The sequence below is a fragment of the Equus caballus genome, chromosome 17, assembly GCF_041296265.1.
Source record: "Equus caballus isolate H_3958 breed thoroughbred chromosome 17, TB-T2T, whole genome shotgun sequence".
NCBI lineage: Eukaryota > Metazoa > Chordata > Mammalia > Perissodactyla > Equidae > Equus > Equus caballus.
The window spans coordinates 69,591,239-69,663,327 of NC_091700.1; the positions used below are offsets into that span (position 1 = coordinate 69,591,239).

The 72,089-nt window shown below is 38.1% G+C and overlaps 1 long non-coding RNA gene across 3 annotated transcripts; it reads left to right on the forward strand.

Annotated features, from left to right (window-relative positions):
* Positions 1-4,281: 4,281 nt before the first annotated feature.
* On the forward strand, positions 4,282-57,566 carry LOC111768606 (uncharacterized). 3 transcript variants are annotated; one of them, XR_011428012.1, is made up of 3 exons: positions 4,282-4,450; positions 4,847-4,926; positions 54,951-57,566. It is a non-coding gene; the product is annotated as an uncharacterized lncRNA (long non-coding RNA). The 3 variants fall into 3 exon arrangements; XR_002801063.2 differs by having other exon boundaries at positions 4,283-4,446; XR_011428013.1 differs by lacking the exon at positions 4,282-4,450 and adding an exon at positions 4,500-4,630.
* Positions 57,567-72,089: the final 14,523 nt, after the last annotated feature.

Below are 72,089 nucleotides of genomic sequence, written 5' to 3' on the forward strand. Positions count from 1 at the left end.
ACCAGAGCAGAAATAAAGGAAGTAGAGACTAAAAAGACAAAAGATAGGATCAATGAAACTAGGAGCTGATTCTTTGAAAAGATAAGCAAAGTTGACAAACCCTTAGCTAGACTCACTGAGGAAACAAAGAGAGAATACTCAAATAAATAAAATCAGAAATGAAAGAGGAGAAATTCCAACAGATGCTACAGAAATACAAAGGATTATGAGAACACTGTGAAAAGCTATACACCAACAAGTTGGATAACCTGGAAGAAATGTATAAGTTCTTAGAATCATACAACCTCCAAAACTGAATCAAGAAGAAATAGAGAACCCGAGTAGACCAAACACAAGTAAAGAGTTTGTAATAGTAATCAGAAACCTCCAGAAAAACAAAAGTCCAGGATGAGCTGGCTTCTCTGGTGAATTCCACCAAACGTTCAAAGAAGTTTTAATACAGATCCTTCTCAAGTTCTTCCAAAAAACTGAAGAGGATGGGACAATTCCTAACTCATTTTACAAACCCAACATTAAACTGATACCCAAACCAGACAAGGACACGCATCATAGGAAAATTACAAACCAATATTGTTGACAAACATAGATGCAAAAATCCTCAACAAAATAAGAGCAAATCAAATACAACAATACATTAAAAGGATCATAGACCATGATCAAGTGGGATTTATTCCAGGGGAGCAAAGATGGTTCTACATCCTCAAATCAAGCAATGTGATACACCACATTAACAAAATGAAGAATAAAAATCACATGTCATCTGAATAGATGCAAAGAAAGTGTTTGACAAGATTTAGCATCCATTTATGATAAAATATCTCAATAAAATGGGTATAGAAGGAAAATACCTCAACATAATAAAGGCCAGACGTGACAAACACACTCAACATCATACTAAAAGTGAAAAACTGAAAAGTGTTCCTCTAAGAATTGGAACAAGACAAGGATGCCCACTCTTATTCGACATAGTATTGAAAATCTTAGCCAGAGCAATTAGGTAAGAAAAAGAAATAAAAAGAATCCAAATTGTAAAGGAATAAGTAAAATTGTCACTATTTGTGTATTACATGATTCTATTTATAAAAACCTTGAAGAATCCACCAAAAAACTATTAGAGATAATTAACAAGTACAGTAAAGTTGCAGGGTACAAAATCAACATACAAGAATCAGTTGCATTTCTATACACCAACAATGAACTGGCAGAAAGAGAAATCAAGAATACAATCCCCACATGAAAAGATGTTCATCATCGCTAATCATCAGGGAAATGCAAATCAAAACTACACTAAGATATCACCTTACACCCGTTAGATTGGCAAAAACATCCAAAACCAAGAGCGACAAATGTTGGAGAGGTTGTGGAGAAAAAGGAACCCTCATACACTGTTGGTGGGAATGCAACCTGGTACAGCCACTATGGAAAACAGTATGGAGAGTTCTCAAAAAGTTAAAAATAGAAATGCCCTATGACCCAGCCATCCCATTACTGGGTATCTATCCTAAGAACCTGAAATCAGAAATCCCAAGAGTCCCTTGCACCCCTATGTTCATTGCAGCATTATTTACAATAGCCAAGATGTGGAACCAACCTACATGCCCAGAAACTGATGACTGGATAAAGAAGATGTGGTATATATACACAATGGAATACTACTCAGCCATAAAAAAAGACAAAATTGGCCCATTCACAACAACGTGGATGGACCTTGAGGGTATTATGTTAAGCGAAATAAGCCAGTCAGAGAAAGACGAACTCTATATGACTCCACTCATAGGTGGAAGTTAGTATATTGATAAGGAGATCTGATTGGTGGTTACCAGGGAAAAGGGGGGGTGGGGGGAGGGCACAAAGGGGGAAGTGGTGTACCCACAACATGACTAACAAAAATGTACAACTGAAATCTCACAAGGTTGTAATCTATCATAACATTAATGAAAAAAAAAAGAATACAATCCCATTTACAATTGCAACAAAGAGAATAAAATACTTGACAATAATTTTTTTTTAATTTATTTTTTGAGGAAGATTAGCCCTGAGCTGACATTTGCTGCCAATCCTCTTTTTGCTGAGGAAGACTGGCCCTGAGCTAACATCTGTGCCAATCTTCCTCCACTCTATATGTGGGATGCCTACCGCAGCATGACCTTCTGAGCAGTGCTATGTCCGCACTTGGGATCTGAACCAGCGAACCCCAGGCCACTGAAGAAGAACGTGCGCGCTTAACCACAGCAACACTGGGCCAGCCTCTACTTAGCAAGAAATTTAACAAAGGAGGTGAAAGACCTATACACTGAAAACTGTAAGACATTATTGAAAGAAATTGAAGAAGGCATAAAGAAATGTAAGGATATTTTGTGCTCATGGATTGGAAGAACAAACATAGTTAAAATGTCCATATTACTTAAAGCAATCTAGAAACTCAATGCAATCCCACTCAGAATCCTAATGAGATTTTTCGCAGAAATAGAACAAAGAATCCTAAAATTTATATGGAACAATAAAAGACGAATAGCAACAAATAGCCAATGCAATCCTGAGAAAAATGAATAAAGCTAGAGGTATCATACTCCCTGATTTCAAAGTATACTACAAGGCTATATTAATCAAACCAGCATGGTCCTGGTACAAGAACAGACATAAAGATCAATGCAACAGAATGGAGAACTCATGAATAAACCCACATATCTATGGCCAGGTAATTTTCAACAAAGGAGCAAAGAACATACAATGGAGAAAGGAAAGTCTCTTCAATAAACAGTGTTGGGAAAACTAGACAGCCACACGCAAAAGAATGAAAGTAGGCCATTGTCTTACACCATACACAAGAATTAACTCAAAATGGATTAAAGACTTGAATGTAAGACCTGAAACCATAAAACTCCTAGAAGACAACACAGGCAATACGCTCTTTGACACTTATCTTACTAATATCTTTTTTGAATACCACGTCTCCTCAGGCAAAGGAAACAAAAGAAAAAATCAACAAATGGTACTACATCACACTAAAAAGCTTCTGCACAGCAAAGGAAACCCTCAACAAAACAAAAAGACACCCCACCAACAGGGAGAAAATATCGGCAAATCATATATCCAATAAGGGGTTAATATCCAAAATACGTAAAGAGTTCATATAGAAGCAAAAAGACAAACAACATGATCTAAAAACGGGTAAAGTATCTGAACAGACATTTTTCCAAAGAGGATATACAGATGGCCATCAGGCACATGAAAAGATCTTCAACATCACTAATTATTAGGGAAATTCAAATCAAAACTACAATGAGATATCACCTTATACCCATCAGAATGGCTATTATTTAAAAGATATTAAATAACAACTGTCAGAGAGGGTGTGAAGAAAAGGGAACACTCATACCCTGCTGGTGGGAATGTAAACTGGTGCAGCCACTATGGAAAACAGTATGGAGATTTCTCAAAAAATTAAAAATAGAACCACTATATGATCCATCTATTCCACTTCTGGATATTTATCCAAAGAACATGAAAACAGTGATTCAAGAAGATATATGCACTCCTATGTTCATTGCAGCAATATTCACAATAGCCAAGACTTGGAAGCAACCTAAGGGCCCATCAATTGATGAATGGATAAAGAAGATGTGGTGTATATATACAGTGGAATACTACTCAGCCATAAAAAAAGACAAAATTGTATCATTTGTGACAACATGGATGGACCTTGAGGGTATTATGCTAGGAAAATAAGTCAGACAGGGAAACATGATTGCTATATGACTTCACTCATATGTGGAAGATAAACACATAGATATAGAAAACAGATTGGTGGTTACCAGAGGGGAAGAGGGTGGGGGGCAGGGCAAAATGGGTAAAAAGGCACATATGTATGGTGATGGATGGAAACTAGACTTTTGGTAGTGAACACGATGTAGTCTATACAGAAGCCAAAATATGATGTACAGCTCAAAGTTACATAATGTTGTAAACCAATGTGAATGCAATAAAAAAAAGCCCATCAAAATCACCCACAAATCCACCCATTGTTCACTATATCCATTTTCTACCTCTTATCATTTCTTCCCATAGAAGCCAGAGTGACATTCTTAAAAGATGAACTATCCCTGCAGGGCCTGGGCCTTGCTTTCTCAGCAAAAGTCCCCAGGCTCATTGCAACCATTTGTCCTTCTGGCTTCCACCTGGGCAGGCCGCCCAGCTGCTGGGATTTGTAACAATCTATGGCCTGGCCAGCCTGGATCCTCCCTTATCTCACGTAAAGAACATCTCGTCTTACAGGGACACAGAGCCACTCCGTGTGAGCTACTGTTCCTGGGAACACTGGTCGTACCGAGGACAGCCCTTTGGCAAGGATGCAGCCTTTGTTCCTCTGCCCACTTAAGCAAGCTTGCCTCAGGGGGTGGTAGTGGTGCGCAAATCTGCGTCCAGCCGGCTGCCACTGGACTCTCTGTAAGTAAGTCCCAATAAACTTTTATGTCTCATTCGCAGTCTCCGGGTCGTTTCTCCAGTCTCTTGGAACCTGTCCCACACTGCTCACCCAGGTGGGTGTGTGGTGGAACAATCCCAGAAAAGATTTTTGAGCTTGGTTGCCCCTATGACCAAAACTCTTCAGAATCTTTCTGTTGCTGTTGAGGTAAAATCCACTTCCCTTCCTCTCTCTTCCTCCCTCAACATGGGTTTCAAGGCTCAGCATAATCTACCAGCTTTACCAGCCTCCTCGCAAGGCCTTCTTTCCTCTCTGGTCCTCTTTCTCTGAGCTCTTTCCCATCTGGGCCTTACATAGCTGCTCAGTCCCTAGGAATGCTCTTCTGTTGATTCTGAGGTTCCCTAACACCTGTTCTTTCTTCAGGGCCCAGTGTTGAGGTCACCTCCTCAGAGAGGCTTTCTCTGACCCCCACCTCTGCCAGGACTCTCCGCTCTAATCCGAGGGTGAGTAACTATCTTAGTTTGCCCAGAACTGAGGGGTTTCTTGGAAAGTAAGACTTTCAGTGATAAAACCAAGACAGCCCTAGGCAAACTGGGAAGATTGATCACACTATCTCCTCCTCAGTTGCAAAATGTACTTTTTTTATAGCGCCCACATAATTTATAATTGTATATTTAGTTGTGTGATGTTTTTTAAGTGGCTACCATCCTTATTATAGTATAATTTCATAAGGAGGGTGGTATCTATTTTTTCAATCTTCTTGTCTCCGGTGCCTAGCACTACACTTAGCACAAAGCACCTTCCTGATAATTATTGCTTTTGAAAGAGACACATGTCTTATTGGCTACTTCTGCTACAAAGGGAAGTGAGAATGCTGACATATGAGTTGTGAAACAATATGCCTTCTTTTGTTTCACCTTCTAAAACACATGTCATCTCATCAGAATGCTTTGGAAATATCCTTTCTTCTCATTGGTCCCTAGACATTCATATTGTGTTTTAGTTGGCTATAGTCCATCAATTCCATTTATGTATGTGATCCCAGTCTTTTGATCTCAGCTAAGAGAGGCTGCAGCTAAAGAAATACCTATGTCACAAACCTAGTAAGTTAATACTCAAAGACCCTTTCATAATAATAACAATTAATAGTAACTAATATTGAGTACTTAGATATATGCTGAGCTCTGGGTTAAGCACTGTATATATGTAATCTCTTTTGAAAATGTGCATCTTATGAGACAAACACTTTTATTATATTCATTTCACTGATGAAGGACACAGAGAGAATAAGCATTACAACCAAAGTTGGTTATATATTAAGCGGTTGAGTCAAGATTCTGAGATCTGTCTGACTTAAATAAGTCCAGATTTAATCTATTCCTTTGAAAGAAAAGGAGAGAATTGATTCTTATCAATAGTGATTTACTTACCTGAATTAAGGTAACTGATCATCTGATTCAGGCAAACTCCCTTTTGGAAGTTAACTGGACTGTACCTGTTCAATTATAGAACTGAATTTTATAAATACATATCATTATATGTAGTACATATGATAGTTGTGTTTAGCTAGTAGATAATAGCTAACATTTATCTAATGCTTAACATGAGCCAGATTCTAAGTTAAGTACTGGAGACATGTTAACTCATTTAATCAGCACAATCTATGAGGTGGTGTGATATTTTCCACTTTTTATAGGCAGTGGGACTGAAGTGCAAAAAAGAAAAGAAAAATTTTCCTGAAGTCATACAGTTTTAAGTGATGGAGCCAGGATTGGAATCCAAGACCATTTGATTTCTAAGATATATTTTTCATCTATCTCTTTTTTCTCCAAGCCCCAAACTGACCAGGGATTAAAAGTTTTTGCAATACTTTTCACGTATCTTTTGCTTATTTCTACATTACTCAGCACAGTTGAATACCAGTATATATGAAATGTTCTCTCTCATGAGAACTTAAATAATTGGAACTGTACTTAGTCAGTAGAGGGCACCTCAGGGTATTCATTTTTACACTACAACTCCCCTTGGCAGGATCTTAGTGAAACCATGAAATGTTTCTCTTCCTCTGGAGAAAAACAATAGAAGCTTTCCTCTTCCAAATGTCTGACAGTCATAAAAGCTTGACCAGCTTGGGAGAGAGAGGTCAGCACTTTAAGTTGATATGAGACCCTTCAGGATAGTGACTGTATCTTTTATATGTCTTACACACAAATGTGTGTAACATGTATTGGTTAATTAATTTCAGTGGATTGACTGAAATATGCAATCCCCTCAATCCTGTGTTGCTACCTGAGACCAGACTTTGGCCGTGTCCTCCTCTTACTATTTAACTAATCTGTACAGCCTCCTCAGGCTCTCAGGTAGACTGACTTACATTGCTTGTGGCTGTGCATTGTGGATTAGAAAACTTTAGAAAGACTTGGAGAAATCATTTTTTTTCCTGAAAAAGTAGAAAAGTAATTTGTTATGTTTTCAGTTATTTCATATATCTTTATGAGATCAAGAACAGAATCTTTGGGATTTTAAAAATTACGCAGATATAGCAATTCATCTTGCAAATAAACTACTGTTCATTTTGCATAAATTATAGATTTCATCTAATAACATGTTTAAATTTAGATTCCTCCCTTTTCAATATTTTATCATTAATTTTTTTTCTCTCCGGAGAGCTTCACTTTTGCTAAAGCCAAGTTAACATGTCTAGAAAATGATGATAAGAAAAAGATTCTACTAGTGTTTATAGATGCACTCAAAATCCCAGAAAGAAATAGGACAATAGGACTTTTTTTTTTAACAGATGGAAAGAGTGATCAAATATGCATGAAAGGCAGAGATGTAGAAAGAGGCAACATCCATAGAAAATGAAACAAAAATGTGGGCTCAAATGCACCTTTGCTGAAGCCAAGGTTTCTTGCAAAAAGAGTGCTCTGCAATCTCAAATTTGAGGAAGAAGACTATCCCTGGCAAGCAGTTACTCTTGGTGGTTGACAAGAGATTGACTAAAGTTCTTCACAACTGTGTCAAATGTCTTCAGTTTCATTCAACTGTCACACACACAACAATAATTGGCTCTGGTTGGCTCAACGAAGATTTTCTTGTGATTGAATTAAGATCAAAATAAATTTCTTCCTCTTCCTAGTCCTGGGGAAAGGAAATGATAGTGAGACATATTTGGAGATAGTAAAATTTGAGCCATTCAGAAAGAAGAATTAGCTTTCTCATCTTCTGATTTGAAACATTCAGGTAGTATTCTAGGTAATATGTTGATTACTCTCATGGCAAAAATATTGGCTAAACTCTTATATAGTGGATAATTGCACATTTTGCCCAGAAGAGAGTATACATTTAAGCAATAAATGAAAGCATTTTTTTAGTAGATATTCTATTTGGCTACCAGTTGGCAAAACTGCTTCCAGTTTTGACAGAAGTTACAATCAGTGACTTTCCATCTGGGTCTAACTGGGAATAGGTAACACTGAAAAGGAATTGTCACAGATTAAAATGAAGTGGGCTTTCCTTGGGTTTGTCCTTCATTTCTACAGAAAATTTGGAAATAAGGATATCAAATTCATTGTATTTTGAGTTGGATATTGATACCATTGCTGTAATGGGATCTGTTGCAAGAAGGATTACTCACACATATAGGCTAAGGACCTACTTAAGGAGTTAACGTAGGATGGTTTGCAGCTGAGATAGAAGTTGGACTAAGGTTTTGATTTCTAGAGAGATTTTGGCGAGAAGTCTTATTATGGTTATCACCTGTGGAAACATAAAAGTATTTGCTCAAACGTGGAGATACTTTCTCTGAAAGATTAAAAGCAGTTGCTTCTGTTTGGAGTAAAAACATTGATATTTGAAAAATGTACTCTACATCTATTTCCTTGTTTCTTTTATACTAGAAACTAGTAATTTAAATTATATATTATGTGTGCATTGGTTTCCTAGGGTTGCATAATAAAATAAAATCTGGATGGCTTAAAATAACAGGAATTTATTGCCTTACAGTTCTGGAGGCTAAAAGTTCAAAATCAGCAGGTTGGTTCCTTCTGAGAGCTATAAAGGAGAATCTTTTCCATGACTCTCCCTAGCTTCTGTAGATTGCTTGTCATCTTTGGCTGGGAGATGCATCACTCCTTTGTCTTCACATGGTATTCTCTGTTTTTTCATATTGTCTTCCCTCCGAGCATGTTTGTTTTTGTGTCCAATTTTCCCCTCTTGTTAAGGACACCAGTCATATTGAATTAGGGCCCATCCTAATGACCTCATTTTAACTTGATTATTTCTGTAATGAGGCTCTTTCCAAATACTAGGTCACATTCTGAGTTACTGGCACTTAGGATTTCAACATATCTTTTTTTAGGGGACATAATTCAACCCGTAACAATGCATTATCAGTAAAGCTCATTTTTTAAGGCACTGTGATTCCTAATGTTTTATACAGCTGGGAAAGTTGGTTTACAAATCTTATGCACTGAAACAACGTAAGTTGTCTACCTGGTGGAAACTTTTTCAAACTATAGGCCCATGACACCTGAAATCTGCTCGCGTTGCTACAGGTATCTGAGATGCTGATCATTTCGTAGACAGTGAAATGATAACATTTCATCAAAGGTGGCTTTTCATAAAGAGGGGGAAGCTGTAGAAGCTCCTTCCATAGAGAAGGGAAAGTAGACTGGTGCTTCTCTTATTTGTCCAAATTCAAAGGCATCAGGAACGGGCTCCTTGCTCCCCAGTTCGGTCCCTGTATAACATTATTTTAGCTCCACTATCAAACAACTACCTAACACAAGACTTCTGTTTTGGCAGTTCATACTCGAGGTATCTTTCCAATAGTTTTCTAGCCTCTGTGGTTCATGCCCATTTACTGTAATAATAGCTAACACTACCTCACAGTAGTTCTTTCCACTCCCTTCCTGTTTCTGCTACTATAACTAGTTTTACTGGAACTATCCAACATACGCGCAGTTCACTGATTCTTTCTATTCACGCTGCCCTACCTACACTCACATACACTTATATACACCTATAGAGATATAACTGCTCATTCATGTATTTCAACAGTACTCAGCAAGAATTATTCCTTCTTCATCCCAGATGATGCTGTGATGGTAGACTGGAGATATCCTTGGAAAGTTCTTGTACACTAATGCATGTTCTTTCTTCATTCAGTCAGCGCTGTGATGCTGTAAGAGGTTTATGATCAAGTTATTAATTGAAATTTGTAAATATTAAACAGGAAACAAGACATTGAAATGATGAGAAGAAGGAAAAACTCAAAGCAACAGATGAATTAGGGGGTTATTGAAATATCTGAAAGAGAAGTAAAAAGTACTTGGGCAAAAGCAATGTTAAGGAAAATGCAAAAAAAAACCCAGCATGGACTATAATGTCTTTCAAGGTAAAAAAACACAAAACAGAATACTCTAAGTTAATTGGATGCATAAGGCGGAGGGCGAGGAGGAGTCAACATTGGCTCCGAGTTATATGTTGGGGCAATAAGATGTACACATATATCAAGAGAAGGATCTGGTTTGGGAAGCAGAATAAGAGACAGTACATTCTGTTCTGACTCTTGGAGTTTTAGGAACCAACAGGTCCATGTTCCAAGTCTAGATATATATTTGGGAGTCAGTTATGCAGAGATAAAGCTACGGAAATGAAAAGGCACATGATTAAAATAAAAGCAGAGAAAGAATTTCAAAGGCAGAACCCTAAAGAATACGTACATCTTCAAGATAGGAAAAAAAACCCCTGAAGAATTCAAAAAAGGTTCTTAGGAGGAGGAATCAAATATGAGAAAATCTAATGTGGAGAGTTTCATGGAAAGCTAGTCAAACATTTTTAAATGTTTCAAGGGACTAAGATCAGGGACTGTTTCATATATTTATAGTATCCAGCAGAGCTTGCAAAAAATAGGTATTCAATGCTTGCTACTGAATTAAATCCTTGGAAGAAAGAACTTAGTGAAACTCTTAGAATCCAAAAATTATAACTGGTATATATATCTGTACTATCCTGCCATCCAGTATTAGATTTTCGAAAAATCCCCATCTTCTAGTTCTCCCTCAAATGCCGCAATAACAGACCATTACATAGTTGTTAACCTCCCGTCCTTATGAGTACAGTGCCAAGTAGGGACTATAATGCCTGTTCACACCAAAGGAGTTGGAACTTTGAAATAGTCAAGGAGTTGTGGAATTAGGATTCCACTGGGTGAACTTGACACCAGCACCTGTCTTCTTTCTTTATGTCATGCTGAGTGACTCTGGAGCCCAACTAAACCAATCTGCTCCAGTGACCATCCTTGAATATTTGAAGACACATTAGTCTTCTATTTTTCAAGCCAATTATTTCTGGTTATTTAAAATGTCTTCTGAAAATCATTGTAAAATCAGTGTAAAGTATTGTCACTGTTATTGTCATCTTCCTCTATAAGTAATTTTTGGAAAAATTAAGTAAAGATTGTGAAAATAATTTTATTAAATAATAATAAAAGGTAACATATATGGCTTACTGTATTCACGGCGCTCTTTTAAATTCTTTATGTATGTTAATTCATGTCATTCCAACAACAACCTAATGAGATAAATATTATTATCTCCATTTTGATGAAATTGGCACAGCGAGGTTAAATCATTTGCCCAAGGCAAAATAGGTCAACTAGTAGGATATCTATCTATCCATCCATCTATCTATCTATCTATCTATCTACCTACCTACCTACCTATGTATCTATCTGTGTATCTATATGTCCATCTATCTATCTGAATTTATTATAAGGAATTGACTTATGCAATTGTAGGGGCTGGTTTAGCAAAGCAAATCCAAAGTCTGTAGGGCAGGTGGTCAGGAAGGGAAGATCATGAGCAGGCTGGAAACCCATAGGCACAATTTGAGGTTTGCTGTCCACAGGCAGTAGTCTCAACTCAGGAGTAGCTTAAGCCCACGTTTAAAGATCTTCCAAGTAAGTCTGGCCGGCCCAGGTTATCCGGGATAATTTCTCTCTTAATTAAATTAAAGTCAACTGATCAGGGACTTTAATCATATCTGCAAAATCTCATCACAGAAACATCCAAATTAGTGTTTGGTTGAATAACCGGTCATGCTACAAAATGGCTGCTACTCTTTTCTTTCTTCCAGTTCTTTTGAGAGAATGTCCCTTGCAGCCCAACCTAACCAGAAACATATTAGAAAGGGAATCTGGGGACTGTTGTTCAGCTCAGGGAAGTGGACACATCAAATGCCATCACAGGCAGGCAAGGTTATAGACATAATGGTCTACATTTTGCCACGTTTTGTTGCCTGGTCACATTATTTGCAGGATGCTTCAAAATATGGCTGATAAAATTAAAACATAAATTAAGAATGGCAAGATGAAAGCATAAAGGAGATTATGATTGTTATATCAATGTTTGACATATTGTTAGATATGAGTAAAATACGTAGTTATATTAGATATAAGTAATGACAAATACTTAGATATTTTGTATTATAATAAAAGCTATTCCTACCTTGCTTAAACCTCAAGCTATTTAAATAAAGATATATGCTTTTTCTGCAGTAGATATCAGATTCATATTAACTGAAAATAAAATTGCAATTGATTAGTATGCTCTCTAAAACAGTAAAATTTGGGGTGACAAGAGATGATAAATGTATTTTGGGAAGGGGAAAATAACATACGGTAGATTGTGATAGTTTCAATAGATACCATTTATTGTGAACTTACAGGAACTTACATCATTATCATTAACCTTCATACAACCCTGAAAGGTCACTCAGTTGGAAAGTGGCTGATCTAGGATTCAACTCAGTTATGTGCTATTCTTTACTCTGCATGCTTTTAACTATACTCTGTTGCCTCTGAAAGTTATTTTTGGATATCCATTTCATCTACCTATTGGTAATGTGCTTTCCCCCTCCTCCCTTCTCTTAACACTCACTTTCAGGATGAACTTAATGCTGTCTTACAAGATGGTCGACATTTTATGCCTTTTTACTAACTGTGGAAATTAAAGATTTCTTTTTCTTGGCCTAGGCCTCTTGGTCATTGGTGAATGAACAGGTACAGAGGGCAGTTTGAGGGCAAAGTCTCCCTTCCAAGCACCTCTGAATGCACTCTAAGTAAGCAGCTGCCTGTTGTGTCCACCCCTACATCACCCCCACTCTTCTCTTGGGGACTTGATGTTGATATTAAAGGAATTTGCTCAGCCGTTCTCTTAAACTGTTGTAGAGATACATTGACACTCTTAACTGGCTGATGATTTATAAAAATTCTAACTCCTGCTTTCCTAACAGCCAAGTTATAACAATATTCTCACTATAAATATGAGTCCAAGTGCATTAAAAAAAACCAGCTACCCTCATTTGTTGAAAAATAGATTTAGAAGGCTATATACTATATTTAATTCAGTTTTACCGATGCCCATATTGAGACAATGTGGTCTTCTAGACCATTTTACTTTCTTTTTTAAAAGGAAAATGTCAGGAATTTAATCAGTTCCTTATATAGATAGACTTTTGAAAGGAAAGAAAATAGGTGTATTCTTTGACTGTGGAGTATAAGAGAAGACAAAAATGAAAAAAATGAAACCCTAAAGTTAGAGTTGGAAATCTGTAGCCAATTACTAGGTGCCCCCAAATTCATCACAGTACAAGGGTGACATACAATTTTAGGGGCCAAAAGGAGAAGAAACCCAATATGTCATCTGCTAGCATCATCCCAGGCATCTAGAGGAGCATGAGGTCTATTGTGCATATTTGGGAGCTATGAAAATAAATAAAGGAAACCTCAACTAAAATTGGAGTCAGGAAGGCCTATAGAGGGAGCTCTCACACCCTACCACACATTGTCAATTACCCCAAGCGCAAAGAGACATACCTTGCATCTCCAACAGGAAGGTGTCTCTTTACTACCCCAACAGGAGGAAGGAAGATTTTTTTTTTGCCTAGCAACAAGCCCACCCAATGGAAAATGCCGCAGCTCAGCCAATGAGAAGCTGCCATCACCCTGAACTCATACTTCCATCCAATAAACTTTCATTTTTCCTTTGCTAATAATTTTCTTGCCCCACCCTCTTTTTTATAAAAGCCTTCCATTTTGTATAACTCCTTGGAGTATCTCTCCGCTTACTAGATGAGATGCTCCCAAATTCATCAATTGTTTGATAAAGCCAATTAGGTCTTCAAACTTACTCAGTTGAATTTAGATTTTTAAACAAAGCTCACATATTCCCTACTTTAATTTAAAAACACTCTAAGCAATCAGCAGCTGGATTTTGTCTTCTTATTCATAATTTATAGATATTCTTATGCCCTTGAAATAATCACAATTTCCAAGACTCAGTTTCTTTTCCCCTGCTTTATCACCCACTCTGCTGTGTTCTTGGCCATTCAGTTCTCTTTGTCATTCCTTGGCTTCCTCATTTGCAAGAGTGGGGACATTACATTTGTCACTTCCCTTTCTCAGACCACTGGAAAGATTAATGGGGTGATATATTTAAAGACTATTGGACTTGTTGAAAACAAGGTGCTACATATGCAAGGTATTTCATCCTTATTTATCTCATCTTTGGGGGAAAATGAACACAGCTGGGGCTTAGGTTAGCGTAGGACTCAGGGACTGAAACTATCATTTGGGAAAAGAATTCCTCTTACTTTGGAATGGGTTTTTTTTTTAAGGACTTTGAAAATGAAGTGCTGAACATTTTCCTTTCCTGATTGATTCTCTGTATGTGGCGATTGTCCCTGAAGCTCATTGTTATCTCATAATTTCCCTGTAGCATGTAAAGTTTATGCTTTTCTGGTAACTTATAGAAACTTTCTTAAGGAAAATAGAAGACTATAAAAAATAGAAAGTGGCAAGATACAGTGTGCAAGATAGCATTTGTATAAAAAGATGGGAAAAGAAATAGCTTCCATTATTATGTTCTTTCAAGGAATAAAGTTCAGATGTTAAAGTTTCAGCTTTGAAATTGTAGACATATCTGACAATATCAAGACAACTCATTCCATTTCTCAGAGCAGAGACCAGTAAATATTCCTACATGGATTATTGGTGTGAGGAGAAACATTGGATACACAAGGGGGCCCCTGAAATTCCGGGTGTGGGGGATATCTATAGAAAACTAAAAAGAGCTAACACTTTGTTGAATGTTTACTGTATTCCTCACATTTACATACAATATTTTATTTAATCTTTACAACAATTCCAATATTTTCCTCGTTTCCAAAATCAAGTTAAGTAACTTGCTTGAGTTCACATAGCTAGGAAGTTGAAGAGCCTGGATTGAAAGTTACCTGGCATAAATCTGTGCCTATCATTGTTATATTTTACTGTTTGTGAGAAGAAATTCAAAAGCTGATCTCATATTCAGTGAGTGTGCTTTTGTTATGTGGACACACGACTAATTCACCCACTAGGCTCCAAGCTCTCTTGAAGGCACTGAATGTGTCTTATTCATCTTTGTGGGAAATCCAATCCCAAGCCCTATGTCTGTTCATAGGAAGGATGTCATAAATAGATGTCCGTAAAGGAGATATTATTATTTCCTTGATGTAGATAAGAAAACTGAGGTTTTAAGATGTTAAGCAATGTGCCCACAATCCTGTAGCTGATAAAGAGCAAAGCCAGCATTGTGGCCCAGGACTTCTGACTCTGGTCTATGGCTCTTCCAGGATACTGTGGTTTCCTCTACTCTTTTCCCCTTTCTGTTCCCAGGTTTCTAATTTTATAAGGTTATTGATCACGTGTTAAGCTCTGTAGGAAAGCTGGGGAAATTTTCATGTCCATTGAACCAAGAGGTACTTTTAGACTTCAAAAGACAGGGAGGTAATTAGAGATTTATTCAGTTTCCACAAGGAGCCAGGCATATTGCTAAGTTCATTACTAATCTCATCTAAATTAATCTTCTTAACTATTCCATAATGTAGTAGTGACTATGGTCCTATTTTATGGATGAGGAAACTGAGGCTAAGAGAGGTTCAATTGCTTGTCCCAGGTCATACAACTATTTAAACACAGGTCATCCTGACTCTATAATCCAAATTCATTTAGCTACACCAAAAAGGGTGACATAGTACAGTGTCTCTGAAAGCTTTATTTTAATACACAATTAATGTCTGAGACTATTTCTATTTTCCTTACTTAAGAGAACCAGATTTTGTTGAGTCATTTTGTAGTTGTAAACTCCATTGTCAAAATAATATTTTCACTGAGATATTTGAATGTGATCACTACTCATTAATGAAATGAATTGAAAAATGATAGAAGCTTGTAACAGGAACATTGGTCCTTCAGAGAGGTCTAGAATTCTCTGTCTGCATTCTTTTGCCTTCTACCAGGCTGCCTAGCACGTTCACCCTTGGAGGACCTGCCAGCTCTATCCTAAGTCCTGGCCTTCTCATCAGCATCAGATAATCACTGGTTTCACATTTCCACCCACCTGGCCTTCCTGTTGCAAATCATTGACATTCTTCCTTTCAGTGAGAGCCAGTACTCTAGTCCCTTTCTGCCCTTTGCTTCATCTCCCTTTTCTTTTTATCTATAGAGACTTAATACCCATACTTAAAGAGAAACCTGCTGTCAGGACGCAAGCAGATGCCACCTCTGCTTCTGCCACTGCTGGCCAAAAGCCCAGGCAGTGACAGTTGGGTTAGAATGAGATTCCTGGCACATCTGGGAGAGAAGCATTTTGGGGCACAGAGGTGATGGTGACAAATTAAAATGACTGCCAAAGCAGAGTGGAATAGCAGCTGGTACGTGAAAGGTGTCGTTAATGTTCTAAAGAGGATCTAAAGTCATGCCTGGAAAATGTAATTTATAAGATGAAACTTATAACCTAAGAATTTATTTTTATGGTTGTCTTGCTTCAGAATAAAGAGATGAGATGCCATGTATCTGCCAAGTAGTGAAAACTTTAGAAATTTTGAACATTTGCTTCCTGGATTTTGGATGTGGACCATGGTATATTACATACGTGTGTGTATCTGGGGTGTCTTAAAGAATCATTCCCACTTTCCAAAATGAATGCTCAAAGCTTCATGTGTCAGATTCCAGGATCCCCACAGACTCACCAGTGTTGGGTGTGGGGTGGAAATGAAGGAATATGTTTAGCTCCTGCATCCCCTTACTGACACAGCACTTGGAGCTTACTTACTGAGCCTGGAAAGCCTGGAAAAGACACATTTCCCCCAGAGACTGGCCAGGAGTAGCCTGCCAGGTTGCTGGATCCTCCATCTGGGGAGCTGGATTTGGGGCTTCCCACAGGAAGTCTGGTGGCACTTTCCTACTTGCCTAAACTGAAAGGCTCTGGGATAGGGAAAGAACTGGAATCTATCTTACTTATGTCCAGTGCTGTATTTGTCCAGCACCAGGCCCAAACTGGACGGGGGTCTCTTGTGTGGTTAGAAATCTTTCAAATCCTTCTTTCTGATTAGAATGAAGGTGTTTCTACTGAAACCAAGGGCGTTATCTTGCCAAATCAATGTAACTGAGGCTGAGTCATCTCCTCTTGCCCCAAACTTGTGTATTAAGCAGATTTTCTTTTCTTAGCTGTTCTTCTGCAGAGGCTAATTCTATTCACTAGTGCTTCACTCAGTCAAAAGATTTCATGCTAAGCTGGCCAGGCTTATTGATATCCAAAGCTGTTCTAACTTCCTGCACCAGCAGCCCTTCTCCAGAGAGCCAGTTTGCCAGAGGAAGACTGGTTCCAGACAGATGTTGGTGTCCAGTTGCCTCATAAACCCAGAATGTTTAGTGTAATGTTAGGAGGGCAGGCTATGGAGTCAGACAGGCTGCTTTCAAATCCTTCTCAAGTACTAGCTGTGCGACTTTGGCCAAGTTACTTAAATGCTCTGAGCCAGTATGAAAACAGAGATGCTAATTTTTATCCCATAGACTGGTGATGGAGATTATTAGGTTCTGGTGGGCACCATAGATATGTAGTGCTCTCAACACCGGCCTGGAAGCCACGGCTTCACCCTGCCAGGAGGGCATTGTCTGCATAGCTGGTAGCTGCCACCAGCACCATTAGTACACTGAACTGGGAAGATAAGAGGAAATTGGGGTCGGCATACATTATTAACCAGAAGGGCTTGTTGCGGGCTCATAAACCAACCCAACATCCCCTTCCTGAAAATATGTGGGAGGGATTTTAGTTGCAGGGAGGATATAATACAAATTGAGATGAAGCCAAATAAATACTGTGTTTTGACTATTACTAATGTTAGCTATTATGCTCTATATTCCCAGGGCTGTTGTGGCCTAGGAAACACCTGTTACATATTTGTACATCTCAGCCTATCCTCAGGCATTTTAGGTACAGCTATTGTTTTAGCCGTAGAGTTCATATAAGATGGAATAATGGGGTAATTAAATCAAACCATATGATTTCCAAGAATTAACAATAGGCTTTTCTATTTTGTATTCTTGTCTCTCCTAGCATTTTCACTTTCACAAGTGTGATTGCTTCATCTTGAAATTTAAGTAGAATGAACAGACAAACTCAAATAGAAAAGTAAATCTAGGTCATTCAAACTGAAATTGTATTTTGGGTCATCTGTGAAATGTCTTTGACCTCTGTTTGTTTCCACAGCTATAAAATGGAAAAATTACAACCAATTCCATAATGTTATGAACAAAGCTCTTTTAAAATTAAAGTCATGCCAATCTTAATTTCAGCTTTTAGCACAAAGTTGGCACAAGATAGGCAGTTAAATGGTCTATTTCATGAGTAAAATAATATTATTTTACTCATGTGACATATAATTCTTGTTTATCCAGGAAATTCTATTGTGGAGCAGAAAGAATACTTAATTGGGCATCAGGAAACCGAGATTCCAGTCCCAGAATGACCTTGTGTTAATTGGATGACTTCCCTTCTTGGACCGTTATGTTCTTTATTTACCACTTAAAGGAGCTAATGCTCTCTGGTTCCTCCGTCCATTGTTAACACATTAATGATTTTATTGAATCAATAATGTAGCAGGATTATAGTATCAATGGTTCTCCCTTGAGATCTAGTAGAGGTCAAGTGGTTCATGGCGTGCAGGGGGGAAGGAAGAAGAGAGGGAGGAAGGAGGGGAAGATGTGGGAGAAGAGGAAGAGAAACAAATGAAAAGGGAGAAGGAAAAGGAAAAGTCCTTTAGATGTCATGGTGCAGTACCAGCCCCATGTGAAATTCTGAAATAAGTATGGTTTGTCTTTGTACTTCTCACCATTCTTCATTCATTCAGTTCCCAGCTCCTCTGCTTCTCCTTCCAGGTATCTGGATGAATAATATCTAGCTGATGTTCTGATCTTCCTACCCTCCCTACCCTAAAAGGCTCCATACTCCCAAATCTCGTCTCTTTTCTCACCCAATCCAACTGCACACACATCTGAACTCAGCTGCAAGTTGGGAGAGACATAATTAATGCTTAAATGAAGATGATTTAATCTTCAATGCTCTTTCAGATAGTCAGTTATATATTTTGAAAGGAAGGTGCCTGCAACTATCATGTTAGGCAGAGAACAAAGTGCAGGGCAAATCCAAGAGGATGGGAGCAGAGTTTCATGGCTACCACCACAGCCATTCAGGTCTCCTGGGATTCTGCTCCCCACAGCCATTCTCCAGAAGCCCCTCCTGCTTTCCTCAGCCTCTTCCCACCCTTTTCATTTGAACACATAGACTCTAGGAATCCAGCTTTTATCACAATAGCTCCCTTGGGGCACCATGAATTCTTCATGAACTAAATCAGGATATAAATAAATAAACATAATCAAACAAATGAATAAATAACCAACAGCTTCCTTGGTGATGGCATTAGGAACAGTGACTATGAGAGTGGAAAGAGCAGGGCATGTGACTTCTCTGTTAAGTTGATAAATGCTTGGATCCTCACAGCACCAAAATGAGAGAAAGGAGGGCAACCAATGTTTACCTGAAATGAGAAATAATTCAAGTAATTCCTTGGGCCATCGTCTTCTCCCAAAAGCCTGTTTATTCCCAGCCAGATATTAAACTTTAGAGTGAGAAACTGGGAACCAGAGTTTTCCTGCTTCATTTTACAGCCTTCCCTACTCTTTGCAAACCCATCTCAGTAGGTGTGGCCCAGGCCAGAGGTTCTGTTATGGCTGCAGCCATAAGGCACGGACCGCAGCTCCCTGGCTACATCTGACTAAGTTAGAGGGAGGATCATTCCTCCTTGACCTCTCCCAACAAATGAAGAATGCAGTAGCCGAGTAGGGCTGGAGTCTAGGGGTTTACCAGGACACCTGGCTATGACCATTAGGCTTGGACCCCAAACCTTGATTACACTGGGGAGTGTTGGTGCTTCCCTAATCACGCACCTGAAAGCCAATAACAGACGGCTATATCTCCCCTCCGGAGTCCAAACACCCCTATCTAGTGCTCCAGAATGCATTGGGCCATGGGAGACACCTACATCTTCTTGTCTCTATAATTGTCTCTGGGGTGGTGTTGGTGTGTGTGCTGCCTGGTCATTTTCCCTTGTTTGTACAAGAAGACACAAAACAAGTAATTCATCATCTAGTTTACAGCTAATTAAACTTTTTTATATTCCTGAGAAAAATGCCCATTTACAGTAGTAGAAAATCTCATATACAATTCCCAGAGATCTCTGGCTGGGCTGAAGATGGGTCTAATGGACCCAAGGTCAAGAACCCTGATGAAGTGAGCCATCCTTGCTCAGAACAGGCACTGCAAGAGCTATCAGCTATCTCTGATAGAGGTGTGCATGGTGTTGGAGCAGGCACATCCAGAAGAGTTATAAATACCATAAACTTTCTTTGTTTGCTTTCTCTTCCCAGATACCTTATCTAAAACAAAACCTCTACCTTGCCCTATGATTCTCTATCCTTTTGCTATTTCTTCTTCAAAAACACTTACTATCATCAGATAAAAAGAGTCTCCAAAAAGTTGAGAAGCATGACTTATGCTTATTTTTAAAAGTATGTTAGTTATTTTTCCAATAATATGCTCAATATGTTTTCCTTTAAATTTTGAACACCTTTCAGGTGATATGCTTCTAAATTTAAAGCAATGGTCAATTTTCTCATCTAAAAAAGTACAATGAAGTATTTTCCTTATATTTCTAGACTTTTTGGGCAGTCTTTTATTTTTATTATACTGCTAGGCAATTCTGAGAACATCTAAGTCAGAGGAAGGAGATTAAAGAGCACACATTGGTATGGATGCATGTTTATTTGATATCATTAACATTAGTTATTACCTCCACAATTATGATCGGAATATATAATCTCAAGTCCCATTAAGTCTTATTTTTCTAGTCCCAGCAGGCTCTTGTATCAACTAATTAACACAAAGGTCATTGATCTCATTTTCAGAATACCAACAGATTGTAAAAACACAACACTGATTATGCTGGTAGGTTGGGAAAGACACAGCACGAACAGAATCTTCTCCAAGAGAAGGAAGAGTGGGCCCTTTCTAATCATGTCTCTGCTTGGATGCAATTTACTGAAGATCAAGAGGAAAGTTCCAATCAAAATATCTCTGGATAGGGAGCATTTTTGTGAGGGCACATCCAGCTGCCTGTGGGATCCCCAAGATCTTCTGGAAGATGGTGGCCCAGCGTTTCGTCTCGGCAGAGAGATGATTTGGTCAGGCAATATCGATCAGGTACCTACTGTTAGCAGAGTGCTGGTCCATAACACAATTGATGGAAAGGACTCCTGCTCTTTCAGAGGTTAACTCTGTAAGTGCAGGTAACAAGCCATTTAATTGTTATGTGAGGTAGAAGGTGATACATGCCAGAAAAAGGTCCAGGTTGATTTCTATTGTACAACAGAGAAAGGGCAATAGAATGAAAGATTACTCCTAGCTGGAGAGGAATCAGGGAGAGCTTGATGTGAGAGAAGCCATTGAGCTGAGCCTTGAGAATGAGAAAGATGTGAATATGCAGTAATGGAGAAAAGTTTACCCTAGCACCCGAGCAAAGGCATAATACAGAGGATCCCCAGAACTCTCCAGCACAATGTTCATTTACTAGCTGTAAGCTACATGTTGTTTCTGCTGTCCTAACTCTGCTTCTGTCATCTCTCCTATGGATTGGCCCCAGCTTGGCAATGGTAGCAGAGACCAAGGGGAATTCCTCATTAATGCAGTCTGTTGCTTCTAACTACTTTGCCAATAAATGCTGGAAAAAACGGATTAATGAAAGCTCTACATTATCACTGAAGCATAGCTAAGAATACAAATCAATGTCACATCCAGTTTTGGAGGAAATCTTTGAAAATCGGCAGTTAAGCAGGAAAGTTGACTACAAGTAGAGTTGTACTGCTTTTCAGGTGCTGGAAGAAAGCAAATAATGATTGAACTAGTCAGATAGACACGACAGCTTCTCTGAAAGATTACTCTGTGATAGTTGGACAAAAACCAGTGTTCTTCAACTGGAGCTGACATGTAAAGGAGATTTCACAGGAATAGCTCATACATGAAACAAAATTGACATGTTCAGGGGGCTCAGTTTCCAAAGACTTTACTTTAAACATAAGAAGAAACAGAAATAGTCTCTGATGGGGTAATAAATTGAAAGCCAGTCCAGACTTTTGCTCCCCCTTCATCTTGTATGAAATTCAATCTACCCTCTTACTAAATTTGCTTGTGCTTTTCCCCTTTTATTAAACCTAACTTCTTTATAAATATACCCCAAGTGCACTTACATATACATGTAAAATTTCACATGCATTCATAAATGTAGTTATTGCACATGTGCTTTTACAAGTGCAATCCTTTGTTTTTCTTTTTATGTTGACTCTACCACCACAGTTTGAATTCCTGCTACCCACATAACCCTCTACTCAGAGTAATCCTTGTGAACACCTAATATGTGTTCCATATTTTCTGCGAGCTCATGAAGTCATAATTTGCATACATACAAATATACTCTTATGGGAAGTTTTCCACAGGTTTGCTGTGCATGAAAACCAGCGTCATATTAGTCACATTTCTTTATCTTGTTTTTCCACCCATTGTTTTTTTGTGGAAATTACTCCAAGTTGTGTGGTTTACTTCCAATCCAATCTTTTTATGACTGCATTATGTTTCAAGGTGTAGATATAAAATTCAAGGTTACCATACTTTGCTTTCCTCTTGGGGGGATGCTACCAAAATAATTACATTTGTAAGTGCCTCCAAAATAATTTTAATTTTCAAATTCGACCAAAATAATTATATTTCAAATGCCAGCAAGATAAACTTAGAGAAGCATGTTTTCACCTCCACCATCAACACTAAGAAGCTGATTAGCCTTGTGCATGTTACAAGGAGGCACTGGAGCCTTCCACTGCTCAGACTCAACCTCCTCCCCACCCACCGGAAAGATCGAAGCCTGCAACTCACCAGCTGGGCAGGGCAACAGGCAGGGAAAGACCCACATTTAAATTATCATTCTAAATGAAACTGGTTTTTGTCTGGTTTCCATTGCATACTCATTCAATAAAAAAATCCTTTCTACTTGCCATTACTCTCATACGGACAACTTTTGCCTCCAGCCTACTTCTGTCCACATCCTGTTTTGCTCATCCCATCTTCCATATTATCTGAAGTGCAAACCTCTTTCTTGCCCTCCCGTCCTATGCTTTCCATATCTGTCTGGCTCAGTCAATCCTCTTGCTGAGCTAATCCTCTTTCTTTGTACAGTGCTTCCTGAATGTTCTCTATCCCCTCACCACAATATCTCTGGCTCCTACCCTTCACCACAGGCCCTACCACAAGAATCATCCTCCTGATTGTTAAGCAGTTATTAAGTTTGAGTTGAGGGAATAGCTGTTTACTTGCTTTCCTCCTTCACAAGTTTACCAAATCTCTGCGTGCACTGTCTAAATTGTCTTACTTATCTTTGCGGGTCCAGAACCCAGCACGATTCATGGAGTCTTCTGTGCGGCAAATGCTCAGGAGATGTTTGTCCGGCTGACTAGGATGCTTTTCAGATTGTTGTACTGCCAGTTTTGCTCACGAAGTCAGTCATGTCTCACCTGTTGGCTCCACATATATTTTAGTCACCAGCTCCCCATGAAACATCTCCTATGTTTGTTTTCTCCTTTTCCTTCCCTCTCCCACTTGCAACACTTCAGTTTAGCTCCTTATTGTGTCTCTCCTGGACTATTGTACAAAGGTTCTGTGAATGGCAATCCTGTTTTCTGCTTATCTTCACTTTTATATAGTAAACAGCAACTTCCAAAATCTTAGCCTTGATTTTGTCACTCCCCTGGTCAAAAACCTTCAGTGCTTTCAGCCAATTGGATAAAACCAAACCTCTTAGCCTGGCTTTCTAATGTCCCCCATGCACTGCTACCAAGCTGTATGTCCAGGCTTGTCCATATCATACTATACCCTCTTGTCATAGTCATACTGGACTATTGTGTATTTTCATTTCCTGTATTTGCAAATTTTAGCTCTTTAATGTGTGCCTTTTTAATTTCCTTTTTTACACCTAAATATAGACTCATCAGTATTTGTTGATAACTTACCTATTTGGGAAGATTTTGTGATCACTCTCAGATCCCACAGCCTCTGTGAGGCCTGCTTTCATTTCTTTCAATCACATGTGACTCTCTCTCCACCAACTCCATTGCTTTTTTTCTGTGTCAGTCTTCTGATTCCTTTTATTATGTATATATTGTTATATTACATATATATTTACTACCTTTTTATTTATTACAGTAATTGTTACATTATTATATTATTATATATAATTATATACACCATGTATTTCATATATAATCATTTATATGTATAAATATATGCAAACATACATATGTATAATATATATTTGCGGTTCCTTTTGTTACGTATATTTAATTACTAGACTATAAATCTTTTAGATTAGGGACCATGCCTTATTGATCTTTATTTCTTGCATTATATGCTTCAAATAAGTTTCTTGAACTTAAATAAAAATTTTAAAGAATAATTTAACTGTTTTCTTCCAAAATCCCCAGCAACTCTGGGCCAGCTTTACAACATTTAATAGGAGAAAACTTAAACCAGATTTTCATGACTAAAAGTTTAGTATCATAAAATGTTTGTTGTAAGAACTTTTTAAATTTAAACAAAAAATAATATATTTTAAGTAATACTCATGGATATAGAATACTATTTCAATGAGTTTTTCCTCTACTAATTAATATCTTTGAGCAATAAAGAGTTTTGGAATATTTTTGGCATACTCGAAATTTTCTGAGATGTATTAATCCCTATGGCACCTCCATTATTGAAAAACGAAAGGTGATATTTGTATTTACAGAGCACATAAATGCCAGGCCATGGCTTTTCGTTCCAGTTTTATTTTTTTTATTTTTAACTTGTTCTTTCTCAAGTCTTAGTAAAAAACTAGCTGCAATTTGACCGAAGTAAAAACATGTGCTATTTAAGTCTTTGTTGTGTATAGTTATTGCTCTTTTAGGATAATTTTTTTATTCCTTTTTGGGATAATTCAAGTAAATGAATTTTTTATTCCCACCAGACTCATTTGTTATAAGTAGGAATTTTGCAGTCCAAAGTGAATCAAAGGACAGGAACAATCTCTCAAGATCACAGGGTTGGAGAAGGACTTTTTGCGTTGTGACAGGTTTTAGTATACATATAGCTGTATATATATGTATATATTTGTTGTGAGTGCTGTCCAGTTGATTCCAATTCCTAGCGACCCTGTGTACGGCAGAGTGGCATCCTGCCCTGTCTTTTTGCGCCATCCTCTCACCTTCCAGTGCTATATGAAACAATTCTCTGCTGCTATTCATAGGGTTTTCTTGGCTAATTCTTTCAGAATTGGGAGGCCAGGTCCTTCTTCCTAGCCTGTACTAGTCTGGAAGCTTCACTGAAACCTGTCCACCATGGGTGACTCTGCTGGTGTTTAAAATAGTAGTGGGTGGCATAGCTTTCAGCATCACAGCAACATGCAGCCACCAAAGTATGACAACCGACAGACAGGTGGTGTGGTTCCCTTATGGGGAAACAAACCTGGGCAGTGATGGTGAGGCCGCCGAATTTTAACCACTAGACCACCAGGACTGTCATGTATGAATATATATAGACATCCAATTAATTTTTCACCAATATTTCTTATATAAAATGGTGCTAACAGAATCTTTTTGGTTGCTGTATATTAACTTCTTTGCTCATTTCAAGTAGTGTCTTTGAAAAATAAAACTAAACCAAAATAAATTAAAAACAAGGAACGCTACTAGTTGACTTTTATTGTTCTCCTAAATTCCCAATGTGTCTGGATCTGATCCAAAGCAAACAACGGCATCATTTCCCAGAGAATATGCTGAGATGTGCCTTTGAAAACTCTGAAGTCCTAATGCTTTCACTCTTACAAGGAAACTTCTGGCCATTATTGAGAGGCCCGTAGGGACTAGAACAAGAAGAAGTATTGAATCTTCCTCAATAACTCTTTCTCAAACCTTACAATACAAATCAGGATGTGATTAGTTCCCGTCATAGGAGCAATGACGCAAGCATGCCCTCATATTTAAAAAGGCCAGAGAAAACGAGATGGTGCAATTCACCCAGATAGTTATATTCTTTAAGATTAATTTAGGGTTTTAGAAAGAGTTCTATTTTCCTTTGGTTGAGGGACCAGAACTTAACCTTAGTATACTTGGTCTCATGGTTTCTCCTGGATCAGAAAGCAGAGGCCTTTTCTTTCTTCTCATTCCTTAGTACATATTCATTTTGCCTGTCATGGCCTTCTGCCTTATTCTGATCACAGAACAAACAAGCAAGCAAGCAAGCAAACAAATGAACACATAAACCTCAACACCTGTAAATGGAAGGTCAGTGTAATTTACAAGGAACAATCTTCTATCGTGTTTACTAAACTTTTAAAATACAGCTATCATGTAAATGTGCCAGTCTCTCATCATCGAACTATGTATTACCAGACTGAAAACCTGATGAAATGCAACTATAGGGCAACATTAAGGTTGACATCAAGCACACACAAATAATCATTATATATTCATCACATTTAATCACATGTTCAAGAATATTTTCTGCAGAACTGGGTTCAGTGAGAGTAGCCTTGATTTTTAACTACTTTTTGTTCAACTACTGTTCCTGGAAAATGATTGCAGGGATGATTTATCGAGATAGCTAGTAATTCTGGAATTTTTTGATCAATGTGTGTTTTAATTGGTGATAGATTCAGGGACCTTGCCACGTGTAACCTCCTGGGGGTGTTTCTACAGACTCTCAATTAGGAAATGACTTGAGCCTGGAGTGAGTGTTCAGGCTTAGCTCTGCCCTTAGTGGCCGTGTGACTGCATGCCTCACTTTCCTTATCTGCATATGTGAACATCTATCAATCTATTAGTTCTCTTTTTCCTAGGAATGTAAGTGGAAAACAGCTCCACCAGGGATGCGGCCCTCTGATGACCTTCTCTCCTAACTTCATCAATGAAAATAGCATATCTTTTATGTGCTGCTTAGAAGGGACTTTCCAGACCCCACTTGAGGGTTAAACCCCATTTACATGATCTTAGAAAGGCTGAGAACCATGACACTGCTTTGAAGATCTTTCCTGAGTATGGACTCACTGTTGGTGACACATAGCCAGTCCTCAGACAGGCATAGTTTCACATGGAGAGCCATAACAGACAGAGATGTGAATGGACTTGGGAGCAGCTCAGAGCAGTTCTACACCCGTGGACCCTGGAAGCTTGGAGCAAATCAGTTATCAAACAGCCCCACCAGCTGGAAATTAGGTAGATATGTGGGTTCTAGGATGAGGCAACATTTCCCAAAGTCTGTGACATTGGGAATGTTTATGATGTGACTTTGAATTACTGTGACCACCCCCGCCCCTCCCTGCCCCCCACACAATGTGTAATTATTTATGTCGGATTTTGTTTATTTACGTTATTTTATTTTTTCTTAAAGATTGGCACGAGACGTAACATCTGTTGCCAATCCTTTTTTTTTCTTCTTCTCCCCAAAGCCCTCCAGCACATAGTTGTATATTCTAGTTGTAGGTCTTTCTGGTTCTGCTATGTGGGACACCACATGGCTTGATGAGCAGTACTAGGTCTGTGCCCAGGATCTGGACCGGCAAAGCCCTGGGCCACTGAAGTAGAGCACATGAACTTAACCACTCAGCCACAGGGCCAGCCACTAGATGTTGTTTATTTAAACTTGATTTTTTCCTACATTTTGGCCACCAGGTGTATAAGTGATAGGAGTTTGTATTTAGCTACTACTAACCAGCTGGATAGTGGCTCAAATTAATAGAAGTGTGACTCTTGAAAAACTAGGCTGGGTCTCATGCACTCTTTGCTATATTGATTCTTTAAAATTTCTAGACTACAAGGGAAAGTTTTAAAACTGTTTATATTGAACCAAATTTTCTTGAGAGAATTCACAAATTAACTTCTTTTCCAATTTTTACATGGTAAAGATATAAGCAAAACGAACATTCCTAAAAACAAATTGTGCTCCCTCTGACCAGCAACCTATAATCACCTCCTTCCATAAACGGTGGTTCTTTATTTTCCCTCTGACCTTGGGCTGCCCCGCAGGCCACTTTACTGTTTCCAGCCCTCTCTTTCAATTTCAGCTTATCCTTAGGTGCTAATTAAAATGGCAGGTGTTAAATTGATCATTAGCACGTTTCAGCTACTGCTCTGAGCACAGAAGTCCCTCAAGTGATTCATCGTTTCTCCCAATATAATCCTTTCTCCAGACATTTTCTCCGCTTCTTCTCCTGGGTAGTTCTAACTGCTTCTTAAAGAAGAAGCAGATAACGTACCATGTCTGCCCCAGCTGTTCCTCATTTATTTCTCAGGCTTGTTCCCTCCGAGTAAATAACGCAACTACCTTTTTTCCTTTTAATGATGGGCCAGCATCTTATTTAAGTATTTTGGAAAAATAAAACAAACCTCTGTTAGATTTTATCCACTCCTCATTCAAACTTAATGACATCCAAATAGACAGTGTACACATGGACACACTTTATTTTTAAACGTTTTTATTATTATTTTTTTACTGTGGTGAAAACACAACTTGAAATCTATCCTCTTAAATTTTTAAGTGCACAATACAGTACTGTTGGCTCTAGGCACTACGTTGTACAGCAGATCTCCAGAACATATTCATCTTGTATAACTTAAACTTTATACTCTGAATAGCAACCCCTGTTCCTCCCTTCCCCCAGGCTCTGCCAACCGCCATGTGTCTCTCTGCTCCTGTGAGTTTGGCTATTTTAGGTACCTCATACAAGTGGAATCATGCAGTATTTCTCCTTCTGTGACTGGCTTCTCTCACAGCCTAATGCCCTCCAGGTTCATCCACATTGTCGCAAACGGCAGGATTTCCCTCTTTTTTAAGGCTGAATAATGTTCCATTGTGTATATATCACATTTTCTTTATCCATTCATTCATCGGGGACACTTAAGTTGTTTCCACATCTGGGCTATTGTGAATAACGCTGCAATGAACATGACAGTGCAGATGTCTCTTTGAGATCCCAATTTCAATTCTTTGGGATATATGCCCGGGGGTGGAATTGCTGGATCATATATATAGTAGTTCTACTTTTAGTTTTTTGAGGAACCTCTATACTGTTTTCTCTCTGCCCCTACACACATTGGGTGCTGCTGCACTGTTTGCCACCTGCACTGCGTTAGAAGAAGTTGGAGGGAGGACATCACTTTTTCCAGTCTAGGCGGGGCCGATGTTATTAGGGCTCCTCTGGTCCCTGGGGGAGTAAGGTGAAAGGAGAGGACACTGAAGGTGCTCTTCTTGCACCTGAGTCAGGAGACTGCTAAGGCATCGGATGTTTAGCAATTCCTGAACTTTGAATGACAAAGTAATTTTACCACATTTGAATGGTATTTCTGGTTTGGACTAGACCTCCAAATTTCTCTTAGGGCAGTGTTTCTCAAACTTGTCTTCTCATCAGAATCACCTGGGGGCTTTCCAAAAATACCGATGCTTTGTTCCACCTGAAGAGAGTGTGAGTTAGTTAGACTGCGTGTGGCCTGGGCTTTGGAATTCTTAAAGGTCCCTAAGAGAATTTAATAAGAAACATATGTTGAGAATCACTGTTTTACCTCACTTTACCCTGCCACCTACGTAGAACAGGAACTAGAAGCAAGAATAAGACTTCAGCGGCTACTGCCCAAGTACATTTCACATTGCATCTGCGTGCTGGAGATCAAGGAGAGAATTCAGCTTCAGACTCTGCCATTTAGATACAGTGTTTCTGATCTCTATTTAAATAGATCCTGTTGTTGTCTGGGTCTGGCTAATCAGTTTAGGAACCCCTCCTCCTGAGGGGAGGAGCTAGGAAGGGCCCTAAAGTGCTCCTCCACACCCCCCTGCCCCGATTAGGGGCAAGTGCAAGATCTCCTAGGGACCAAGGCAGAAACCCCACCCCCCCCCCATTGGTCCCAATTCTTTCATCCAATTTATTCATTAATCAAGCATATGTGTGAGGCCCTATACATTTGAGTCCCATGGATTAAATAGTCTCATAGGCTATTTGCAGAATGAGAGCATGCTAAATATTTTCCTACAAGGTGGATTCTTCAGGTTTTATTTCTGAACAGACAAGGTAATTGGGATTACCTGGAATAAGCGAGTTTAGGCAATCATTTTGCCGGGGAGAAAGGGGGAGAATCCTTTCCTCTGTGTCAAACCTGTTAGATTTAGGTAGCAACTTCATTGTTAATTAATGTATCCACTTATTTAACAAACACTAACTGTGCATGCCTTCATGATGAGATAGAAATATAGGAGTCTTGTTCTTGAAGCATTTGCTGTCTTGCAAGTTGAGCAAATGATGTGGGAAGAAGCTGCCGATCCTTTGAAAGAACATGTGGTGGGGACACAAAGGAGGAAGTGGTCACATTTATAGTAATAACTGTCATATATCGAATGCTTGCTATTATGTCCTGAAGCCAGCCTTTTTATTCATATTTGCCAGAAGAGGAAACTGAGGTACAGAGAGTATATGGATCTTAATGAGTGCCACACAGCTTATTAGAACCATGAATAAACCAAGGCTACTGGGCCCCAGGGCTGAGTTTATACTATCAAGATCTAGTGCCTGAGGGTGTGTATGTGCGCAAATCTTCATGATGAGATAGTCCTTTTTCCTGGAACCTAGTGACAAGTGCAATTCAAGATGAGAAAGCTGCATGAGAAAGACAGAAGAGAATTAAAGAGCCTTTTTGGGTTTTACTCTGTAAGCACTTATATATGAATTAAGTGGAGAGTTCCAGGTGGGTGGGAAAGCATGGAAAGAAAACATAGCCATGATGGAAAACAGTATATAATGAGACTAAAACAGAATTTTAATCTATAAGAAATGCAGTTACCTTGAATGAATCTAAACAGGGCAGCGTTTCATCCATTTTGTGTCTTAGAAACATGCAGGGATGAACTGAAGGGAGTTCAAAGGGCAGCAGAGAAATCAACAAGAAGATTCCTGAGTAAGGCACTCTGCAGAGAAGAGGGACTGAATTAAGGCAGGAATTAAGGAAAGAAAGAAGAGAAGATGGATAGAATATGTTAAAGAATTACAATTTCTGACTCAGACTACTAATGATGAATCAGATATGAGGGTAGGGGCAAGATAGCAGTCCAAGATTATTGAGTGGGTGGTGGTGATAGGTACCCATCCATACATTGTTATGCAACAAATATTTATCAAAAGCTCTCATGTGGCAGACATTGTGCAAAGTGTTGGGATATGGCACTGAATAGACATAGTCTCTATCTTTAGCATCTTACCTCCTAGAGAAGGGAAACAGCATAAAATAAATAAATAACTCAACAATGGTTATAGTGGCCAGTGCAATTAAAAAGTAAACAGGCTGATAAGAAAGTAAAGAGGCTATTATTTTAGTTGGGAGGGAAGGGGTGAATATCTATTTGGGGAGGAAATATTTGAGCTTAAAACTGACTGATGAGACGGACTTAACCCTGTGAAGACCTGGAGAAAGAGGGATTGAGATGAAGAAAACAATAAGGAAAAAAGACCTGAGGTAGGACAGATGCCTTGGTCCAGAGATAGGGTTTATTTGAGGATGTTTAAAATGTAGAAGGAGAAGAGAGGATAGGACATGATGAATCTAGGGATGTATACAGGGTCCAGATTATACAGTCTTGTAGTCAAAACTAAGGAGTTTGGATTTTATCCCCATAACAATGAGAAAACTTTGGAGGGTTTTAAGCTGGGTAGTGACATGATCCAATGTAAGGGAACAGAGGGAGAGACGTCAATTTTGAAGAGAAGATGAAATGCTAGTCCTGGTCATGTTAAGTTTGAGTAACCAATTATGCATTCGGGAAGAGATGCCTAATGGGCAACGGGAGTTGTGGGCCTGGGACAGGGAAGAGTGGACTGGGCCATGACATCAGATTTGGGAGTAATCAACAGGTATGCCATAGGACTGTGGGTGGAATGAGAACAGAGTCAATAATGAGTCCTGGAGGACAAGTACATAGATACACCAATTAGGGCATCTTCATATCATGAAACTTACTCAGGAAATAAAAGGAATTGAGCTATTGATAAACATAACTGTGCATGAATCTCAAAATGATTTTGATGAATTTAAGAAGCCAGACAAAGAAGAGGACATATTATGTGATTCCAATAATAGGAAATGCAAAATAATCTTTCATTACAGAAAGAGATTGAGGATTGGCTAACTGAAGAAGAGAGGAAAAGGGGAAGGAAGGGAAGCAGAAGGATTACAAAAGGACGTGAGAAAACTTTGGGAAGTAATGGACATGTTCATTATTTTGATTATGATTAATATTTTATGGATGTTTACATATGTCAAAGTTTATTAGATTGTACACTTTATGTAAGTGCAGCTTATTGTATGTCAATAAACCACTTCAGTAACTGCATTTTTTTTTTTTAAAGATTTTATTTTTTCCTTTTTCTCCCCAAAGCCCCTCTGGTACATAGTTGTATATTCTTCGTTGTGGGTCCTTCTAGTTGTGGTATGTGGGACGCTGCCTCAGCGTGGTTTGATGAGCTGTGCCGTGTCCGCGCCCAGGATTCGAACCAACGAAACACTGGGCCGCCTGCAGCAGAGCGCGTGAACTTAACCACTCGACCACGGGAACAGCCCCAGTAACTGCATTTTTTAAAGCATCCAGAATACAGAAGAAAAAGAAAGAGAGATGATGTTTAGGTATATAACTAATATTTTCACCTAGAAACAGAGAAAATGAAACAGAAAGTATGTTCAAATACATTTTAGGAAAAAGATAACTTTTCTGAATTACAAAACACACAAAGCTTTGAACCAAAAAGTCTTGCTGTTAGCTATGCAAAATTTATAAAAATCAAATGATATTGAAGGAAATGTTAGTTGTAATAGACAAAAAGGGTGAATATAACAGAATATATTCATAATTTATTTTGTAGGCTCTGGTTAATGTATATGTATTTTTTCTTCTACTAACTATATATAATTAATATAGTATAATGATTTATTGAATTATATTTTATATCTATCATTTAAATTCATATTTTTGTACTTATTTTTAGCTACAGAAACAGGGAAGAATAAACAAACTTGGCTTCCTCTGGGAAGACTCGGCCACCCTAGGATAGTATCCAAATAACACTGTTGAAACCCAGCCTTGGGAAGATAAAATAAAAATAGCTACCAAAATATGAAGGTATTTTGGAACATAGACATAATGAAAAAGAGAATAAACACATAATGTGGATGTTTTAACATAAGTTCAAGTTCAGGTAATATGTTTTGAATTTATTGTATTTTTGTAAGTTTGGATCCCTATTAAGGCATTGAAGTGATTAAAAAGATCAGTCATAATAAATTTATTGAATTTAAATGTATTAATGGAAATTAATTCATCACAATCAATGTTAAATCCTCAAAAAAGTAACTTTCAACATTTAATGTATTAGATGCATGAGTTTAATAATATTATACTATATTAACTATGTATAGTTAGTAGAAGAAAAAATTCATATACATTAAACATTAAAAAATGTATAATAGTTATGTGTTCCTCAGAATACACAAAAGACCTTCAAAAAACTTTTCCACCCCCTCACTAAACCCCTAAAACAACACCCCTTAGTTATTATAAAGAAAGGCAGAAAGGAAAAGAGTCAGGATCATAAAAGCTTAGAGTGTGTCCTCCTCAGTCCAGGATCACTTGGCCCCCAGTTTTCCCCAGGCTGGTGGACAATGGAAAGCAATCAAGCAACTACAAAGAGGCAGACACAATAGCGCTGGCTGCTCCATCCTTCACCAGCTGTACCACCAAGGAATTAGCAAGGAGAGGAAAGTGGAGGGGGTTGTCTATATGGATAAATATATATCAGTTGTCTTTAACCAAATAACATCTAGCACATTATTGCACTCACCCCCTTGCCAACTTCAGGGAAAGCTCGTTAATTTTTCACGTAAATAAAGTACCATCTACATAAATTATGTTGATTACTAAAACAACCATGAATCTTGTAAAAAATGATTTTACTAAAAATAAGAAAAGGAAAGGGGAGGCAAAGAGTGCATAGAACCATTCTGATTACAAAAGAACTTGAATTTTATTACATACTGCCCTGTTGGGAGGGCTGAAAAGAATTAAATGGAATCATGTGATGATAAGATGAAAGTAAACTTAGGTAGGAATGAAGAGACTGAAAGAAAAAGGAAGTTCAAGAGAACTCTGAGATCTATAAGAAGGTAAGATGTGAATAGAATAAGGGGCTGAAAGAATAAAAGTTTGTCTTTTGAAAATGGGATATTGGAACTCAAGAGTTCAAAGATGGAGAAATTCTGGGGCATAAATTTGTCCAAAGAGTGATGATGAAAGTGTGTTGCTAAAAAAAAAAAAAAGATAATGCTAATACTTGTATTAACATTGTTCAGGGCACTATTCTAAGTTATTCACATACACTTACTCATTTAATCCTTCCAACACCTCTATAAGGTAGATATTATTATTTTCTCCCTATAGGTTAGAAAACAGAGTGGTTAAGAAGCTTGCTAAAGATCATATGGCCATTAAGCGACAAACTCTTCAATGTAAGCCCATCTAGTTTATTTCCAAAGTTCAACTCTTATTAATCACTGTACTATATAGCCTCTTTTATAATGGGTAAGTATAACATTGAAACTCAGGATAACAATAAAGATAGTTTTCATTTATTGAGAACCTACCATATACCTGTGACAAATTTTATATATACACATATATAATCTCTAAGCCTCACAATATCCTGCTGAGCCTCAAAAAGGTAAAACTGAACAACAAACAAAAACTACACATCTAGTAAGTAGCAGAGTTGTCATTGCAAATCTATTCTGTCTGTTTTTCTCAATGTCCTCCATGGAAATGTACCAAAGGCCGATCTTTTATGATACAAAGTCTTCTGGAAAGAGTGATTGTTGCTTAATATTAGTATCCATCTCTTTAATCACAGTAGTACTTTTTTTTTTTTTTACTGAAGTAAGGAACACCTATAGATAATTTGGAATGGAAAGGTGGGAATGGTTGAACAGGCGAATGTTCCAGAACCAGAAGAAACATGAGCACATATAGATCAATAGGAAGACAGAAGAAATAAAAAAAAATTCAGAAAGGTCAGTGGTTGGACAACAAAGTTAGATTTTGCATACTTGTCTGGTTTTCTAGAATTTGTGAAAACCAATTCCCAAATTGATGATATTCTTCCTGAGGAAGTCAGGACAGTTTGGAAGAATGGAAACCTCAACTTTCTCCAAATCAACTTAATCCCCCAGTCTAGGCAAATGTACTCCAGCACAATCTTGTTGCTTCCAGTTCTACCTCATCTTTTGGGAAGAAACCATGAAGAAGAAATTTAAAAAATGAGAAGTTGGATGTATCTTTATCCTGCTTCATTCATCCTTTCTCTCTGGTGTTAATGGTCATAGAACTTATGCCTTCTCTGAGAGTTGATGTTTTGCTGTACTAAGCAAGAACTTGTTTTATGACTTGTTATAATATTATTATACATTATATATAATTATTATTATAAGCAAGCACTTATTTTAATTGAGCTAGATATCATGGGAAATTTAAAGGCTCTGCCCCTTAAGCAATTACCAACTCTGTTGAGGGGAAGCTGGATGTGTGCATGAAACAGCCAGGGAGAAATTCATAGACACACAAAGCAGTGCATAGCTTAGCAGCTCCAATCCCCTGACCAACTTTTCCAATTATAAAAACCATTTCCTTGTACTGAATAGCACTTTTTGTGAATCCTTTTTTTTTTGAGGTTACAAGAAAAGTCTAATCTTTCAAAATCTCTAGCTAAGCTTACAATTGTTGCACTTAAATAGTAATATCATATTACAGCTATACCAACAATGATGCTTCCAGCATTTCAAAATAAATGATCTCTTTCTGGTTCCAATCTACCTTCTCAGGCTGGCCTTCATTCTTCTGCTGCAGAAACCAAACCTGGTCTACTTTTTGCAACTGAAATTTCCAGGCTTTTGGGCCATATCTCAAATACCCTAGCCTCATCTCTATCAAGTCCTACCCTTTACTGCCCAAATGCCACACCCCTCCATTAACCCTTCTCTGGTCACACCATATGAAAACAGTCACTTCTCTCAACATCGGTCCTTCACTTATTCATTAAATATGTCACACATGTATTAGAGATAAGCACGAATTAATAGAAGGACTCTCAGAATTGTTATCCTTAGGGCTTGATGTGGGATAAAGCAGAAAGTGGGTGAAAATAAGGCTGGAAAGGTAGAAATAAACAATATCCTAAAGGGTCTTGTTTTCTTTGCTAAAGAATTTAGATTTTTATCGTGTACAATATAGCTGTAAGATGTTATATTTTCCGAGAGACTATACTGTCTTAGACTGAAATCACTGGGGTATATACCATATTTTCCTTCTTGACTATAAAGTCCTTAAGAGCCGGGACTGTGTCTCATCCATCACTAGACGCCCTACATTACTTTCAAAGCAAACCTAGCTCCTGCATTTTATCAAATGGAGCACTATATCTATGCAATCCATAGAGACAACCGAGCGCTCCCTGGAGAATCTCCCTGAAGCTTAGGAGAGCTAATAGGATCAACTGGTTAAGTAAACAACTTAGACTAACATACCCAAATGGACTCAGATGATTCTATGTGAATTTTTCTTAATGTCAAACTGAGCAAGTCCAGAAAACATGGTTGTTAAAGTTCCCTTAGCAATGCGAACTCGCCCACATTGCTCATATATAGCATTTTCAACACTAATTAGTGTACTAAAAAGAGCCTTTAATATGATAGAGAACATTCATGCTAATGTTGCTATGAGAACTTGCCTTTTATATTTTCATAGATGTAATTTTTTCATTGAAGCATGTACGGAAAGTTTAGGTATTATTATAATATCCATTGCATATGAGGAGGGTATTTCCGAATTGTCATATAAAACAGAATGTCACTTAGTCTCTCAGTTGCATTGTCTAGAAAATGAATAAAAGGATTGTGTTTGGAAAGTGAAGGGTTAGGGAGAGGTTATTATAAGAAAGTGAAAGTCACTGTCCCCATCTGTGCCTGGCACATGTGGTCTAAGCCTGAAAGGGTGGGTATGGGTGATCTCTAGTCCCCATGGAAGGAAGACTGGAGAAGAAAATGACTGAAGAACACTGTGCTCCTCTCTGCACAGGGGAAGGCATTTAGGTTGTGTCAACCATTCCCCAAGCACTTTGAATATCAGTCTATTAAATTGGCTCATAATTATAGATGAGTCCTTTAACTAAACACTTCTGCTTGGGAGGGGATGAAAGGTGAATTCTGGCAGTGCCCTGAGGATCCAGTCTTGTGATTAAATGTTTTAGTCTGTGATTTCCTTGAGATATAGGAGTTTGGCTCCTTACGCTCCATGGGGTGTGTCTGCATTTTTCAAGAAGAACCATTCTTAAAAAGGCTATAGAAGTAAAAAAAGCCACCAGGATAATAATTCCACACTTTTTTTTTAAAATAACTGATTACTGTATTCAAAACAGGAAGTTCAAGTTTAAAATAAATGCTGCACCTGAAGCCAATTAGAAAAGAGACATCATTATTTTCTTGCTGTTTGAGTCCTATTTTTAAAACCCACAAAAGGGTTATTTAGATGGCAATAAATGCATTGTAAAGTCTTTTTTCCCTGACTACAAAGCAATCTGTTGTGTTGGAAGCTAGACTAGCAAAACAATTGAGCTGCTGACAAAGTAGCAGGGAAAATAAGGGTTATTAGGAACAGACTATCTAAATCAATATTATGCTTTAGTCTAATTAATACATACTTTGCTACTGCCAGGTAAGATTTATTGGTACAAAAGCATAATAATTCTATCACTCAAGCTTGTTAATAAAGTTGAATTAAGGACAGGTGAGTCTTGATAGCTATATGCATATCTCTGTGTGTTTGCCAAGTCCTCAAAAAGTCAACAGTATGATGACATTAAATATTTAAAAAGGTAATGCCACTGTGATGAGATACTAAAACAATGCTGTCCATGAAAGCTGACTGGCAAAATGGAGGTTGTTTTCTAGTCTCAGTGTGAATTAGGATAAGGGTGTTGCTAGCACTGAACTGGAGATAACATGGCCAAACCCTGGAAATGGACAATGAGTGCTTGCCAGATTGTGAGAGGACTCAAGCCCAGCCAGTGAGGGTGAACAGGGCCAGGCTTAGACCCTGGAGAGCCATAACTAAGTAGGGGCAGTGTGAGGGTCTCAGGCAAAGGAGGGGAACGTGTGGAAAGCCAGAAGGAGTTTATGAGATGCCAACCAGGTGAGCTTGGGCCAGTATGGGTCAGATTATTAATCTAGAGACTAGACCTTTTTAGAAGGCTGACGGATCATGTCCAACAGTAACTGTGACACATTTGTTTAAAATATAGCTGTAAATCAGGACAATTACTGCTCCCATTAGTTTTTCTCATTATCTTTTTAACACAAATCAAACAGTACTGTGTCACTTAGGAGGGAACTGTCCTCATTTGGGTGCTATTTTTAAAAACTTTGCTTATCTAGTTAGGATACCAAGATAATGACTCAATGTCCAGGCCAGTTAATGTCACCCAGTTAACATGAGTCTCTTTAACTGAGACTATAAGGAGTTCTTTTCACCTTAGGTTTCATAAAGACATATGTAAAAGAATACAGTCCATATTATGTAATATTTATTTGTTTGTATTTCATATCCTAACCCCTAAGAACATTGAGCTTTTTCCAGCTAACTTAAAATAATATCCAGAGGTAACTACAGTGTAAGTCGGTGCCCGTGGTCAGGAAGCTAGGACCATAGCTAGACGCTTGGAGATCAACGAGAGCCTGGGACTTTTCTTATTTCGGATTCCCTGTTCACAGCCTCATGAGCTCCATGCTGATGAGACAGAGATGAGTAACTCCATTTCCAGGACCACCGCTCTTTCTCATTCTAATGACACTTACACACATCTTCACAATGCTGAAGACAGGGTGAGACCCTGCTGCACGACTCCTGTGGGAATAGGTTTTGTTCTAGAAGTAGTGAGGTATATTTTTAAAGTAATGATGTTTGTAAATTTGGACTTATCAACAGGAGGATTCATTGTCTGTGTTCCAATCAAGCCCAGTTATAGCTGACTCTCCCTACTACAAAAGCCTTTCCTCTAAGGTCACAATAGCTGCCTGATTGGAGATGCTGATTATCTTTTCTACGCGGGCAAGGTTTTGATGTTTATCAGTGTCGTGCCCACTCTCTGCCCTTCCCCAACTCCACTCCCTAAAAGAGTACCGGTTTGCTGTGCTTGGAACCACTAATGAGATATTGATCAGAATAATTAGTCAAGAAGCATAGAAATTTAATTGTATTTTAACTAGTTAATAAATGGCAATGCTCACTTGATATACATATGTATCTTACTCTGGAGGTGAATACATATATATATATATGAGCATATATGTATATGTGTGTATATATATCCATATGACATAGCTATGTGTTCATAATCAAATATTTTCTGTACCTGAAAAGGCATCAAAATGTATTCAGGATATAAATAGTACCATTTACTTTATTAAAATTATTATTAGATAAGAGTACCTGATGAATAATAAGACTTTATCAAGCAGTATACTCTGAAATCTTGCTAGAGGCACAAGCGTCGAATCACAGGTCGACATCTGCAAACATGAGATGGTTAAATTAGAGGTTCCAGAAAATGGGGCACAGTATTTTCATGCATAGCCTTGTTCTTACAGCCTTTCCTTTGGCACATTCCACTTGTCCTTTCCATTTTTTGCTCAGCTTGTCTTGTTTTTCAGTATTTTCTTTGCACAGGTTGGCCCTAGGTAGAAATGTGAATTGAACTCTTTCCTTCAGCCCCCATTTTCCTCCATTCTTACCTTAAATCAGCACATCTGAGTTGCCCTAGTTCTCAGGCTGCCTTCACTCTGCAGATCTACTTAAGCTTTGTATCCTCCAGCAGAGGCCCATGGCCGATACACTCACTGACCATCAAAGTCACCCATGCTAAATCCTATTCCCAAAGGGATTCCCAGTTCCTAGCAATCTGTGCTTCTGTGGGCTTTAACAGAAGCCTGAAGAGCATGCTGTCAGTAAAAGAAGTGAACCAAATGGTGACAAGTTAAATGCAGGCAGAAATTTGTGTGTCTTATAAATGTACGTAACTGGCAACATTTTCCAAATGAGTACCTCCCAGATGCCCTTTCTTCTCATCCTTTCAAAAATGGCTATTCCTGTTTAAAGAATATTCAAAAAAATATATATGAGATTTTAAAAAATATAATAAAAAATTTTTCATTATTGGCTATAGAGGCCATGTCTAGTTCCATATTTTGTAAACCTCCTGGGACCTCAGTACCTGCCATGTGCTGAATGAAAAGAGGAATGAAGGAGCTAGTTACAGATACCAGCTACAGCTAGTTAACATTAAGTGGTTGATGAGAAATAATACCACATAACTTTGTACTGTCGACGAAAATAATCCATAACCAATCTACAAATGAAAATTTGGGTGAGTTTATTCTGAGCTGAAATCTGAGGACCATGGCCCAGGGCCTTTCTTCCCAAAGGAAGAAAGGGCACCGAAGAAGTGGGGTGCACAGAGTGGTTATATACCCCCAAACAGGGTGTTTCACGTATGATTGAAATGTCCCTCCCACAATAGTCACAAGATTGCCCTGTTGGCACAGCACTTGATGGACAGAGCAGGTAGTGGGTCTGCTATCTTGGTGGGTGTAGCAGGAGGCAAGTCTATTGTCTTGGTCACAGGTGAGCGCAGCAAATCAGTTTCTAGCCTGAGGAAAGATGCTTAATCCTTAAGGAGACGCCAACGTTGGGAGGGGGAGGGAAGTTGCACCTTTATTTCAAGGGCCTTTGTTCTTGCCATGGGGAATATCTAAAGCAGATATACAATGCATGCTCAACAGCCACGGTCAGGCCCTTTTGGAAAGACAAGGTCAGGCCGAATTAGGTTTATACCAAATGGCTTCCTCATATTCTCCAATATATCCTATTGCTTGCCATTTTTATTTGTCAGTGCCTTGTGAAACTTTAGGCTGTTGTACAGGGCATAGCAGCACAATTCCTATTGAAATGCCATATATTCTTGAGTTTTGACATGGTTTTTAGCCAGGCAAAGGTAAATCAGTGATGTGGAGTGACATCATGACCTCTGTGAGCTCCAAACCAAGTAATATCAGGCTATCTTTGAACGTTCTTACCATGACATGCTTTCCTGCCAACAGTATTGCCATTTGAATATCTAATTAGTGGTTATAGTTTTTAACAGAAACTTCCAGTATCTATCAGAGGTACTTGAAATTAATTTTTATGGTATATTTGTATTTCACTGTAAGCACCATATTAGCTGAAATTTATACAGCAATAAAATATACAGTGGAGTTTCCATGGAAATATTATGGTATTAAAACAATGACATTTCCTTACACTAAAAAAATTAATTGACTCTAGTAATATTTTAGAACTGTCACCGTTGGTGGCAGGATATTTTAATCACAGTTCTAGAAATTTTATTACCTTTTGTTTAGAAACTAGCAAATAGCTTTTTTTAGTCTGTGGACTGTATCAGTTGCTTATGTCTTAAGAGCATAAATGCTGATTTAAGAAAATCCATGAAAATATGGAAATGTTAGTAATGTTGTAGAACCAATCAACTGATATTGGTGCACATGAAGCAATAATTTAAGAAATAAGGAGAGTCAGGCTGCTCTTTGAGAGTTAACGATTGCTAAGATCCATTCTCAGGAATGTGAGTAGCCATCTCAGGAATAGACCAAAGGCTCTATAAGAAGATTTAGAACCCAAAATTTCAATGAAGATGATAAAGGGGGAACAATTTTAGGGAAGAAAAACTAGATTGTGACTTCAATTTGTTAAGGGGAAAACTAGTTGATATCATTGCAGAATTCAGAGAAAAACTGTGTAACCAGAAAAGGGGTGGCCAATATAGATGATAAAAATGGAACCTAGCTAAAGACACAACCAGTCCCAGCTCTCGGTAGTTGGAACCCTTTTCATAAAGTCAATCATTGAGGCTACATTAATTTACAGCTGTTTAGCATTCAAATAATGCAACTACGTCTTCTCTTTCTCTTTCTACTTATACTTTTATTTTTCATATAGCTTGGAAATACTCTAAACTGCCAAAACAAGAATTCTTTTATTCAATTACTCATCAACTTAGACATTCACACAACAAATATGTATTGCCAAATCTTTCTGTATCTTTTTCTGGATTGCAGGGAAAGAATCTATACCTCCATTTACCAGGATCTCTTCCCAAATCTTTGGTTTAGAGTCTTCCAATGAGATAGAATCTCATGAGATTTGGAAAGTGGTAGAGAGGGAGAAATTATTCTCCAGCAGCAGTTGCCAAGAGCCTAGAGAGTGCACAGCAGAAGTCAAGTCCATAGAAACTTCCACGTGAGCTGGTGAGGATCACCTACTTTGGTGCTGCAGGCAGCTGGCACTGGTGGCAGTAACTTCACTGACTTTTGCTCCCTTAGCTCTTCCAACAGTGTGTAAGCTTCATATTTTTACATTAGCATACTTTCTCAGTGGAATTATTAGAGCAGCTTCTGATTTCTTTCTCCAATCCTGATATAAGTGTGGTCTGAATTTTTTTTGCCATGTAAATGTATTATTTACATTATCAACAGAGAAAGATTTTATTAGTCTATGTGAAAATTGCACATGAGCAGGGTGATTTATTTTTTCCTGAAATACTCTCACTTCAATAATTGCCAGAAAAACAAAGCTATTCATCAAAGAGGAGCTGATGAAAGTCTTTTTCTTTCTTTCTTCCTTCCTTCCTTTCTTTCTTTTCCTTCTCTCTTTCTCCTGTTTGTGACTTTTACAAACTCCAGTTGATTCAAAATTTATCCATAGTGTTAAAGGCTGGAACAAATAAGGATATAATGAATTTAAAATAGTATTTATTTTACTTTGACCTGTGCACGTTCTGTTCCAAAAGAAGTGAGGAGATTCCTTTGTGTGTTGTTTATATAATTCTCTGCCACAAGTTGCAGAGAAGTTCCTAGTATTCTAGAAAATAGTTTAACATCCTCTCATAAGAGTCTAGAATTAAGTATATACTTGTCTTTACAATTTTAAGCTATCAGTAGACTTTTTTCACCAGGTTCCAGTGTTTGGAGGTTTTATTGTTTTTGTTGTTTGTTTGGGTGAGAAATTTGAAACTCCAATCTTTTTTTTTGCCAAGGGAAGAAGGCAACACAATCAGGCCTCATTATTACTCCAGACTCATTTCTCACATTTAGTGATACTATGGATAGGATTAACGATGATCATTTAGGGGAAAAGGTTGAAATAGACAAGATCTGAAGAGGATGTGATAATCAGCATGTGCAGATGGGTGGAAATTCTATGGGAGAAAATGCCCCATTAGCAGCTCAGCAATTAAAGTCATTTCTTTTAAAAGCAGATGTGCAATGTTCTTTATGGAATATGGTATATGTTTGAAGGGACATGTAGGGAAAAGCAGTTGAGGACAGCTGTCAATTTATAAGTCTATAGGGCAATGAAATGATTAACTGGAAAATGTTTTGAATTTTTCTTTTTCTTTAGAGAAGGCCTTAACCTCCATTCTCCTTTTGCAGTGCTCTTGTGAGAGTTTCTTGGTTCTCTCACTAAGATTAAAATAAGCTCTGCCATCAAAGCCCTTTTCTCACCTGAGCGTAAAAAGAACGTGAAGAGCATGACCTTGCTGAAGTGGTTGACCAAATTATAATGAAGGGGATCACAGGTCAGGAAAAGCGTTGCTCATAATCAAAACTCTCTTCAACTTTTTAGTTCCAAACTCTTTGAAAATGCTAACTCGAATGTTAGTCTCATAGCATCTCCAGGATGTGTTGTTCTGGAGTGAACCAAGAAATTTCCTTGCTGTCTGTCATGGCATCCTCCAAACCAGTCACTTGCCATGTATGTTGCCATCATTCATTATGGATCTCCATTATTGTTTCTCTTCAGATGACTAAACACATCACCGTTACTCATGGACTCCATATCCAGTTGGTTTCTATTCTAATTTAATGCTACTGTGGGTCTGGATTTTAAACAGCCTTGTTTGTAATTTCTAAAGTTGATCAGTCTGAGGAGGAAAACTGTTACTGATGTGCAAATTTTGTACTGCATTTCTCTTTGCATTATTCATTTTCATTATTCATATCATGGTGCATTTCTTGGCAGGGAGCAGAATTTTGAAAAAGTACATTCCCACTGCCTTAGGTGTCATTTAAAACAAAGTGATTTTCCTACAGTTTGATTTCATTAGGGCTCATCTAATTTCTGTCAGGTTTGGAGTCTGCTGACTTATGTGGATTTGCATAGCTAATAGTACATCTAAAATAAAAAAACTTTCCAAGCAAATCTCAAAAGATACGAAACTAATCTAGAGACCACAGTGTGTTGAGGGCAATCTCTCAACTATGATATCAATTCCTTTCATTCATGAAAAATCATTATTGTCTGGAGCCCTTGATTGCTTTATCTCAGATTTAGAATGGCCAAGTGAAGGTCCCCAGTGGAAGAATGTTCCACTGGGAGTAGCTTTGCCTTCCTTGCAGGTATGGGCTAATTCTTCAGTCAACCAATTTCTGAAGTACAAATGACCAAGCTTTTTGTTTTGCATTTCTTAGGACTAATCCCCAACTTTTCATTTTTGTGAAAATGTCTCAGTTATAGATACATTTCTGTGGGAGAAATGCTACAGATATCTTTTCTGAGTCAGCCTAATTAAGGTTCAGAAGAATCAATGCTGCACCTTTTTTTCTATAGCCGACTTTCTATCTTGATGATTATTTCAGCATCGCTGTGGTTTGAATGATCTAACTTTCTGCAGTTCCCTTTGATTTTTCAGCTTCAGTGCAGAAAAGATCAATTTCCCCTCTGTAAGGGCTCACATTTCCCTGGAGGTCACCTTAAAACACCTTTCGCTTTCACTTTAATCATGGCACATTTGCCTCTGTTACGGAATTACGTTTTCTCTCTTTCTGTGAATATTTATCATCTCTCAAATTATTGCAGAAATTCTGCCTCGCTTGTCATTTTTTCTGTTTGCCAAAAGGAATATATCTATGTTCTCAATGGAAGGTGCTCCACAGTAGCACGTTTTGCGCACAAATTCAGATTTCAGATGAGAGGATGTGAGCATTTCATTGAAAATAATTAGCATTATGCATGAAATGTAAACATCTATGGGAGGTGATTTCGTCTATTTAACAAAAACATTTTTGGTGTGTATTATGAACCTGGCATTGTCTTAGGTGCCGAGGAGCAAAGATGGCCAAGGCACTGGTTCTGCCGTCAGGAGCTGCGGTGAAAGGAGAAGCGCACTTGAACGGAAGCACCAGGCAGTGTAGTAGTTCTGTAGTAACAGTGTGCGTGCGAAGTACCCTACGACTAGAGAAGAGGCTGCTCTTCCCTGACATTCCTTGAATGCGGTGGGTGGTGGTGGTTGGAGACGTTAACATTTTCATTAAATAAGACTGAAAATGTGAATGTCCAGCGTCACGTAGATACAATAACTTTACTCAAACTAAGGGATAGATGGCCTAGATACAGTCTATTTGCTTTTAATGACTGTGAGGCATGTGGACGCCTCATTTTTAAAATGACATTCTGCTTATAAAGTTCATCTACTTAAATAAATTGATATTCTCCTCTCTAAAGACTAATTGGGAAGGAGCATTAATTGCATGTAACTTTGAAGGCAGAAAATTGTAGGCTATGAGAAGTATGGAAGGCCCAAGAAAATGAGAGTCAAGAGCCATTTTATTGTTTGTCTTGTGGACTATTGACATCACTTCTTTTTTCTAAACAACAGCAACAATGGAACAGTGTCTACGTTAGAGCCTTTTCTCACAGTAGGTTTACATGGAGCAGTTGAGAAAGAAGGAAAAGAGAGAAGCTGAAAAATCTAAATAGGACTTTCTCTACTTTACAGTTTTGCCTAAATCCAACCCTGTTTCATAAATATAAAAGACTTGGGCTTATCCATTGTTGAGTGAAAAATGGCTTGCATGTATAATGTGATCCCATTTAAATGAAACTGTGAAAATAGTATAAATATGTACACAGTTTATAAAATTTTATTCTTACATGTAGCATAAAATATACATATCATATAAATACATGAAGAGATGCCTAGAAGTTAATTCTCCAAATTATAAGTGATTATTTTCTGTGTTGAGATTCAAGAGCTTTTACTTTCTTTATTATACTTTTTGTTTTTCTTTAGTTTTTAAAAATTCATCTAAAAAATGCAAAACTATACACCAGGCATTGTGCTACACTCTGAATATATAAAATAAAGTGAGAGCAGATTTAATTTTTCTCTCATGAACATATATCATTTTTCGTAACTGAGAATAACAACATAGTTATATATAGCTGGAAAGATTGATCAATGGTAGTTTTCTAAATTCAGAGAGATTCAATATAATCTAGGAACATTTGACAAAGAAATATTGGAGAGGTGTAAATCTATCAGATGTATTAGTACAGTCCCATATTGCACAGAGCTGGAACCCCTAGGAAATGAGGGTGGGTCTTTTAGCATCACAATAAGCTCCTTCTCCAAGAATATTTAACCTATTTATTTAGGTTAGAGATTTCTTCTGTGGCTAAACTATGTTTCTATCTGCTCACAGGTAGATTTTTATTTTTAGGTTTGTATTTTAGTTGGAAATGGGAGGTAGATGACCTTGATAAATATAGATGGGCTTCAGAAAGTTTGTAGAGATGACAAATTTTAGGAAGCAGTTTGTAAGATTAATTTAAGTGATATAAAAAACCAGGGAAAGTTTGATTTGTATTGTTACAAGAGGGCAGATAACAGAAAGATTAAATTAAAAGACACACCATGAGAAACATGTCTGAAAGTGAATTGTATATTAGAATTATTTCCCCGGGGAAGACTTGCAAACCTCAGTGCTAAGATATATGCAAAGTAGATGCTCTCTTTATGAAACAAATTCTTTGAGAAATACTTTAAAACAAAATGTTTGTAGTTACATTCTCTGGCAAAGTATGTGTGTGGGTCGATATATACATTTAAGGGAATCAAAATTCATATCCTAAAATCACATGTTAAAATTCAAAGAGTTTTTTTTAAGTTTTGGAATTACCAACTTTGCTTAACTCAAATGTTTTGGAGTTATATGTTTGTTTCATTAAATGATAACAATGAAGGGGAAAAAAAGCACAGGACGATAAGCAGTGATAAGGACATTGGAGCTCAGAATCCAGGAAAGCAGTTATTTAGCAAATGCTTCAGCTTGAATATTTTTTCTGCAAAGCATTTCCTGTAGGGACTATCGTGTAATTATCTGTAATAATCTGTAATTATCTGTAATTATCTATAACTTATTGAGGGTCAAGAGGACCGAGGTTTTGGTTAGAGAATGTCCTGGTCTTCTAATGAACTTAATATTTAATTAAATTTTTATTTTAAAATAAATTATTTGATTTATGAATAAAATAAACACGTAGATTCTATGGATGAGAGTAATGCTCTGGAAGTTTATAAATATGCATATACAAACACAACAGTATCTGTAGAGAGCTAGTGGATGGGTTAAAGTTAGTTATGAATAGCTTCTTGGAAGAGAAATGACTTGAGCAAGTTTCCAAAGTTCTAGTACTGACAGGAATGTATTTCCCCTCCACATTGAGTGGGAAGTATGTGCATAAAGTTTACAGTGAACGATCAGGACTCATAGGATACAAACAGAATACAAATTTATTTTTCCCCCATTGACTGTTAAAACTCACCCCGAGGGACTGTTTTTTCCCCCTGAGATAAAATTCTGGAGTGGTTCCATAACTTTTGGGGCCTCTTGGAAAATCAAGGTGCTCTGGTCATGTCAGTTGTCAAAAACAAACGAAAAAAACCCCAGTCTCGATTTGGTAATTAAAATATGCAGTCCAGAGTGATAATTGAAACTCTGAACTTTATTGCAAGTTCAAGTTTCTCCCTGCCCTGAGCTTGGGCTTGCTTCAGGTTGAACTCTGGCAAGTGAAAAAGAGGGCCTGGTGAACTTCGTCTCTAAGTGCCTGCATGCCTGCTTACGGCTTCTGCCTCTGCTTGCCCAGCCTTGGCTGCCTCTGGCTCATTCTTGGTGGAAGCCTGGCAAGGACAGATTTCACTTGACTGAACCCCATGAATCTGGCATTGGATGTCTTTGGCTACAGCTGATATTTAAACTGAACCTTCTCTTTGTTGGTGGCTCCTTCAGATTTCCCTCTTGGTGTCTCTGACTCCTGTAGTCTTGATATGGGGGAAGCTGTGCCTTTGGCTGGCATCAGGAGACTCTCACTCTTAATATTATGCCTCTTTTTGCTGAGGTCACCTTGCCCTGTACAGGGAGCCCTCCTGGAGAATATTGTTTAAAACAACCCTGAGCTGACATTCCTCCTGCAGATTACACATCTGGTCAACACACACCTGCCACCCTAGAGATACAGTTATTCCCCAGATGGAGTCCTCCGCTTGGGTGCCACATATTTCTTCAGCTAGCATCTCAGCCATGAGTCAGACATCCCTCTACTGCATCCTCAAAACCCAGGCACCACATATCTCCTTCTCCAGTGATTTCCTTGAAGTTTCCCTCACTATGTAAGAGGAGAGAACAGCCACGCTCCCCATGCCCTGCTAGGATGTGAATGCAAAACCCTTACAATTCTGTCCAAAGTAAACCTCTCTCTAATTTCCACCTTCCCATACTCTTCTGCTTTAGTTCTTAAATAGCCTTAAAGTGGCTGTAAGGGGCCATGATCAGAAAATTACAGTTTTCGATTACTGTTTTTGAATGTCCTATTAAGGTGGTGTAGCATAGGAGTTTGTTGCCAGCTATTGTCTTAAGCCTTCAGCTAAAACTGAGTCAGGAAGTTCTGTACTTTAATATCCTGTTATGAATATATTTGTATATATTGTTATGTTGTGGGTGCATATGTGTGTGTGTAAGTGTATGCGTGTCTGTGTGTGTATATGTCCTCTTTTTCTCATGCATACACAGACACATGCAGACACAATTTGTGTTTCTATCAATGTGTCCCCGTATCATATAGGCATTTATAGAGGGTTTCTCAATCTAAGCCCTGTTAGGCACTGGGGATACAAAATGAGTAGGACTATCTTTTCTGTACAGGGTGTCTCAGTCTGGTGAGGGTGATAGATATAAAAGCAGATAAATACACTGTAAAGTGAGAAATGCCACTCTCAAGCTCTGTCAGCTATTTAAAGGACAAAGAGGATTAGCTGTAATGGAGTGGAGGATATGACCAATCAAGCACCATTAAACTGGGGATAGGTCAGGGTAAGGCTCTTCAAGTTAATGGACAGTAATTAGAATTCTATCCTATAAATAGCAGAGCATTCCTGGAGCTACTAAAGAAAATGTGTGCATCAAATCACTTTTGTATCATTATATTGATCCAACGTTTGGGTTTTCTGCTTCTTGTCTGTCCTTCTACACTTTGTGTGTAATACGCTCTGAAAATGTCTCACTTGCCAAATCTTCCCATAGATGAGCTTGTCTTTAAGAAACCAGCCTAATGAGACAGCTGTATATGTTAATCAAGAATAACGCTGTTCTCTAGAATACACACTGTTTTTAGTAAAACTGTATTGTAGAGACAGCTTATTTCAAGTCTTCACATAAAAAAGTTTTGTTTTTCATCAAAATTCAGTAAAAAGGGAATCTGAATTGTGTGTCTTATGGCTGTGCAGATGAAAATTTGCAGACTCTTGAGAAATTTAGTCTTGAAAAATCAGTGCAATTGTAAGGAAAATGCTTATATGTTGAGCATCCACTCAGAAACTGAGCAAAATTTAGGGTCAAATAATTCTCTTGAGTAAATAAAACAGTGATTTTTTTAAAAAAGGAAAGATAGGTTGTTCAGTTATTTAGAGTAAGTGAAATTGTTTTCTCTGATACTTAGAAACATTGTTTTCCATGAGTTTAAAATAGAAATATTTTCCATGGGCTGTACTACATTGAAACATATTATATTTGTCTATTATAAATGCCACTAACTCCTTAAATTGTTTTTATGTGTGTACCAGTTGACTAATACTAACACTTTAATATTTGCTATTTCTTTCATTAAGTATGTTATCCTGTGGTGTACTTTTTATCTGAAAGACAATTATCAATGGTTAATACGGTAATGACATAACAAATTTGCAGACTATGCTTTCTTATTTACTTTAGGTTTAAGATTAAACTAAATATGATTATTGTCCTAACTTGAAGTAGTTTGGTTGTCTGGGGACTTGCTGGAGAATTCATTGGATTTTTCCAGATATTTTAGGGTTGACTACAAATTAAAACCATATTTGTTTATATATCCTAAAAGTACCTTTTAACACGAGTTCCAAGAGAAAAGTTTTAGTAAACTTGAAATAAGTGAAAGTTTGAAGTAAAATATGAAATCAGACAAAGATGATGTCTATAGACGCAAAACAACCTGGCTTTGACTATTAACTTCTAACGGTATCCTCACACCTCTTTTAGAATGTTATACCTCTATGTTTAAACATCAGTATACACAGCAACCTGGAACTGAAGTTTATCAGGTTTTAATCCATAACTCAAAATATATTACTTCATATGAAATTTCTTTTCTTCATAAAATAAGAAATAGAGCAGGGAACGGATTCCTATGGCACTCTATGGTCTGTTCATGCTGACATTTCAGAGTCCGTTAGCAAGATTCTTAAGGTAACGCATACTGAAGTGCAATCCTCTGGTAAGATGATGGCATCACTGTTTGCTAAAGAAACATGGTCTGATGACATTCAGCACAGCATTCAAGACAGCAGTACAGAAATCCACCTGGTCTCTAAATGGAACAAGCCATGGCTAAAACAATGTGGCAAAGCCAGCCTTATCACATGTCTCATACAGGCTTATAATTTAGCATTTGCAAAGGAAAGGTCACGAAAAAAGTGAAGATGGTGAGACTCTTTCAAATTATCCATCTATTTATTATTCAGTCACTACAAGTACCTAGAACAAGTTTATTTTCAATTACTCTTAAGGCTTCCTTGTTATCCTCTCAAACTCACCTGAGCCTTTTACTTTTGAATCATCTGCTAAACAGCCAAATGTTAGTTATTATGAAACCGTTCTCTTCTGATACTTCTCATTCCTCTGATTATTTTTCCTGTTTTTTTTTCTCTTCCTTTGTGTATCATTTAAACGGTTTTGTCTTTCAACATTCTTCCCTTGGTTCTTTTCTCTCCCAAGTCTGTATACCTTTCCATGTTGACCTCACCTATCCTCATAACAGCAATTGCTGTCTGTATGCTGTGGATATTCAAATATATGACTCCATCGTGATTCTGAACACCAGTCCTGTTTATTCAACTGCCTACTAGACATCTCCATTTGGATCCCTCGCAGGTGCCTCATCAGAGTATTACCATTCTCCTCTAAAAGAGAACAAATCCTCCATTGTCTAGACACCACCAGCTGTGTGACTAAGGAGGAGACCCACTGAATTTTAAGTGCTTTGGTCAATATTCCCCTCTCTATCACCGTTGATGTCCTCACTGCCAAAATTTGATTTTAGGATTTCGGACATCCATACTAATGATTCCTCAGATCCAGATCCTTGCCCCTTTCCTCCAAGGATCTTGTCCTCTATTCTGAGACTCTACTCCATTCTCCACTCCCACGATTAACCTAGATCTTACCCATCTTTAACGAAAACTTCTAATCCTTTTAGCTTTCTTTCTTTACTGCCCCAGCTCCAATGATTTCTCAAAGCCCTGAAGACCTTTCCACAAACATTGATCCCACCTGACTCTTCACTGTTCCTCATCCCTCTCATATTTTCAGTTCCCTGCTTATCCAGTTTACATCCCATGGTCCGCCATTACAATTACATCTCACATATACCCCCAACTTCTTTTTCTCTCCTTCTCACTGTGGACTGACAAACACAACCCAGCTAAATACAGCCTCTCATCTACTCTGCACCTGAGCCTGGACAGGTGGCTGTGGTGAGAGAAAAATCACACAATTGTTATGACAGATCTTTTTTTTTTTTAATGACTGTTTGAGACTAGGTGATTTCTTTTCTTTTCTTTTTTTTTTTCTTTCTTTAAGATTGGCACCTGAGCTAACAACTTTTGCCAATCTTCTTTTTTTTTTTTCCCTGCAAACCCCTCTAGTACATAGTTGTATATTTTAGTTGTGGGTCCCTCTAGCTGTGGCATGTGGGACACCGCCTCAGCGTGGCCTGATGAGCGGTGCCATGTGCATGTCTAGGATCTGAATCGGTGAAACCCTGTCCATTTCCCCATGATATCCACTCTCCCGGTCTTATAGATCAACAGTACACATCCTTCTCCTCTTTCTATCTCTACCACATCTTCCTCTTTCTAATTCTTAGTTGGTAACTTTGCTTCTTATTTCACCGAGAAAATAGACATTACTGGACAAAAGTTTCTACCTCTCTTTCAAACAACTCTAGAAAGTTACTTGCATTTATAACTGAATACTCAATCTTGCTTGATTCTCTTCTCACCTCTCTCCTCAACCAACTGCCTCTTCCTACTTTTAGATGTTAAAGAGTCTCAATCCTAGTATCTTACAGCTTTAGTGATGTCACCTAGTCTCATAGGTTTAAATACAATCTATGTGCTGAACAATCACAAATATATGTTTCCAGCCTGACCTCTCTCCTTGATTCCAGACTCAAGTATCCATCAGCCTACTCAGCATTTCCACTTAGACGTTGTGGAGATTGTTAGGGTTGTTATAAATACTCTCTTATTTTTGCTACATGGTAAAATTGCATTTTTCTGAATGCTCCTCCCCAGTGTAGTTAGCCCTATGCATATTTTTCAGTGAAATGTGAGCAGGAAGCATTTTAGGTTATTTGCATGAGAAGGCTTAAGAGCCAGAGCATAGTAGCCATATTCCCTTTGCTGTCTTGCTAGCTATCAGGGCAAACACATGTCTAGATACTGCCTCCATTAGATTGACTCTCTGAGGGACTAAAGTGGGCAGAGGCGGCTGTTGACCCCTGCTGGCCTTGAAGCAAGAGTAAGAAATAAATCCACTTTATTAAGCCAAAGATGTTTGTGATTGTTGGTTCTGCATCTTAACCTAACCTATCCTGACTGATAATATTTCTGCTATGCACCTCAAATTTAACATATTCTAAACAAACTCTTGCCTTTCCTCTCCAGACCTGCCCTGCCCATAGTTCTCCCCATATCAGAAAATGGTATCACCAAACTTCCACTCTCTATGTCAAAAACATCCTCTTTTTCTCTCATAACTCACATTCACTCCATCCACAAATCCTGTTAGCTCTACCTGCAGAGTGTTGCCAGATTTAAACTACCTACACCAGCACCTCCACCACAACTGCCCTGGTCCAAGCCTGATTTTTGCAATAGGCTCTGTTTCCCCACTTATACCATTATAGTCAGTTTTCCATATGGCATCAAGAATTATATTTTAAAAAATACATCAGATTGGGTTATTCCTCTGCCCCAAACTTTGCAATGGTTCTTTAATGCATGCAAAGTAAAATGTAAAGTCCTCACTTAGCTGACAAGATCCATATCATCTGACTCACTTCTAGTTCTCTGATCTCATTTCTATTTACCACTCACTGCTTCAGCCCCCTTCTCTCTCTATCACTTGAGCACACCAAATAAGCTACTCATCAACTTTTTGCTTGTGGTTTCACTTGTTTACATACCAATTACCATAAATTTAAGTTAAATCAATACTATTCTGAATCTTGTCATAATGAAGTTAAGTTTCTGGCTAAGACTGATTACCAAGAAAAACAAAGAGAGTTCTATATTATTCAGAGATGGGTGGTTTACTTTCTGCCATCTGTTGACTTGTGACCTTGAGACTATAAACAATTATTATAGGAAACTACGTTTGTTAGAATCTTTCTTTTAGAAAAAGTGTTTGTTTAGTACAAGTTGTAAACCAATTGTAGGATTTAAAATATGTCCACAAATTCTTAGATACTCCTCCTTTCAATAGGTGGAACCCAATTATCCTCCCCTGAGTGTGAGCTATACTTAGTGACTTACATCTAGTGAATAAGCTGTGGCAGAAATGACAATGTGGTTTTCAAGACCAGATCATAAAAGGTATTATGGCTTTTTCCTTGTGCTCTTTCTCTGTCTCTGTCTTGTATCACTTACTCTGGGGTGAGTCAATTGCTATGTCTTGAGGACACTCAAGCAGTCCTATGGAGAGGTGCACCTGATAGGGAACTGAGGCCTCCTGCCAACAGCCAGCAAAGAAATGAGGCCTCCAGCCACAGCGATGGAGCATTCTGGAGAGCAGATCCTCCACCCCCAGTCAAGCCTTCAGATGACTGCAGTCGTGGCCACCCTCTCAACTGGAACTTCACGTGAAGCCCTGGGCCAGAAATACTCATCTAAGCTACGCCTAAATTCCTTACTTTCAAAAACTGTATGAGATAACTAATAGTTCTTGTCTTAATCGGCTAAGTTTTGAGGTAATTCATAGTACAAAAATAGGAAAATAATACACCACTTTATTTTTGCCATAGGGGTTTAATTTTAATAAAATATAACCAATGTGAAAACTTACCTCCTTCTATGATCTTACTGATTTCGTTGTAACAAATTCAAATGGTAAAAAAAATTGTATAGATTACCTTAAATTTAAGTACATATATAAAGTCATTCTTTGAAAAACTACTTTATAAGTAAAATAGCTGACTAGAAAATTAGTTATAAAATGCCTTGCACAATCTTTTTCACAGGGGTAAAGTACGAAGGAAAGTCAGGAAGTGAAAATGAGCTTCATGTTTGTTGAATAGGGTGGATGTCAACCTGTCTGGGGTAGAAGTTACAAAGTGGTGGCAAAGTCAAATAGTCTGCCTCTAGGCAATCAACCACTTTTGAAATTTATAAAAACTACCTCTAAGTTGAATTAAATTTAAATATTTATTGACCATTTATTGTTTGCCAGGAACTGCTAAAGATTCAGAGATGAGCAAGACTCGGCCCATTTCCGGGAAGATTCTAGTGGGGAAGTGAGAGAATTGGGGCATAACTACTTCATATGTGGAGTCGGATGGAGGAACCTCGAGAGCACCTGCAGGCTTCTTCTGGACCATTGCAACAGACCATGCTACCAAGCATTAGGATAGAAGGTCTATTGAAAGAAGCAACTTGAAATATTCTTACCATGTTAACAAAAAAAGGAATGTAGATTAAATCTCACATTAAACCTATAGGAAATGATCCTTGTGGTTTCATGAGGTTTCCCCCATCCCTTAAATATCAAGAATAACTTTCCCTTTCAACTCTTGGTGTGTCCTCCATCCATAAAAACAGCTGAGGATGTCATAGAAGAGAAATCGTCAATAAATTGTTTCATTGGCTTGGAGGAAAGAATCTCATCCTGATAACAGATCAGATTTATAAGCAGAGCTGTCAGATCAGCTTTATAAACAGCACTGATAACTGCTGGTCATGCTGTTGTCAGACCTCCTGAGACCCTTCAAGGAAAGAAAGCTTTGGGACCATCTCCTAGCAACACCAAATGGAATCATTTAATACCAAACATTTAATTTCTTTGCCTGACATTCAACTTTATAATGTCAGGAGAGAAGGAAAAAGAGCAAAGAAACAGAGAGGAGGGTGGAGGGGAAAGAGAAATAGGAAAGGAAGAATGAGAAGAAGGTTGCAGATGCTTGAGCTAGAATACACAGGGGTATTTGGGAAACATTTGAAAGCTATTTCCTTAGGTAAACAATTTTACTCCTCAACCAGAGTAATTGGTAAAATTCTTGCCCTGCCCAACACAATTTTGTCTCCAGTGGGGTTCCTGTGGGGCTCAGGAATTGTTCCTGAGGCAGCTGTCAACCCTGCCAACTATTTCCTTCACAGCTGTGAGCTGATAGTTACACATCATTTCTGTTTCCACCACTCGACTCTCTTCCAACCTGCCAGTTTGCCTTCTCATTTGGAACTGCTAATGGTGCAGACAGTGGGTAGCTGATGCTCACTCTGTCCCCAGTGCAGGGTACCGCCCCTTTCTGTGGTCTCTCTCCCTGTGGCCTGGGTACTAGATCTAAGCTGCACTGCATAGGACTTAGGGCTGGGCAGGTGCTCTGTGTCAGGTCCTTCTTTACACTGTACATAGGCCACTGTGGGGAGGCTAACATGGCCTCTGGGGTGCTCACCTCCTCTGTGGCATTGTTCTGGTATGGTAGTGGGATCCATCTGCTGTAGCCTAAGCTGGCTGTTCTCAAACTGGAGCATGCATCAGAATGGCCAGCAATGTCTGTTAAACTCAGACTGCTGGTTCCCACCTTCAGCGTTTCTTATTTGGTAGATCTGGGGTAGGCTCCGGAGCTTGCATTTCTAATCAGTGCCCAGGAGATGCTGACATTGTCGGTCCAGACCTTTAAATACAGCATTTCTCACTTTGATAATCACTGGCCTAAGCCATAGCAATGAGCTTGTTGTTCCCTTTGCTTCAGTTTAACGACATTGTGGCTTTTTTCCATTTTTTTTCTGTGGGGGAGTGGCAAGAATGGTTATGTGGCTGTCACAGCTGTCCAAGGCAACAAAGTTTGGCAACAGAAAAAACAAGAAGTGGTCAGGGTTAGGGATATATTAGAGGTAGTGTCCATAGGATTTACTGGGGAATTGAACAAGGGGTAGCAGGAAAAAGAGAAATTGTGGATAATTTCTAGGGGTTGGACCTGAGCAATGTTGAAGGATGTTATTTGCTGAAATGAGAGAACAGACTGGGGGAAGAGGATTCACAGTGGGGAGTAGAGGTTGGAAATCAATTCTGTTTTGATATTTAATTTGAGATGTCCTTTCAACACCAGAGCATCCAGTAGGTGGTGGATATGTGAATCTTGAACTCAGGCAAGGGATATAAATTCTAGGGCCAGCAGAAGTCAAATGATATTAATGCCACGAGTCTGGGAGAGATGTATAGACCTGGAAAAATGAAGGATGAAGAAAGAGTCCTGGAGCATCCAAGCCCTGGGTCTTTTGGCTTCATTATGTCATGCAAACCCTCAAAATGCTATTTTAGATGAAAATAGAGAGTATCGTAGTTGAGCAGGACAAGGATCTGGTCTCCTATGTGAAAAGTACAAAAGGCTATAGTCATAGCCACTATATTACAGTGGAAAGTGTCATTAACATGATGGCCAAGTCCTAAATTTAAAATCTTTTTTAAATCATCAAATAGAAAATATATGAATAAAAGTGTAATTAGAAACATGGACTAATGATCTAAGCAGTGAATACAGCATATTGTAATGTATTTTTACTTGATTTTTGATAAGTCTAAGCAGTAATAAGGATTATGTCATTTGTATCTTAAAAGATTTATCTAGGACTTTGATAAACGCCAAGTCCGTGATTGCAGTTATCTTAAAATAACTCACTCAATTAATTTTAAGTATGTGTAGAGGGGGCAGGGCAGAGGAATGAGATCACTCTGTATGAATGATGGATAGCTTTTGGCGTGCTAATAAGAGCTATGAAGTAGGAATGGAGGATGTCAGCATGCACACTCACCATCACACAGCTGCCACTTGCAAATTGGAAAGAAAAATAATACCAGGCCAGCATGAGCAAAGCTAAGCCGGAATTTCAGAATTGCCAAAAGTCTAGAAAATCTTCGGAGAGGAAAGAAATGAACCAAGAACTATATATTTCACGGCAGCACTCTGTGAAAAAGACTGAATGCCTTAAAAGATTTATTTAAAATACCTAAAAATTGGAAATAAAATATTGTTTTAAAATACAAAGCTTAACTATTGAAGGCGTCTGTTTGTCTCAGACAAAACCTTGACTCTGGATATGTTCCATTATCGTATAGCTTGTTCTAGCCAAAATTCTTCATAAAAAGCAGAGAAAGGTAGATTTGTACAGTAATCACATTTTATTACCTTATACATTCACAGTCTCTTCCTAAGGTGAGATCAGGAGAGAGGGGAATTTTCTATCATTTGTGCATTTATTCCAGACAGAAGTCCTGGTTCCAACTCCTGCTCCTCTTGACCATCTATGTAAACTTGGACAAGATAGTTAACCAAGTGTCAGTTTCTGCATGTGAAAGGGGATACTAGTGATACCATCTTATCAGCTTGTTAAGAGGATGAAAGGAGGTAATTCACGTAATCTGCTCTGCACCATAACTAGTACACAGCAAGCACTCAACAAATGATGGCTATGGTTATTAGATGACATCGATCTTGCTTTCTAGGTCATATGATCAAGTATAAAGAAAGTTAAAATCTGCCTCTAATGTAAAGCAGAATAAGGTAAAAGTCAGATCAGTGTAAACAATGGTGTAGGAATTCTGAAAAGGAGGCAATCCCATACATAATGGAACGTGGGACAGGATCTTTTGGAGGATGGTGGAAACAGAGTAGAGACGTGAGCAGCAGGGGACTGAAGGGGAAAGAATGAATTCCTCTCTGTCTGCCATTGTAGTCAGCCAAGGGTGGTGATCAGACTCAGCCGTTGAGTCCAATCACTGCTAGAAGTTGGAAGTCTACCATTTCCAGCCTTCAAAATCCTGCCACAGGACTAGAGAGAGAAAGTACTTCACCGGTGGTTTGATCTGAGAAAGCTTTTGGAAGGTTTGCTAGTTGACATCATAACAGTTTTTATAAAATCATGTATTTGTTTCTTAAGGTAGGAAGCCGGGCTCTGTAAAAGTATTCTTGGGGGCACCATTCCAGTGATCGTTTTTGGGATTCCTCTTTTGCAAATGCCTTCACACATTTTTGGACTATCCTAATTGATACCATATCTTTAGTCTTTGAAAGATGATTGATTTTCTTCTTAACTAAAATACACCTGAACCAAATATTGATTATATCAGCCATTATAATATTTTTGGTTAAAAACTAAGTAGTTCTCTAATGAAATGTGACATTAGAAAAAAACTTGTACATGATTGATCAAATCATTATGTTCTTTTGGACTACACATATTTTGGCATTTAATTAACCCACCTACTACCATTACTTTATAGTCTTATTTTCATAAATGTCTATGATGAGAAGTTGATAGATGTGACATAATTATTGGAGAACAAATATATCTAGAGTGATGCATCGTATGATTATTGCTAGAGGGAACTGCTTTGTGATTCACAAACATTTTTGCCAAAAGATTCCCTACTTGCTTCAAAGAGATCGTGACCAAATTTTGTCACCACCAATTTGATCTACCATCCACCTTTTTCAGACACCTTCTCATTTTCCCTGGTTTAGCCATCCTTAGCTAGCTCCTTCAAGACTATACACCTGAGAGCTCCCACAACTCTCCAATACATCTGTGTCTGAGCTAGTCTTGACATATTGATGCAGTACCACAAGTAACTTAAGACTTCCATGCAAGGAAAGATGTAACACTACAGTCACGTTTAATTCCTTCAACAACCAGCAAATCTATTACCATATTTAAAATCACTGGAGGTTAAAATGAAAACAAATTGAATAAATTGTAAAGACAAGCAAGAATGCTTTTGTCTGGTTCAAATTACTGAATGTTTCTTTCACTTCTTCTAATCTAGTTTAGTGAGTCTAAGACTTACAGTGTGTAAGTGTCATTATATATCATGGGTGATTTAGTGGATTTCCTAGGAATAAATTTGGAATAGATTTTATTTTGGCCTTAGCTCTGATTTTACGGCCAATGCCTCCCTCCTTAACCTCCACCCCCCTCCAGACACACACACCATCTTGACTTCAGATTTTCATATGGATGTGCCTTAGAAGTGGGTCACATTCCTGGATCATTCCCCAAAACCTCACTTCCCATTGCACCTTGTGCCATTATAAAACTGATACCTTCTTGCTCTGATATCAACACCCTTCCTTGACTAGTATGGTAGGGGAAAGCCGATGAGTTGAGTTGAAAAAGTAGACATATGTGGAGTTCATTTCATTTGCAGATTAATTATTACTTTAATAAAAAGAGGTGATAAATATAGTTCACAGTTAAAAAATAAGTTCAGATTCTTAAGACACTTCAGTAGTGGCAGCTTAACTTGTATTGACTTTTTTCTTTCTTTTCTTTTTGGAAATTCTGATATTTTATTTCTTTGTGTTCTAGCACTCAGCAACTTATAGCTTCACTTATAAGTTAAGCATGCAATAAATAGCATAGGTTTACATGTTAAATAATATTCTATATGTAGGGAGAAATGTTTAAAAAACCTGTGGTGCACTAAGTCTTCTTTTTTAAATTGCAAGTTAAGTTATTAGTTTATCCTTCTGAAGTCAGTACAAACTTTACGAGGAAGGTACGTAAATAGACATATAGCAATTTGCCATCAGTCACACAGAGAAACACAGCAGAGCTGGAATCAAAACAGGCATTTCTCAACGAAGGCAATGTAGGTAGCTGCCTACATGGTGTAATTTGATGGTGAGATTTTTCTTTCCTAAAATATCTCTACTGAAATGTTATCACTTCTTTTGGTTCACAAGATAATCTTAGAAAATGTAAATATTCTAGAAGGGTTATGACAGTAAGGAAGCTAACAGACCTTAATAAAAGCAGAATCATAGAAATGTAACATCTTATAATTATGAGTTCTTTCATGTTATTTAGTTCAGTTCCTTGCCCAATTCCTAAGGCCCCTCCTTGTTTCTTCTGACTGGTGGCTGTCCAGGCAAAAGTACTCCCACTAACTTCCTTTCCTGAGAGAGCCGACCACTCCACTGATGACCATCTCATTTGCTTTTTCAACTTTATGGAGATATAATCAATATATAACTATGTAAGTTTAAGGCATACAATGTGATGATTTGATACATGCATGCTTTGCAAAATGATTATGGTGACATATTTTTTTTAGTTGTGAAGGATGACTAGATTTATCATCAATCCAGAAACCTGGGAGTCATTTTGACTCCTCTCTCTCCTTTGCCTATCACACCCAACGGGTGACCAGATCCTGTTGATCTGAGGGCCATCTCTCACTCGCTCTGAGGCGCAGCAATGAAGTGTGAAGTGCTGGGGCCTGGGAGTTGGAGAGACATGGTTCTTTTCTCGAGAGGCTAATCTGGGTTGTGCCCCTTTCTGCGTGTGTGAAATTGGCGTGTGTGGCAATTTTTTAGGGCTTCAAATCGTGCATCTGGAAAAGAGAGATAAAATGCCCACTTCATAAAGTTGCTGGGGCTGTTTGAAATGTTATATAATTATCTAGTGTAACACCTGGTAAAGAGTCAAAACTTAAATGCAATTTCCTTCTATTTACGTATCCAAAGTGTCCCCTTATGGTAACTTCTACTAAGTAGTGTTAGTTCTGTCTTCTGGATCCACAAATAATAGGTTTTATTCCTCCCTTCCTTTCGCTCTCCTTTCCGTCTTCTCTTCCTCCTCCCCCGCCCCTATTTTTTCTTTACTCTCTGTATTTAACAGGAAGATGGCTAATCTCTTTCTTTGATTTACCAGTGTCATAATTATGTGAAAGAAATAATATGGTTATTTTGACATAATTTGTTCCTCCTAAACCGATGTATATTTATACCCCTAATTACCAATATATTCTTTGCTTAGTAACACAACCCATCTGGTTGATGACTGATAACCTATTATAGACTTTTGCTTGATTTTGAAATTAGCTATTTTTCCTTAAATTTCCTTTCCTCCTTTTCAAAATGGGGATAGAACTTGCTCATGTTCTTACACTTGACATGATTACTTTACTATTGCCAGTAAATAAAGTTTGAAATGAAATTGGCCTATTGATGTAAATTCATCTAAAATATCTAGATAGTCTTGCCATTTAACTGTTCTGTTCTCCACTCTATTTTATTTGGTTTATCATTTCCAGTTTGAAGATATTTCTCTTAGAAACAATTGTTTTGTCTTCTCTTTAGCATCTGTTAGCATTAGACCATCTATTCCAAACACTGAAGCTATTCCTTTTTTATTCTTGTCCAGAACATAGTTAAAATAAAGCCCTTCTAGTTCTCTGTCATTCTTTTCAAGACTTAGTTCATTCTGGGTTTTACCATTCCTCAGACTGAGCTCTGAGTATCATAACACTCCCGTGTGTTTGTTCTTGGGTGTGGACTTCTCTTTTCAACTTTTGTAAATGTGCTTTGAAAACCCATCCACTTAATAGATAGAATGCCCTTTGTGTGACTCTGGCTTTCTCTTTTTCTTCATTTGTATTTGTATACTCAGAATGTAATATTTAAAAATTAAATTTAAATTTTCTCTTGAGAATTGTAGAATCTTCTTTGGATCTGAACATGGGATCATGCCTGTCTCTGATAGGCACCAAATTGTGAGAATTTACTCCTGGGTAAGTTACACATCTGTATGGTCGTTTTGTATATGTCTGTTTCTCACACTGGACTCAAACTCCACGAGGGCGGGAACCATGGCTCTTTCTCTTACCATAGTTTTCTCAGCAACTCACCCAGGGTCTAGAACATAAAAGACCCTCAGTGAGAATTCATTGAATGCAATTATTTAATAAATATTAGCTTTGAGTGTCTGCTTGCCCTCAGCATTGCACAGAGTTCAGATGCTTGAGTCTTCTGAACACTGACAAAGGGCTGAGAGCACAATACAGCAGATGCTTTTCCTTGTTATGAATCAGAGAAATGTTCAACAAGCTGGCACCAGAACTGTTTCCTTTATGTCACTCTTCCTCTGCTAAAACTCTGTCCAAATTTTCACAAACTTCTGCTTTTAGACCAAGGTCAAAGAATATCCCCATTTCACTTACGTATTCATTTTCTCAACCCATGACTCATTTATTTCCAAGCAAGCTCAAAGCAGCAATCTGAAAAGCACATTCCAAGCTCACAGTCATTGTCTGATCCATTTGTGGTGATCATTTGAATTCAGTCAAGGTCCAGTAAGACAGTGCCACAAACCAGCTCCCTGGACATTGTGTGGAAAGGTCCAGATGTCACTGACACACAGTGATGAATTTACAGCTGGCTGGGTGGGACAGAAGAGCTGGAGTCACTGTGACTGGTTGACTTGGCGAGACCACTTAAGTTCTCATGCTATTATTTCTGATTATCTTAAACCAGGAACATTTTCGCAACTAAGGCTGGGGGTAAGGGAAGGAAGAAAAATATTGCTAAACATAATTTAAAAGTATTTCAATAGATTTTGAATAACTTTATCCATGTGAAAAGAATTGCATTAAATGCAATGGAATTTAAAATGAAGTAGAAAACAGTAGAATTTCAAATGAAATAAAAATAAAGCTGCTAACACCTGAGCTGCAATAAACATTATTTAGAATGTGGTGTTGAACTTAAAACTATACAGTAGTCTGCCCTTATCTGCAGTTTCACTTTCCATGATTTCAGTTACCTGAGGTCACCTCCCCTGGGAGCAGATGATCCTCCTTCTGATGTATCGTCAGAGGGTCAATAGTAGCTTCATGCTAGGTCACAATGCCTACGTCGTTCACCTCACTGCATCTCAACACGTAGGCACTGTATCATCTCACATCATCACAAAAAGAAGGGTGAGTACAGTACAGTAAGATATTTTGAGAGAGAGACCGCATTCACATAACTGTTATTACAGTACATTGTTATAGTTCTATTTTATTATTAGTTATTGTTAATCCCTTACTGTGCCTAACTTATAAATTAAACTTTTTTTTGTTTTTTTTGGTGAGGAAGATTGTCACTGAGCTAATATCTATGCCAATCTTCTATTTTGTGTCTGGGATGACACCACAGCAAGGTTTGATGAGTGGTAGGTAGGTCTGCACCTGGGATCTGAACCCATGAACCCCAGGGCCACCAAAGCAGAGCACTTAACCACTTGTGCCACCAGGCTGGCTCCTAAATTAAACTCTTTCGTAGGTTTGTATGTATAGGAAAAAACATAATGTTATATAGGGTTCAGTAGTATCTGCAGTTTCAGGCATCCACTGGGGGTCTTGCAGCATATCCCCTGTGGATATGAGGGGACTACTGTACTCAGGGATTGTCAAAACATGGCAGGCTGAGCTGAAGCTTCCTTCCAAGAATACTATCCTGAGTAAAGGAATAAAAAATTACATATTTAAGCTCCAAAGAAAAGATGCCCCCAGGAAGCAGGGTGAGAGGGAACGGATGCCCTTGTGGTGCAGTCGGGTGGGGAGTTTCTGACCTGGACTGAAGGTCCAGAGGCCTGCTCAGGGACTGGGTATGGGCTCTGCGATCCAATGAAGGCTACTCCGCCTGTTCTACTCTCCGTATCTCCAAACCTTCAGTGAAGTGTCTTAAAAAGCCACAGACTGACTTCTGCTTTGCTGTAGGGAATAGGAAAGCAAGGCTCCCTCCATGAGGAGTGGGCTTTGAGCCTGTCTCCAGTGAAGGACAGTGCAGCACTAGGGTCAGCCAATCTGTGATCACCTGAGGGGACCGAAGACTGAGGCAGGGCTGCAGAGCAGGAACTCCCAGAGAGCCACGGGGCAGCGTGTGGGGCACCTTTCAGGTGGGGGGGGGGGGGGGGGGTGTGCCAAATTCTCATCCTTTGACCACTTAGAGCTCATGCCATAGTAATATAAGTATGGAAGAAAGGCATTTCTTTATTTGGAAGCCGAAAATGAGTGAGACTTTTGATATAGGAGTCCTATAAGCTAGAATGGAAAGAGCCTTAGTAGCATCTTCCTACTTTTTAGATAGTACAACTGAGTACCACAAAGGTTCCCATATGGTAAGGAAAAGCTGATGGTGTGAGCTAGGATTCCAGCTTCTCTTCCACACTGCACTTCCTTTGAGGCTGGATGATGGCAGGATCATACAGGGATTCGGCATGGCCTGTGAAGCTAAGAGTTAGGGTTCTGGAGCCAGCTAGCCTTAGCTTGAATCCAGGCCCTGCCCCTTCCTAAAAGAGACGCCTGAGAAAGTTACTTAACTCCCTGTGCCTCAGTTTCTTCATCTGTAAAAGGGGGATAGTTACAATACTAAACTCATATGGATATTGAGAAAGTTAAATGAATTGATATGTACTTTGACGTAAATATCATTGTGTTCAGAAAATCCTAGATAATATTAAGGTTCATGATTCGTCTCCAGCCTACCTTTCCTGCCTCATCTCTTCCACGCTCCCTCCATCACCCAGTGTTTCGCCATGTTGCCTTTCCTGCTGTTTCCAGAAAACCCAGCTTTTTCATGCCCATGTGCTCTTCTTTCTGCCTGAAATGACTTTCTGCTTCCTTGTATATATCTCAGTTCTGAGATAAAATCTATCTTTTAATTCAAAACCTTCCTCCAACTTTCTTTCTCATCTTCACTCCCTCAGTTAAATACTCTGTCCTGTGTGCTCCCAGCGGCACATTATACATGTTCCATCTAGCACTTTCCATCTCAGATTATGATTATGATGTTGTGTCTCTGGTTTTCTATAAGACTGTGACTTCCTTGAGGGGAGGAATATGGTTTAATCATCCTTTTAGTGTTAATAGCTTGTCCTTAATAGTCTCTCAAAACTTTCTCACTTCAGAATAATAAATATAGGCCTGCTCAAGCCACCCTTTCTAAGTTGAAAACACCCAACACACACCATACACACACACACACACACAAGCACTGCTCTGTCCTTGCCTGACTTTTCTGCTCAGCTTCTATCACCATGCAACATACTACGTATTTTATTTATTCATCTTATTTATTGTGGTAATATGTGTAAAATACATAGAATTCTATGTGTTTACTAGGCAAACACATGCCTAGTAAATGTTGCTTATTGTTGTTGACAGTTATTAACACCATGATTAGTTGCTCTGCTATTCTTAGTGGTGGTAGTGTTATTTGTATTTACTATCCTTATTATTATTACCCACCTCCTGTCATTCTAAATGGTAAAAGAGAGCAGACCCTAACTGTACTTAATTAAATTCTCTTCTATGGATGCACAATTGATGTATGTTTGTAAACATAGTTAAGCCATTAATTTTTTACATATAGATTTCTTACTTTCAAGTGGATGATTTGGAAGAATGCTAGACTAGGAACCAGAAGACCCAGATTTTACCAGCTGTGTGACCTGGGGCGAGCTCCTTCACCTTTCTTTAAAAGAAGTGGTTGGGAAAAGCAAGGGAAGCTTACGTGTATTGACTCCACTCTCCGTTTACAATGGCAGCATTACTGTTCCTGTTGAGGCTGGTTGTGGCCCTAGAGTCCTCGTCACACTCTTCCAGGACAGCAGAATTCCACCACTCAGAGTTAAAATGCAATCTGTGACCTTCCGGTCATCCTGGGATGACCCCCAATCCCTTCCTGTTTCATCATTCGCTATTCTGTGAAGAAGAACAAAGAAACGAATCATGTCCTTGTCCCTACTGGATCCACAGGGTTCTACTCACAACTTCTCACTGAATTCTCCTAAAATATTTTTTAACATAATCCTCTCTCTAAAACTGCCTATTTGGCATTTTCTAGCCAGTATGCTGCAGGACTAAGGATAAAGGCTGTATCTGTCTCCACCTCAGGGATATTACTCCGTAGAGGAAAATACAAGTTCTTTGTTCTTGTTTTTATAAATACCAGTTCCCTCTGGGGCTGTAGTGTGGTCAAGACAGTTTTCCTTGTTGAAAAGAAATGCTTCATTTCCATCTTTCTCTATAAAGTCAGGGGAGATATTGGTTTCTTTCATCAAACCTGTGTCATAGAGGTGTTGTGAAGATTAATGAGCTAATGTTTATGAAGTGCTACCCTCTGCCTTGAGGAAAAAAGGAGATAAAAAGAACAACTCACCCAAACCCCTTCATTTTAAGTAAACCTTTTCTGACCCGCTCATTAGAGTTCATTTGCAGCACTGAGATTCTTGAACACCTGTATGAACAACTTGCAATTTACCAGAGGTTTTATTTTCAAATTTGAGAATAGAGAATAGTGAGTTTTCTCTCCAGTTCTTATTTTTAATTTTAAATTTGTGCTTCTTACAAGATTTCTTACCGTTTAGTGCAGATGGGGGATGGTAGAAGAAAATGAATGTTCTGAGAGCTACAGCATGGCCAGCCTGCAAGCCAAGAATCACTAGTTGCCACTACCAACAATAAACAATAAGTACACATTTTAATTAACTCTTTTTAATCACAGAAGAACTATATTTACCTATTAATCTTGAAAAAAACAGTGAGGGCAGCTTCTCTTGATGAAACTTGGGGCAGCTTTGTAGACATCTCTCAATCGGTCATAAGCTATTCTACTGAATTCAGTGAATTCTCACTCTTCCCTCAAATTAAATTTCGCAGGCACACCTGTTACATAACGTATTGATTACACAGGACTGCTAAAATGGTTTGGAGAGATTTTCACATCTGTGGGAAAGGCCGCCTCAGAGAGAAACTATGTGGTGAATTAGTTACGGTTTGTAGATGCTACAGCAGCACTTACTCATTAGTGTGATCATCATGGCTCTGAGGTTTCCAACTTGATTCTCCGATGGGAAAACTTTGCAAAGAAAGTTCTGCCCAAGAGGGAACCCAACCTAAGAATGTCTGTTTCCTGTACTACTTAATTCAGCTGAGTCATGTGTGGCTCCTGGGTCCCTCTTCTACCATATTTCCCCTCCCCAATGTGAAAAATGACAGACACAATCATGGGACTTTCAAAGGGCATTGTGATACTTGTAATAGAAGTTCAAACATGCTGGAGGAAAAACTATCTTTAACCATAGAATTATCCTTAGCCATAATATTAATTATGTTACCTATGTACATAATACACATGTATATATATCATCCATTATATGTATAATAATTACATCATATTCATATGTGTGAGTATGTATCTATTGATCTATCGATATACAGGTGAATTGATCTTACCTACTTTTGAGTAAACCCTAAAAATGTCCCTAAAATAATCCTCTGAAGGGGCCAGCCCACTAGCACAGTGGTTAAATTCATGCACTCTGCTTTGGTGGCCCGGGGTTTCGCTGGTTCGGATCCTGGGCGTGGATATGGCACTGCTCATCAGGCCACGCTGAGGCAGCGTCCCACATAGTACAACCAGAGGCACTCATAACTAGAATATACAACTACATATGGAGGGCTTTGGGGAGAAGAAGAAGAAAAAGGAGAAGAAGAAAAAGGATTGGCAACAGATGTTAGCTCAGGTGCCAATCTTTAAAACAAAAGCTCATCTGATAAAAGAAAAGTTGATAAACTACGCTTAACTCATTATGAAAAGGGAAGAGTCACACAATAAATTTAATTCATATCTGGATGTTTACTTTGCATGTGGTATTTCCGTTATAACATGAGTGATTTAAAAATTAGAATAAGTTCACATATTTAAAGGTTTCTGAAAAAAGAAGGAAAAGGAACACACATACATAACTAACAATGTAGGCAACAAAATTGCAACCAGAGAAGAGCAAAACCCTTGGAGTGTGTAGAAGGAGGACAGAGGTTGATTTAGTCCGAAAAAGATAAGGTCAAGTTTCTTAGAAGGGGTGCCATTGGGCTGGATCTTGGCTAAGTGGGAAATTAGATGGTGGAAATGTCACTCTCGGCAGAGTGAACAGTAAGGGTAAATGTCAGGAGACAGGAAACTTTCTACATGTTGAAATTTGTTTGGGTGGAATATAAAGAGCAAGCAGAGGGAGTGGGAGATAATGTAGGAATATTATTTTTTTAACCTAACAGGTTTTTTTAACCTGTAAAATGGGCATAAAAATAATTGTACCTACTTCATGAAATTGTATAAATTGATGCATGTGAATTTCTGGATGCCAAACACCTAGAAAGCACTTGAGAAATGGTAGCAACTGCTTCTGCATTGTAAATTTTTGTGAACGTTCCATAGAACTTGAAAGAAAGGGTATTCTCTGTTTATATGGAATTGTGGTCAAATTATATCAATTAGCTCAATTTTATTATATTTTTTAGATCTTCTGTATGCTTGCATAGCTGATCAGTTGTGGCCTAGTGCAGGAGCTGGCAAATTACAGACAGTCGCAAACCCACCTGCAGCCTGTTATTGTAAATACAGTGTGATGGGAACACAGCTACACCTGTATATTTATATAATGTCTCTGGCAGAATTGCATATGTGCAACAGAAATTGTGGCCTTCAAAGCCAAAACTATTTGCTGTCTGGCCCTTTACAAAAGAAGTTTGCTGACCCCTGATTTAGAGAGAGGCAAAATTAAGTTTCTTGTTACAGTTTTGTTTCTGAATTTCTTCTTATACTTAGAACAATCTTTAGTACTTGTATTTTGGTTCTATGTCATCTGATGCTTAAAGATTCATTGTGGTATTTAATTTTTATTTTCAAGTGCCACTATTTGTCTAGTTTATTTATGTTTTGCAATTAAATTTGTCCGATATGTTTGTTATCAACTCCTGGCCTCTCTGTTTGCATCTCTCAAGTTATGTCTTTATCTTTTAAGAGCTACCTTGTTGTGATTGCATTTCTTTCTCTCTCTCTATTTTTGTTTTTAATTTAAAGGCATGCTTTTTTTTGGTGAGGAAGATTGGCTCTGAGCTACTATCTGTTGCCAATCTTCCTCTTTTTATTTTTTCTCTCCAAAGCCACAGTACATGGTTGTATATCCTAGTTATAAGTCATTTTGTTTCTCCTATGTGGGATGCCGCCACAGTATGGTTGATGAGCAGTGCTTAGGTCTATGCCCGGGATCTGAATCTGCAAACCCTGGGCCACCAAAGTGGAGCATGTGAACTTAACCACTCAGCCATGGGGCTGGCTCTTTAATTTTTTAATTTAATGTGATACAAGGTAAATTTATCCATTTGCCTATATTGTTATAATTACTGTGCTTAATCCTAGTACCCATCATTTTATTTTATATTTTTATTTGCACCTATCTTTTGCTCTATGGAATGCATGCATGTGTGTGTGTGTCTGTGTACGAGAGAGAGAAAGAGGTGGCAGAGAGAGGAAGAGAGAGTTAGGATCCAATTGCAAGCAACAGAAACCACTCTATGGAGTTTAAGCAGAAGAGGATTTACTACTAGGTACTTCAATGGTTTGTGAAATTGTTGGAAAGGCTGGAAGAGCAGCCTCTGGGCAGCGTTCCTTTCTCCTAAGATTGCACTGCTCAGCCGTGATTGTGGTTGAGAAACCTGAGGTTATGTCTACGGCAAACTATTGAAACAGAAAGATATGGCCATGGCGCTCAGTTTCTCACAGTCAGAAAAACTGCAATTCCTGTGTGGCTAGTGCTTTTTGCTGGGCTGCACTGCTTCCACTGTGATCTCTATCAGAAACGAATGCTTTGTACTCCACCTCTCTCTTTCTCACTTCCATGTTCGAGTCTCAGTGATACACATGTCTAGAAGATCCTAAAACACATCTGGAACCCTAACACACGGAAATGGGAAATGTAGATTTTAGCTATCTGTTCTCTGCATCATAGAGAGGCCTTTAAAAATATATAAATGTTGAGCAAGCCTATCCACCATATCCATCACTCGGTATTCTTCTCTGCTTTAAATAGTGTGCATAGCTTTGAATAACAAAGGTGAGTTTAAATAATACACATACGTTTCTATTTCTTGATTTATCAATATAATTAGGATCTATTGCTTCTAAAATCTAAAATATGAAGTATCCAACTTACTCTATTTTCTCTGAAATATGAAGCAATACTCTCACTTCCATGCTTTTTCCCATCTTTCTCATACTTTATATGAATTATATTACTATTTTTAAATGGTCAAGGTTTATAGCATTTACATTTTGTCCTATAACTATAATTCACCCAATGACTTACATTAGTTCTACTCTTTTATAGATTTTATTATACTGATAATCTTTTCATACTATGGCAGTTTCCTTTCTGACTTCTTTAACTTGATGTATGTCATACTTAACCGTATTTCATTAACATATACGTCTCTTTGTAGTGTATCAGTAAAAATTTGCAATATGTATAAAGAAAGCCTGGTGCATAGCAGATGCTCAGCAAAAGGCCATTCCCATTGTTGTTGTTATTTTTTATTAATAAAGAAAAGTTAATTGAAAGGACAAAACTGAGAACATAAATAAGATAATGGTAGAACACAATTCATGGCATATGATAAATAATGAATAAATTTTGAGCCCTGTTTTTTTCTGGGCATGAAGGATGCTAGATTTGAGTCTTTCCCACAATATTATACTATATTATTATATTAAACTAGATAAATTCTCCAAGGTCGGAGTCACTGGTTTTTCGATATATGACAAAAAAAATTTTAGAGTCATCTGTCACCTCGGGCAAGTTATCTAGTTTAATGAGCCTCAGGCCAGCGATCTATAAACTGAAACAGCAGTGTTCATAGTCCCCTCAGCCTCTTACTGCTCCATATTATATTTTCACAACTCTTACTGGATTACCCGTAACTATTCTTAGAATCTAAGTTTGCCTTCTTCCAGGTGCTCTGAAAGCTCCTTCACATATTTTCTGTGCTGTCAGTTTATGTGTGTGACAGGGAATGCCAACTAATTCTAATATTAACCTAAGAAGGATATAATTAAAAAAGAAATTCATGTCACGTTTATCAAAATCAAGGAGTAGTGAACTCTTACTTATCTATAGTTGTAGGCTGGCCACATCATTGCACGTCTTTTGCAATATATAAAATAAAAATATCACTTTATTTATGTTCCGGCCCCAAGTAGTATTTTTGGGAACTCTGGAGATATTTTGGATATTTATTTGAAAAAAAGCCATAGGAATATGTATATTTATACATACACATTGGAATAAATTTTTTTCTCATGGCTTCCAGCAGGCTGAAATGTTCATTAAAATGAGGAATATTGTTGACACTAAAAGAAAACAAGAAATAAAGCAAAACTTCATGGCCTCATGTGTGACTGTGGGTTATTTTGTAGTGATTGTGCAGTGGATACAGGCTTCTAAAGCTGTGGTCTGGAGCATTCAAGTGCAAACCCATAACTGGATATCATCATATTGGTTTTCTGAAATATGATCCAAGAAAATTTAAAACACTTGAGAACTAACACAGCAATGATTTTTCAAAACACTCATATCGCTGAAATTGGAGATGATAGAGGAACATAACACTGGGAGTAAAATATTAATAACGGGTGGGAAGACATTTTTTTGAGTCTGCAAAGTGGAATAGAGATTTGGTTGAGAGGTAAGTTCACAGTGACCAGTCATA